The 72,089-nt window shown below is 36.0% G+C and overlaps 1 protein-coding gene across 4 annotated transcripts; it reads right to left on the bottom strand.

Moving 5' to 3' along the window:
• Positions 1-12,952: 12,952 nt before the first annotated feature.
• Positions 12,953-68,781, bottom strand: LOC149548406 (uncharacterized). 4 transcript variants are annotated; one of them, XM_089792480.1, is made up of 6 exons: positions 68,628-68,781; positions 68,091-68,529; positions 30,034-30,186; positions 29,692-29,833; positions 29,353-29,594; positions 12,953-13,420 (listed from the first exon to the last, which is right to left on the bottom strand). In XM_089792480.1, the coding sequence occupies exons 2-6, from the start codon at positions 68,409-68,411 to the stop codon at positions 13,214-13,216; spliced, it is 1,065 nt and encodes a 354-aa protein (XP_089648606.1). In that variant the 5' UTR covers positions 68,412-68,529; positions 68,628-68,781; the 3' UTR covers positions 12,953-13,213. The 4 variants fall into 4 exon arrangements, with proteins under 4 accessions (XP_089648606.1, XP_089648608.1, XP_089648610.1 ...); XM_089792482.1 differs by having other exon boundaries at positions 29,788-29,833; positions 68,628-68,763; XM_089792484.1 differs by lacking the exon at positions 12,953-13,420 and adding an exon at positions 27,157-27,819 and having other exon boundaries at positions 68,628-68,763.
• Positions 68,782-72,089: the final 3,308 nt, after the last annotated feature.

Below are 72,089 nucleotides of genomic sequence, written 5' to 3'. Positions count from 1 at the left end.
AGAAATGTAGAAACCAAATGGATGTTGCTTCTTTTAATATGTTTCATCTCGTGTAGCTAGAGCTTCAATCTTTTGTAAAAAATCAGCTACATCTACATGACCAATCTTGGTGTCTAGCACGTTATCAAGAACAGATGTAACTAAAGAAAGAACTGCATGTGCCAATTCTTTGTCATATTGGTATTTCATCTTGCCCTTGGATTTGAATGGCAAGGACATTTCTTGTGCTTGTACTGCAACACAAAAATCTCAAAACACAAATACATCATCAGAAGGAATCTCCATGCAAATGAATACCGAAGCAGCAGTGAAGATTCGAAAAGGAGTGACTTTCGAAGAGAAAGCATATGCATATGCAATGGAATGAAAAGTGAAATGGAATGAATGGAATGTGGAATGAAATGATATGAAAATGTGTGAAGGTGAAATGCATGGGAATGTGTGCAAAGTAAAAGTTGCTGATTTCAAAAGTGACTTAAGTTTTCAAGGCTTTATTGAATGAAACATGCGTATATGTAAATGCAATAAGTAACGAAAAGTGGAAGGTGAAATGAGATGTAACTGCGAACGAAAGGTACACTTTACATGTATCTGCAGATGTGAATGAAGGGTAACATGTAAAATATGTTATGAGGTGGAAACATGTACTTATTCATGTAAGTGTGAATGCGTATATGAAAATGGAAATGAAGCAATGGAGGTAAGATAATGAATTATATAGTCACTTTTGGAGGAAGGAAGAAGTCAAAGTACATGAAAAGCAAAAATGACATCTTTTTGTCTTTTTAAAATATGACTTTTGATCAAAATCGGACCTTTTGGATGCAATTACATGTAAGGAATTTCGTGTAATCATGTTGTGTGAATGAAAGTGAAAAATGAGATGGATTAAAATGGAAACGAAAAATGGGATTACATGCATGTGCAGATGGTGAATGAAGTGAAAAACATGTAATTGCATTTGTCGGATGAGATGTGAGATGTAATGACATGGAAATGGAATGTGAAAAATGATAATGCTTTTGCATGTAATGAAGGAAAGACAAGTTTTTGGAAAAAAACTTGCAACTTCTCCAAATGGAGAAAAATCGACAAACAAGCACACAAAACCAAAACAAAACAAAAAAACATACATTTGAAAACAACTCAAAGCATGCCAAGATGCAATGCATTCCAAAGATGAAATTCAAATTTGGAACTTGGGGAAGAACCAAAGACATCAAAATGAAGAAGAAGTTCATATTTAAAAGAAAAATGCACATTCTAAGGCAAAGATTTTAACAAATGGCATACATTCAACGATTTCATGCATAAAATCAGCAAGGATAAGCATGAATTAAAATACAAGAAAGAAGAGGTCCACTTACATGAAAAATATGTGCCAAAAATGAAGGAAAATATACTCTTTGTTTGAAATCTTCTTCAAAAATTGTGAGAACTTTTCAAATCTTGTAAATTCAAATGATGAAGGGCAGCAAACAAAGAGATTAGTTTGCAAGATGCCAAAACGTTCCCTAAATCTTCTCCAACTTCCAACGTTTTGAAGATTGCATGTTCTTGAGACGTTTTTTTTTCAAAACAAGCAAAAAATGTGATCTTCCAACCAAAACGATTTGATGTTTAAACACCAAAATAATGATCTTCAAGCAATGTAATCAGCTAATGAGGTAAAAACAACTTGATTCCATACAAAAACATGATCAAACTTTGCAGATTCATGGAGTTTTATGCAAATTTGTGCCCTAGATTGGGAGTTTTAAACATGTATTTGGGTACAATAAATTGATTTTTGATGAGGGAAAAATGATCACCAATCCAAAACAGTTTGAATGCAAGTGATTTCATCCAAATCCATGGAGAAAATCAAGAGTTATGATCAAAATCAGAAGTTTTTGGAGCAAGAACATGTTTTCTTCACATAATAGGACATTTTTATGTTCATTACATATTTTAAAACATGTTGGAAGGCAAAATCGGACCTTTTAGAGTCCATTGCATGTTTTAAAATATGTCTTGAGACATAATCTCACTTTTTGAGACTCATTGCATATTTTAAAATGTGTAAGACTCTAAAATCTCACTTTTTGGAGTCACTTACATATTTTATAAACATATCTCACCTTTTTTATGCACAAGCATAAAAACTTAAATTTTCAGGTCATTGCATCAAAAAGGTCCACTTTTACAAACTTTTGATGTAATGGCATGAAAAATGTCCTCAGAGTGAGTTTTTATGTGCAATAGCATGAAAAGTTTTCACTTTTCATAGTTTTTTTACATGCATATGCACATAAAAAGTCCACTTTAAGGCTATTTTGTTATGTATTTCACTTATTTTTATAAAAATGTCAACAATTTGGGTCAAAAATAATATGTATGCATCATATTAATCAATATAATTCATAAACATTAAGTTAAAGTGACATTTATAAAAGTATTTGATTTAAAAATCAAAAATTTAAAAAGTAACTATATAGTTCTATAGTCACTTTAAGTGAAAATTAAAAAGTAACTCAACTTAAAATTATAACATAAAGTGATGGAGACACGACCCAACAACAGAATGGACACAATAGAAAAGGGAAATTATATTAACTGAGAAAATAAGCTAGTACAAACAGTGCAGAGAAAATAAACTTCAAAACATGCCCTAAGGGTTTACAATAGCATAAATCTGGAGAATATTTCTCCTTATAGCACCTCCTCTCAAACTCCACCCCGAACTGCCTTTTACAATGCCTGAAATCTCCTTAAATAGACCCCGGAGGGTTAAGGACTAGGAGTACATTCTAGAAAGTGCTAGTAGGCATCCACCGACGAAATAGAAGGTTCCGAAAGCTGCGTTAGAAGTCGGTGCAAATCTAGAAGAATCCGGAAACGGTAGCCGAACTTTCGGGAGGCATAACTTTTGAACCGTAACTCCGATCGACGAACCGTTTACATTTTCGGAAAGCTCTCAAAGCGCTCTATAGCCCTATGGAAAAGCTTCGCTCGTCCCCCATTTTTTGACCCTTTTCGAGATCATTTAATGCCCCAAACTTGACTTTGAAGCATTCTTAGGAGGTCTCCAAAACTCGAAAAATTGCAATAACTTTCAAACCGTGGGGCCTATTGACCTGATTCTTTTTCTGGAATGCTCTAAATCATGATTACATTCATCTGGCCAATTCACACCTTCTAGTTTACCGAAATGATGGCCCAAATACATGCTCCTATTTTTTCGAGATTTTCAAACGCACTGATAGTTGAACTCTGAGAGTTGGAACCTTTATTTGAGCCAAATGGGTATCCAAAAATGTAAAGACATGAAATAGAAACTAAGTCTAAGTACATTTTTTTTTTGGGTGACACAGGATTGCCCTTATACCTCTGGATGCTCCTGCATCATAAAGTTCACTACAATCACTTAAAATTATAAATTTAAATGAAAAGTAACTTCAAAACATAACAAAAAGTGAGTAAATGTTATATTTTTGAAAAAGTGATTGTCAAAATGAAAATATAACATCATTTTTTTAATTCGTGTTGTTGCACCTAAAATGTCCACTTTTGAGGCACTAAAATGACCGTATCTCTTGACTGACAACTCCGATTGACCCCTAGGTTAGACCGAATCGAAGAGAAAATCGAAGGGCATGACATGAGCAAATCCAAAAGACTAAAAACAAGCAAACGAAAACTCAAATCAAAGAACGGATTGTGAAGGCTTCAAAAATCAAGCAAAGGCTCGACAGAAAGCAAAACAAAAATGACTTGACGAAGGCCTTCAGTAAAACACTTTGATATTCGAATTGAAATGGATCAATCGATCAACATTAAGCAATTGAATATCAAATTCAAGCTTAGAGAAATGCAAAACTAGCTTGGAAAAGTTTCGTGTTGTTACCAACATTTTGTGGTAACAAAATGCAGGACAACATGTGGATCTCAAAATTTCAGCCTCGATAGCTTTTGCTTCTCTCTTTCTGTGACATGTGTTTGCATGTAAGTGATTCTTGGGAGCTGTGGGGTTGATGTTTCATCAAATTCAACATGGTATCAAAGTTTCAAATCTTCATGCCCCTATTTTGTTTATAAGAAGTTTGGCTTGGCTTTCAGATCTATGCTTTTTCTTTCAAAGGGTTTCATTTTTCAAAGTTTTTTTGTATTTGATCTGGGGGTCACCTTTTTTGATGCACTTTAAGCCCAAACAGACCTCATCATTGAGTTCAGAGCACCCAAAAAACTTTATTTTCATATTAAATTTGTCTAATTTGGACATAGAATCTGAGGCAAAAATTTATTGCTCCTAGAATGAGCACATTTCCCGAGATAGTGATTTTATGACTTTTTGGCTCAAAAATCAAGATTTTTTGATGCGTAAATTGATTTTTTTTGGCACAAAAATTGAGGATTTTTGTATGCAAATCAAGATTTTTTGACACACAAATCAAGATTTTTCAATACGCAAATCGAGATTTTGGCATAAAAATCAAGAATTTTTGCACAGAAAATGAGGCAATTTTTGGCATGAAAATTGAGGTAAATATATTTATTTTACCCTTCCAACTCTATTTTGACCTACATGTGGTTTTTTTACCGTAACTTGCTCATCCAGACTTGATTTTTGCAAACAAGATATTGTCGAAAAGTTGGTTTTGAGCTCTTCATAATGGTGCAGTTTATTTGGACTTTTGATGTTGTTTGGTTTCTAGTTCATGTAGTCAAACTCAGAGGTTTTATTTTGCACTCCGAGAAACATATCTTGTGACATTCTATTTTCCAAACGGACCTCACCGTTGACCTCAGAGCACCCAAAAACCTTTATTTTCAAATTAAATTTGTCTAATTTGGATAGTTAGAATCTGAGGCAAAAAAAATATTGCTCCCAGAATGGGCACATTTCTCGAGACAGTGATGGTGCAATTTATTTGGACTTTTGATGTAGTTTGGTTTCCAATTCATGCAGACAAACTTAGAGATTCTATTTTGCACTTCGGGAGACGTATCTTATGACATTCTATTTTCTAAACAGACCTCACCGTTGAGCTCAAAGCACCCAAAAACCTCTATTTTTATATTAAATTTGTCTAATTTGGACATAGTTAGAATCTGAGGCAAAAAAATATTGCTCCCAAAATGGAATTTTGATATTGTTTGGTTTCCAGTTCATGCAGTCAAACTCAAAGGTTCTACTTTGCACTCCGAGAGACATATCTTGTGACATTCTATTTTCAAAACGAACCTCGTCGTTGAGCTCAGAGCACCCAAAAACCTCTATTTCATATTAAATTTGTCTAATCTGGACACAGTTAGAATTTGAGGCAAAAAAATATTGCTCCTAGAATGGGCACATTTCCTGAGACAATGATTTTATGATTTTTTGGCACAGAAATCAAGATTTTTCAATGCGTAAATCGATGTTTTTGGCACAAAAACCAAAGATTTTTGCATGCAATTTGAGATTTTTTTGGCATGCAAATCAAGATTTTTCAATACGTAAATCAAGATTTTGGCATAAAAATTGAGAACTTTTGCACAAAAAAAGGCTATTTTTGGCATGAAAATTGAGGTAAATATATTTATTTTACCCTTCCAACTCTGTTTTGACCTACATGTGGTTTTTTGATCGTAACTTGCTCATCCAGAATTTGTTTTCGCAAACGAGATACCGTCGAAAAGCTAGTTCTGGGCTCATCATAATGGTGCAGTTTATTTGGACTTTTGATGTTGTTTGGTTTCCAGTTCATGCAGTCAAACTCAGAGGTTCTATTTTGTATTCCGGGAGACATATCTTGTGACATTCTATTTTTTAGATTCTGCTCCAGCGACATCCCATTCAGGTTTTTGTTTTTTTGCATTCTAGTGGATATGTTGGTTGTTTCAGGTCCGGAGATCAATTTTGTTGCTTCAAATGATTTTTCATAGGTTGTACTATATTTTCTATTAGCCTTATGTCTCTTTTGATCTTTGTTGACATCTTTTTGTAGTATTTTTGCAAATGCACTAAGATAAAATGTCACTCTATTGCATTTCAGGATCTTGCACATCTTTGTGTTTTTTTGTAGTCGCACTACATTATAAAGTGCCTTGGGGGTTTCATGTTGGCCATATGCACCATCTTCCTTTGTCAAATGAGTGTTCCTTCTACAACATCAGCCTCATGATGTGTTGATGACGTGTGTCATTATAGGTGTTTGTACTTCTTTTGCACTCTCAATGTTCTTGTTTCTTCTTTCTGCAGGAGATATTTCATTCAGTTTCAGTGTTCATGTCTTACCCCTTAGCATTATAGGGGGTTATGTTGGTTCAATTTCTTTCTTGGTTCAATGGAATGCACTATGTATTTAGTATTTGATCCTATGCACTAGGTGATTGTAGTGGCTAGATACCTATGCATTTTGGTGAGATGGATCATTTACTATATAGACATTCTTCCATTCCTATTTTGAGGCCATGAAGATACCTTTCACATTCAATTGATCAGCTCTTCAAACTTAGTCTTCTCTACCTGGTCATGTTCTATACATTGGAGGTTCTTCAGATCAACAGGTTAGTAGTGTTTGCAACTTCATGCTTCAGCGGTGTTCTTCATGATCATCTTTTGTTCCTATCTTCTGCAACATTCCCTAGGTTGGAGGCTTCTTTAGTCCTTCACTAGTTATTTTCAGCATTATTTCCATCTCTTTTTGGAATAGGGTTTTCCCATGCAGTTTTCTCTATTTATCCTCTTTTTAGATATTTAGTTGTGCTTGGGTACCTCGTCAGGCCTTGTTGTCGAGACCCAAATTTACTTTCAATAGTAGCTTCTAAGTTTTTAGCTACTCCCTAAGTTTATCTTAAGGGGGGCTATTAGAGTAATAAAGTATTTTCTTATTAATTAAATATATGATTTAATTATTAAGTCACTTATTATCTCTATTTTACTTGAGCTAAACTTTAGGTATATAATAATTAATTCTTTTATTAATTATTATCATGCAACTTAGGATTTACCTGTTAGGATTTTGATCTCTTTTTATAAGGATTGATCTCTTTGTAAATTATTTATTCACTTTTGACTATAGCAATCTCTTTTTTGCTCATCAAGAATGTCTCATTTGTGGATCTGGGAATTTCAACCTCCATAGCATTTGCTTCTCTTTCTATGATTGGTGTTTGCATGCAGGCAATTCTTGGGAGCTATGGGGTTGATCTTTCATTAACTTCAACAAAACATAGCAAAGAGACACATATATAGAGAAGCCAACCTATCTTACAAAAAAAGGGGACTATGGAATAAAAATCTTGGAACATGTAATATACTTTAAGGATGTTATCTAAAGATTATGTCCTTTATTGTAACTATTGTAGACACCCAAACATGGACAAACTTGCAAGTTTAAATCTAATTAGTCTATTAATAATTAGGGGTTATTAAATCATTAATTAATCATCACATTCTCTCTAAAAACCTAATCTTCAAATCATTTAATCATTCTCAAAATATTAATTAAATAATTAATATTATTTAATTAATAAAACTTTAATTAATTTGTCTTTGCAAGTTGATGAATTCAACTTTTAAAGCCCTGTAGTTTAAATTATTATTATTAATTATTTAAATTGACTAATTTATTCCTCTTAATTTAATCAATTTCTAAAAATAATTTAAGTCAGTTTTATCTCAATTTTCTTTAATTTCAAATTATTATTATTATTAATTCTTTAAATTGACTAATTTAGTCCTCTTAATTTAATAAATTTCTAAAAATAATTTAAGTTAGTTTTATCTCAATTTTCTTTAATTTCAATTCCTAATAAATTTCATTTAATTCAATTTAGCTTCATTTAATTTCAATTAATTCCATCTTTCCATTTAATTGAATTTTTAATTCAATTAAATCTTCAAAAATATGGGAAAAAAATTATGAGGAATTATAAATTCTGAAAATAAATAAATCCGTACAAATTGCAAAATCACCTTTTTTCTGAAAAAAAAAATCATATATTCTTTAAAATAAGAAAAAACAAAGTATTTCTATTTTCAATTTTTTCAGACTTAATCTCTCCAAATATTAAAAATATGTTTAGATTTTATCTTATGTTTTTCACTTAAATGAGATAAGCTGCAAGTCCATCACCAACTCCGGCCTCTGGAGTTTTGGTGTTTGGATACATACTTGCTAACTTGAGGTCTTATGTTCAATCTTATCTCTTCTTGTCTGTGGAACCAACATTCCTCTCTCTCTCTCTCTCTCTCTCTCTCTCTCTCTCTCTCTCTCTCTCTCTCTCTCTCTCTCTCTCTCTCGCGCGTATAGAACTTATACAGGTTTCAATCAATCGAGTATCAAACCTCTCAAGTTTTATATCATTTCTTATTATTTGGAATCATATCTTTTATCATTTCTCAAAGCTCAAAGTCAGAATCATAGCTGAGTGTGCACTTCAGACTTTAAACGAACACACAGAAGTAATAGAGGCTTGAAAGGTTTATCGATTTCATGCATTGATTTGTTTGTATTTTATTTGTGATAATTGTGCTTTCATTTTTGTTGTTTGTAGGGTTAAATAAGTTTGTTAGTTTAGCATATTGATAAATCAGTGCTACTAACCAGTCTGCTTAAATCTTGCATATTTTTCCCCTATGACAACTATAAGTAGCTAGGGAGATCTATTTGGCCATGTCTATGCCAACATCAAAATGTCAATTTTTAAATAAATTTTAATTTAAGATACAGTTTTAAAATAATTTTTAATTTAATTTTTAAAAATAGTAAAATGTCGTTTTGATGTCGGCATAGACATTGGCGATCTATTTACCCGTAAGGGTCATAGGATATAGTAAGGATGATAGTGTGTAATATAGAGATGATATAAAGAGATACATGTAAATGGAGAATCAAATAATGAAATATAAGGAATGTAATACAAGATCAATATAATAGAAGATATTTTTTTTATTCTAGTCTATTATTTTAAGTATATTATTAATATTATATTTTGTAACTAATCTTAGGTTCATTAACATTTTCCTATTGCTTCAATAGGATTGAGGATTGAATTTGAGTAGAAGACTACAACATAAAGAATCCACACTAAAACAAATTGATCTACATCCCTCATATTTCTTGCTAGCATTATCTAAAGAAGACCCAAAATACCAAAAAAACATCCTTTCCCTACGATGACTTTGAAAGAAAAGGAAGACCATATGGATAAAGAAATACAAATTTAATATTCAAAAAAGGCCAAATACCAATGAAGAAATAAAAATGATTGATTGAAAAATTTAGGAGTGTCTTATAGTCGAAACAAAATGAGCATAAGAAAGTCTATAAATCAAATAATTCAATTGCATGGGAGATCTTGTGGAAAAGACCTACATATGGTCAAATACTACATGGCAAATGAAAATGTTGATAACTCAATGAACAACTAGCTATAATCATGTGAGGAGTTAAATAAGTAGATGGATGATACCTAAAGAAGAATGGGAGAAGACAATATGGTTATTTTGCAACATGGGAGTGGTAAAGACGGAGTGGCACTTTGTCATGACTATTTAACATGCAATAAAATATGTTCCAATTACAATTCAATTCACTTAAGGATTTTAATGGCATCCACAAGATTGAACAATCTATGGGACAGCAAGGTCATTACCTTAATCCAACTCCATATTCCTTTGTAAGTCTGACCTCCTAATACTCTTAAGTGGTTAACCATTAGCAGTTTGATTGATCTTACTCTCCTTAAATAAATTATGCATGTGGTCAACCTTCGAGATGATTCCATATTGGCCCTGAATGTCATCATATGTCATGCACTCCAAAAAAAAGTGTCGTTCAACCTCAATCACTAATGTCTCACATAACCTGCAAGTCCTTCCTTCCCACTACTCTTTGGGCCTTTTCCAACTACCAATCTTGCATCTAAGATAATGAGAATTGATCCTCAATTGTGTTACTAATAGCCTAGCTTGCTTTAGAGTAGTTGCCCCTAGGTGAGCCTTATCACCATGTTCCCGGGTTTGGTTGAACACTTTGAGCCTTTTTTTGACCCATGCTATTAGTCCACATGGCAATCCAAAATTTGTTATTGACAATTTTTTATTTCCACATTGATATTGGGGTTTCTTGTAACTTGATGTTCCATTTGCTCAACCACTTCATGTTTTGTTGCATCCATGTTTTCCTATGGGCCAAACCCACTTTCATCACAATTTTGGGTCATTGTTGGTTATTCATGTTTCCAAGTCTTATTAGTCGAGTAATCATTGAAGCCTCCAACAGGAAAATATCAACTTCCGCTACGAGACTTTCATAGGGCATTGAAGTCTTGACTTTAGGAGTCCTTCTGATTACGTGTATGGATCCTCTCTAACTATCTCTATCCACATTTTCTAGAGTTGCATCCCTAACCTTCCTAGCCATAAATGACAACTTGTGTGACCAACAAACCAAAAAGAATTTTCTTAGTTTTCCAATTCCAAACCTTAGTATTTCTACTTTTATTGTAAAGTAGGTAGAACATTTTCTAACCCCCGAAACCCCCATATAAAAGTATTTTCACCACATACTTTGCGAGTTAGATCCCTTTGCCATCTATTTTGTCTAACCAATGTATAAGGCAAACAAAGTGGGAGATAACAGACATCATTGCTTAACACCAATGTCACTACTGAATCATTCAGACATTCTCTCCTTGGCTATGATTTTGGCTCTAGCTCTCTTATATAGCCTATGCATTGTCACTCTCTACAGATCGAGAATGCCCAATTCTTAAATTTGTCTGATTACTTGCTCCCCCATGATTGTCCCATTTTTTCTCTATCAAATGTTAGAGACTAATGCAATGATCAATGGTAGAATGTCAAGACCTGAAACTCACTCGCTCTTTTGCTCTTTTTCCTTCACCTTCTGCCCAACTACTAATTCTATGTTGCACCATGCTCCCAAAGTTTGCAAAAGGAGGATTGACCATAATAGTATGATAATTAGATGAATTGTTGATATCCCCACTCCTAAAGAGAGGGATACCGCACTCATTCAATTAGTTAAAAAACCATCCCAAATGACATTGTTGAAGTCTTGTTTTATGCAAGGGGCAAGAAGATCAACTTCCCACTTTAAAAATTCCGAATGAAGATTGTCAATGTCACTTGCCTTACCACTTCCCAATTTCTTTGTGCCTAGTTTGATGTCATCCACAGTAAAGAGTTCCATCGAGGTGTTCACAATAGGAGAGTTCTTCTCATGCATCTGCTCATAAATTAACTTCACATATTCTAACCATTAATATCCATAATATTATTCTCGGTTTTATTTTTTCTCTATTTAGTTCCTTCCAGAAGTCTTTGGGATTTTGTTTGCCAAGATATATAAACTCCCTTCTCCTTGCATTAATATACTCCTCTTTATTTTGAAAAAACAAACAATTTAATTTGTTTGAAGAAACAAAGCTCTATAGAACGGCAAAACTATTTATCAAAATTCACAGTCTAAGGGCAGATTAAAGAGGAGCTTACAAATTCTATAAAGCTTTGGTGCCCTATTCTTGGGTGTGTGCTATTCTTGGTTTCCATAGGCTGCGTCGTCCTTATGTATGTTATTAAAATCTTTCAATTCATTCATTCATTCAAAAGGTGGCATTCTAGTCAGAATCCTCTAGTTAATATCAAACAAAAACAGAAAAAGGGCCGAGAATGTCTCCACCAAAGCAATATGAAACCTAAACAACCAGCACTACTTTGTGCAATGCCACGCCACTCACTCATTTATATAATAAAAGTAAGCATAGAGGTGCCACTTATTAGCAGAGTGGTATTTTACATCTGTAAGAGATCCATTCAGCTTTCCACAGCCCAAAGCAGTTCAAAACATAAAACTATTCTCCAAGTAGACATAAAACTACTCTCCAAATATTGTGGAATTTGGAGAACAAATAGTAAACAGTGCTTGATAACCTTGGATATCTTGCCCTGGACTTTATTTTAGGCAGCTTGTTGACATAAATGTACCTGGCTACTTGAGAAGTAAAATAATCTCAACATGAGAACATGGTTGAAATGAGTAGAGATGCTGAATAGTGACCAAACCAGAGTAGACCATATCATTTTATGAATGAAACGGTAAAAGTGCACCAAACACAGGCTTGATAATTGTAAGCATCCCAGCATTACATTAAATGCCCTGGACAATATGATGCTTTCAACAAAAAGTAGAGATATGTTCTAAAAATAAGTTCAAAAAAGACTACAGATGAAAAATGTTCCTAATAGGTTTTGTTCCATAGATGTTCCCTGTGATAAATCAGATCTAACAGAATTCATTTAATAATATCAAGTTTCCACAATCCATTGTTAATGATGATGTTGCTTCTGGATTCGATTGTGTAAGTTTTTTTATCATCAACTCCCATTGTCATTTTTGTATATGATGCATAACATGTCATCTCTGAATAAATGCTCATCCATATCTTAAATGTGGAAGCAGAACAAAGCTAATATTTTTAGATCACACAAGAGAAGACTAGAGAATACCTTGCACATGCACGTTGTTTGAGGCTGCATGAAAATAAAACATGGATCAAAATGGACAAAATACCATGTAACACTGGAAAAGAAAAACTACAATTGATCCAATATATGCCCTACTCGTGCAGTATGGAAAGAATAAAATCTGGTATTCCCTCTGCAGCCTCAAACTATTTTTCTCTTAGAAGTGCAAGAGCTGAAAAAGATGTTTCCAAAGGCAAACAGTTGTGAAGCACTGACAAGAATTCAAAAGCATTAGCATAAATTAATGCCCAGTCCACTCAGCAAACTATATCAGCCAGCAGGACGGAAATAAAACATAGCTAACACATAAAAATGAAATGTTAAATATGGTAATGGCCTGCACAACTTCCTTCCTCCTGTCTTGGTCTGAATAGATGTATAAAAATTGATAAACTCGGATTAATGTAAGTTAGCAAAAATAGATGAACAGGATTCAATTTTCAACCTTCTAGTTCATTTTCATTCAACATTTTCACCAAATTTAATGGCTGCCTGTTCAAAAAAAAAAAAGTGGTGTAAGAGACTCCTAAAGTTTGCAACTTGAGAGACACTTTTAATGTGTTATATTTCTTATGAACCACTTCAGAATAACAAAAAATGGTCTTGTAAGAGGTGAACTGTGCCTGCAAATGGACAAAGCGAGATATTGCTGCTCCCACTGACACAGGTAAAGAACCTGTGGGTTATTAATTATCATAGATACAATTGAATTAGCTCATCACTGACAGCTGATGGTGTTAGTATGCCCAAGTCCGTGAACAAGAGAGTAAGATACTGAGGAGGAGTGTAATCCCTTTTAGAAGATTCAACTTCAGCCAATTGAGGCACTGGTATGCTTAAGTTAATCATGCACGGTGTTGGGGACATGTCCCTTTGATCAAGGGGAGAAAGTCTAGTAAACTGCATGTCAAAAACAGAAAGTCAATGAAAATGATGAGAACCACAAAAAATTGAGCATGGCATTATGAATAGTGACATTTCATAAAAAACATATCCAGAATGTCACAAACCGATGAAACTGGGTGAAATTAAAATTGCATGAAATGTCATAAAATCAATATCGAGCACAATGCTTAGCATAAAAGCTTATGAAGTAACCACTTATGCATCTAGATCATCATTCATCACAATCAATACAAGCAACTGGATCAAACAATTCCAGTCAAATCAATATCCAAATTCTAGTACTTGACAATCTTAAATTTCAATGCATTGAGGTCCATGTAACTCATATTTAGCTTTCATCACATTTAACTTTCATTGGATTATACCAATAGAAGTTACTTTTGAAATTACTATGAATGACCAACTTTCTGTTCACCAATTGTACAGCAGCACAGCTATCCCCTACAGTATCAAAATGTTCTGCTGCTCCAAGCTTTACAGAAGATTTCTGCCAGAAATGGTTTCCAACCTTTGCTCTCAAGCTTTGGTCTTCATAAGCTGCTTGTTTGCTGGATCCTGTTGACGCGAGTTTTATGACCACTTCGACATGCAGAATTGAACACTTCACATTCCAAATGAAACACCAAATCTCCAACTCTCTCTTGAATTAGGATGCTCATAAGGTTAAGGATGTATATGGATTATGTGATCAAATGAGACAACCGCAAGGTTCCTTCTTATCATGGACTTTCACTTAGTTGTAATGATGTGATATGTTGAATATCACAAGGGGACTTACATTGTCCATTCAATGGATATCAACATCTTTTCAACCACTTCTAGCCAAAAAATTGCAAAGGGAAAAGGTTTAGAAAGATCAAATGTACTCCTAGAATGCAACAAATTATGAATGTCTTTGTGACTACTAGATTTGATCTTGTCATTAGTTCCACCAAGCTAGCCCAATCTCCTAAGGTGAATGTAAGATGTTTGAACTATTACCATTACATTAATAATCAATGAATGAATATCAATTTGCAAGCAATAAATGAAGTAAAACAGCAGGGGCACCTAGGATGATCCATTAGGAGCCCTGATTGTTTTGTCTTGTGATCTTTTCAGTTTGTAATAAGGCCTCATAGGCCATTTGATGTTTTTTATAAGGCTCATTTGTAAAGTCTTAAAGGACCCTTCTGGTTATTAAGGCCTTAAAGGCTCATGGTGGGTCAATGGTGGTCAAACATCCCCAAATTGTGGTAAATGGGGTTAATTAGTGTTTTAGGGTCATATTAGTCATGGTTTAATGTTTTAGAGGTCCTAATGTCACCATTATGTGACAAATGCCAAAAAATGTAAAAAGTTGCCAATGTTGCTCAAAAGTTGTTTTGCAACTTTGACAGCTTTTTGAATAAGTTGAAACCAACGGCTAGGAAGTTGCAAAAATCCGTTTTCAATGGTTCACCACCGTTCATGAGGGTGTTTATACTTATAGTCCCTAATAACGATAGCAGATCTAAAGATGTTTTCAACAAATAGGATGATTTTTCTCTATTGAAATGTTGATTTTTCCTGTTAAACTCTCTGTTCTCTGTGACTGTACGGGTGTGTATGGATTGGGCACTATGATCCAAGTTCATGTCTTGTTAGTATGGTGAATTAGCTTCCCTCTGCAAGTGGATTGAAGTCATTTGGTGCATTCGTTGGGGAGATCCATCAAATCTAGTTCAAACTGGTCCAGGAAACCTAGAAACCCCAAGGTTGTGGATTCAAATGGTGATATCCTAACATTCCACAGTTGAAATGGCCCAAATCTTTGGGGAATGTTAGGATCCTATGTGTTTGGATCTCTACAAATGTAATAATATTGCTGTTATAATTGATATTTTTCAAATGCAGATCCCAAACTCTTATAAATGAGTATGATTAATCATTATTAGTTAATATGTATTAACAATATAAATCACAATATAACATATGTATTTTATATATATATATATATCAACATTGTATCTTAAGATTAAATCAATCCAACTGTAGCTATAATCTTAACACTCCCTCTTAGCTAGGGAGGATTTGTTATGGAACACAATATGCTCTCAAGCATATGGAGATATATCATCTCGAAGTGATATTGCAAGAATGACATATTTACGGATATCAACATAAATCCATCAACACACACATATATTACATATGAAATTTGCTTCAATTCAACACTCCTCTTTAACAAGGAGAGAATTAAAGCAATTATAATACAAGATTTGAACACCACCTTAAATATGGTCTAAGATAGATTTAAGTTATGGTGTCTGGCAAGATCCAGCCCGAAAAACCATAACAAATTGATTTTCACAGTGTCTGGCAAAATCTAGCCCGAAGAACCATGATGAGTTGATTATCAAGGTGTCCAACAAAATTTGGCCCAAAGAACCATGATAAGTTGGTTATGAAGGTGTCCGGCAAAATCTAGCCCAAAGAACTAAGATAACGCTTGCTCCATCACATTTTGGTGTTAGGAGATAGGTCAACTATTGATAAGATCGTCACCTTACAATAGTTACCTTCTTTTTGTTATCGTAACTTCCGGCACTCTGAGACAACAACTTAATGTAGTCTGTTATGATAACAGGTCCAACTACTAATAAGATTGTCACCATTCAATAGCTCCCCTCTAAATATATACATCAATGAAAGATCGTCACTTTTCATGACAATCACAACATCATGTAGTAACTCACATAATATCCACCATGAACCAAGTCAGAGGGTGGACTCACCATAGCTACTACTGGAGGATGGAACAAGGGTTTTCACCTCAAACTTCTCTCTCGTAGAGGAGAGTACATTACAAAGAATTTCACTTAGAACTTCTCCCCATAGAGAAGATATCATCCACAAAGGATTGCACCTCAAAATTCTCCCTCTGAACATCGATCTTGGGAAGTCAGGGCCTCTAGTTACTTCCTTAGAAGCTCTCTTCACCCAAGGATGCCTGTCGAACTCACTCTAAATCTAATATCAATCTTTTGATTTTCTAGTGATAAGTCAATACTTCCTCATGATGCACTTAAGAGTAGGCCCATCAAAATTATGCAGTCACACATGTTTTCTAGACTCCCTCTAAGTATCAATCTTCTAAGTTCCTGTGTTGCCTTCGAAGAAGCGTCATACTTCCTCTTAATGTAGAAGAATCTCATAATCTTAATCATTAAAGATGTTTGCTTCAAAAGCCTCACTTTATCCATCTTGGTCATCAGGGTCTTTGTAGCTACTATCATTTTGCACAAAATCTGGTAGCATGTGTAAAATACCAACTTTCTTTTCCTGCAAGAACATCCTCATACATAAAGGAAAAGATCAAGGCAAATAATTCTTCTAGTATGTATACAATTACAAATAGGAGAGAGACCACAATAAGTAGATGAATGTAAAAGAGAAGAATACTTATCTGCACATGAGGGTTAAGGAGTTGTCTTCTTAGATTATTTGAGAATGACACATCTCCCCGCTAAAGATGGTGGGAATGAAAGATTTGTTATTAAAGTGGGAATGAAACATTGGTTATTCTTCCTCCTGCCGCCCCCCCCCCAAATGTAAAAATCCCACTCATTCCATTTTGAGGTGTTAATTCCAATCTCATTCCATTTTGAAGTGTTGATTCTAACAATGACCAAAACATTGAGTTTAAGTAGTTACATTACTACATGAGATTACACTCTCCCTCTGCTACTCAAGTTCTAACTTATTCTTTCTTCGTCCAATGCTGCCTATAGTTGATTAGGCGACTCTAATGATAGGCAAATCAATATGTTGCTAGTAAGAATGCAACGAGATCTATTTTGACCTCCATTCAAAGACCAAGAACATATTCTTTGACGATTTCAATCAATTTTTGTTCCCCAAAATCCCTACATCATTTTCTTCATAGTATTTGTTTCTCAACTTGTTTTGTTTAAGACACTCATTTTTTATTTTTTGTTCTTTTGTTTCTGAGGGTTGTAAGGATGAGGAATATCTTTCTCATCATTTCTATAATTAGATGTATCCTCTCAGTGGCAATTGGTTTTCATTTAATTTAGTGAATTGTTGAACTTTGACCAAGGATTTGACTTGGAAAAAGTTTTCTTGCATATTAGAGAATTAAATAACAACCTGGATATTGAATAAGAGTTTTTGCGTAGAACTCTTGTTGTAATCCTTCTTTTCTAATAGCAACACTTGGAATAACACCAATGATTCCAATTTTTTGTAGCTGTTAGTATGGTGGTTTTCTTGATGATACAAAGATCAATACAAGTTTATTGAGGTTATCCAACATATACATACAAAAATGTAATTTGCAGGCTCCTGTGATATGAAGATGACTCATTATTCTTTATTCCAAAAGATTTTTTGTTGAGCTAAAGCCCTATGTATAAATTTCCTCTGGTATAAATACATGTATATGTCGCTTTACGATGCTATGAAAAATGAACGAAGTCTTACACGCTGTCGATTTGGTGCTTCATATGCCTCCACAAGACCACTATCATGGACAATTCCCTCCAAAAGATATTGTTAACTATAACACTCAATAGTTGTCACTAGGTCTCATTATTATTTCTTCATCGTTCCTCAAACATATCAGTTTACCTGTCACTGCTACCTTGATGATGATCGCATTTTCATAGTATTCACCCTCTTAGAATCATAATTTGTCTATTTTGGATAATATCAATTGCTCATCATTATCATGGATGCTATCTTTGACTAGTGTGTCCCTCGGCTCTACATCTGGCTAATGTGTGTTTGAACAGATCCTTCGTGATGTAATATGCTTGTATCTCGCAAGGTTTACCGAATTGACATTCGATGGCATGTTGACCACATTGACTTCATAGGAGTTTGGTACTACATAGTATTTGATGTTGCGTTGAACTTCAAGAATGAAATTTCTATCTATGTTTGACTGTCTATATATTTCCTTTCCATTCGTTCTACAAAGAGGGTCTATGCTCGATGTCCTTCTTTGTTGATGATAATCTAATCATCTTTTTATTATTTGATTATTGTTCTTTGTTGAATGTTTGTTCCTTTCTTATGTTGTTGCCTCACTGTAGACCTAATGTGTTATGAAGATCCCATAACTATGCTATACCACACAATAGGCTTAGGCCAGATTTCTTCCTTAATGCTCAAATGTAACTTCACAAACATGATTCTTGTCCACAATAGGTAAGCATTTAACTACATTAAGATTTGCCTAATCAATCTCAACAAGCTTGACAATGCAAAGCAATCAAAGAAAGACTTCCACATCAACTCTTTGATGGTACAGTTATGTCATGATTTGTAACCAAGCCGTGAGAAAGGAACTTTGAGAGGCTCCTAAACTTTCCATCGCTTATGGCTTTCATAAATAGGATGATTTTGTAGAAAATAATTCCACATGATTATACCTATCCACATTCTTTGTTCGCAACTTCATATGATGGTATCCATCCACACTCTTTTGTTTCAGTCTTTAAGACGAATGCATATAGCCTCTGTGAATCATAGGTTTGGATTATCTTGATCTCCTTTGTCATAGAACAACCCTATGCTTCAACCATTAGATGCAACTTTAATTCTTCCAAATAAACAAATAATATACCTTTTATTCTCTTACTCCACACCTCATTTCCTATGACTTCACACACACATATAGTCTCATTTTACTATAGCTAACAAACTATTATCTTAACCAATACTTATGACGTGCCATTTTGTTTGGAAAGGAGACATTGATTCAATTTAATGCACACCGTGTCAAATAAAATAGTTTTGTTCCTTTCTAAATAAACATGTTACTTATTTGTTAGCCCGACACATAATAGAAAAACAATATACATCCCTGACACACTTTTCTCTTCTTTTCGATTCTTTACATTATAAGAAAATTCCATATTCAGTAATTGCATTAGAGTTTCACACTTGTGTCATTATTTGATATATTGCATAACATGCGAAAACATTCGGTACGAGAAGATGTCTTCATACTCAACGTATTTCAAATTATCCATGTGTCAAAACTGTCAATACGTTTCAAGAGATATTAACCTGTTGGGGTGTAAGCCCGATAAAAGAAAAGTATCAACCTGTCTGGGTGTGTGTCTGTTAAAGCAAGTTTAAAACTTGTTTCATTTTGTGTACATATCTAATGTGATGTATTCACGACAGCATGATTACTTCAGTCCAAACATGCACAAATAATGACGGAATAAGGAATTGCCTACAACAATGCTCTTTCCATTCCCGTCTAATTCAGGAGTAGTCTATGTTCCCTTAGTTTCTTCTAAATCTTTCTCCTGCCCTTTTCTATCTCCTTTCCTACATTTGCAGTTTAGCTTTGATACCATGCTGATGGTTTGGATCTCTGCAAATGTAATAATATTGTTGTTATAATTGATATTTTTCAAATGTAGATCCCAAACTCTTATAAATATAAGAGTAGGAGACATGTCTCATGAAGAGACGTGTCTCTATGATTAATCATTATTAATTAATATATGTTAACAATATAAATCGCAATATAACATATGTATTATATATAATATATATATGTATAATATATTATATATATTATATATAATATATAATATAATAAATATATATAATATTATATATATGTAGTATATATATATATCAACATTGTATCTTAAGATTAAATCAATCTGACTGTAGCTATAATCTTAACATATTATACCAAGTCAACCACTTGCAACATGGATAATACATAGGATCCTAACATCCCCCAAAGATTCAAGCCATTCTAATAGTGGAATGTTAGGATATCACCATTTGAATCCACAACCTTGGGGTTTCTAGATTTCCTAAACCAATTTGAATTAGATTTGATGGATCTCCCCAATGAATGCGCCAAATGACTTCAATTCACTTGCAAAGGGAAGCTAATTCACCATGCTAAGAAGACATGAACTTCAATTAGAGTACCCAATCAATACACGCTTGTACAGTCACAAACAAACAGCGAGGTTAACAAGAAAAATCGATGTTTCAATTGAGCACAAACCTTCCTCTTTGTTCAAAAATTCTTCATTACATCTGATATCGTTCATAGGAACTATAAAAACCCTCATAAACATTGGCCAACCATCTAAAACCAATTTTTGCAACTTCCTAGTCGTTGGTTGCAACTTATCCAAAAAGTTGTCAAAGTTGCAAAGCAACTTTTGAGCAACATTGGTAACTTTTACATTTTTTGCATTTGTAACATGATGGTGAGATTAGGACCTCTAACTCATTAAAACATGACTAATAGGACCCTATAACACTAATAAACCCCATTTGCCACAATTTGGGGATGTTTGACCACCATTGACCCACCATGGGCCTTTAAGGACTTAATGACCAAAATGGTCCTTTACGACTTTACAAACGAGCCTTATTACAAACATCAAATAGCCTATGAAGCCTTCTTACAAACATGAAAAGATCACAAAACAAAACAATTAGTGATTTCGTGGATCATCCTACATGCCCTTGCACCAACCACGCAAGGCGAACTTACAATAAGCGAGCTACTAGTGGTATGGACTTGTAGACACCTAAATCTTCATACCATGCAGGACTAACGAGTCTCACAAAGATTGATTCGACATTTCTTCCATTCAACTACTACTTCTACTTAAAATAAAATCCTAATCTAAGTGAGGAAATTTCGAAACCATGCAATACTCCAAAATATACAAGTAATCCACCATGAAGACCAACAATGAATTATGAAACATTCTAGCAATATTATAGCAACAATCTCTCCAAGGCTCTCCTCTACTCTAAAAGTAATGAGTTACAAATGGCTTGGCTTTTTGTAGTTCAATTACAATTAAGGGTCGCGATTGATTTGAAATCAAGGGCCAAGATTAATCCACTATAGCCCTGATCAAATTGCTACAAGCATTAAATGCTTGTCCAATCATATAAAAGAACTACCTTAAGGGTCATTGAGAAAATTACATGGCTTTGAGAACCAATGAGAAACTGGGTTAGGTAGACCGTAAAAGTATCAAGTGGGTTCCACAAGTATTGTTAATTCTATAACTTCGATATCATACTGATCCGATTTTACAGATCGTACTGATCATGTTATGCATGTATATCCTCATTTTGAATTCGCCTCCTTAATATGTCTTAGATTGTTAACCTTATCAGCGAACTTTCTAGGAGCATTTATTAATGTTTCTATGCATGGTTGTTAGTATATTTAATAACAAATTATGTTAACTGGGAGACACCGATCTTGGTGTATAATAACTAAGTTATATATAAGGGCCGACCTAGGAAGAGACATGTCCTTTCTAAGGACATGCCTCTTGGGTGCATTATAAATATAAGGTTAGAATGAGGTTAGAGAACACACAATACAAAATAAAGTTTGCTTCTCTACATTTCTCCCTTATACGAATTATTGCAGAGTAAGAACATTTCCAGAATTGAGATTATATCATTGAAGACACTACATATGAGTCTGATATAGAAGATCATCTTCAGAAAGCAACTAAGAAGGGAGATTATTTCAGTCTGACTTAAAGCAGAATTTGCAAAAACTTTACATGGTATCAGAGCTCTGATAGTCAAACCTAGGCTCTACAAATTGATAATCAGACTTTATATATCTAGTAACATCCTTCTATCTTCAATTTTAAGCACAATCAGACCCAAGGACATGTTTGACGGGAAGAACACTTCGTTGCTTGGAAATTTAGAATTATTATGATTCTTGAAGACAATGATGTGAAACAGTTTGTTGATTCAGCATCCAAGCAACCTGATGTTGAACCTAATAAAACTATTTGGAGTAAAGGAGACAGAAAAGCCCTGCAGATCAAATTAGATGGAGTGAAAAATGAAATAGTATCTATGCTAATGAAACATCAAACAGCATTTCATATGATGAATACATTATTAAATGCATGAGGTTAACAATGCGATTGGAACCCTTGCACTAAAAAGGCAACTAAATCATATATAGATAAAGAAGGGAGAATCTATGAACTCTTACTTCCTAAGGGTGGCTAGTCTAAGAGACGAACTTGCAAGTATAGGGACCATAATTGAATACAAGGAACTAACACTTATGGCTATAGATAGGTTACCAAATTCATGGGAAACATTCTCACAAGGAGTAAGTGCTAGAGACAATCTTCCAGACTTGAATACACTTAAAGGAGATTGCCTACAAGAAGAATCTAGGAAACTTAAGAAAGGAGGAAGATTGAAAATTGAAGTGAAGAACTTCATGTCCTCAATACAAATTCCTATAAAGGTAAGACAAAGCACTTCACGAAGAGACATGTCCTAAGAAGAAGAGTAATCAAATAAATGACAAACCTAAAAAAGATCTATCCAAAGAAAAATGATTCAAATGTGAAAAAATTGGACACTATGGATCTAATTGCCTTGAGAATACAAAGTAGCAAGTAAACTGTACAAACATTACTAGGAAAGAAGATAACTATGATCCTAAGAATCGTGTATTATATTCTGCACTATCAAATGAAGTATCAAGCAAAGCATGGGTAATTGATAGTGGATCATCTCAATGCCTTACAGGATACAAAGAAGCACTGGACTCTATATCTAAAAAAGTTGATGGCAAAGTTACCGTTGGTGATAATTCTGCTCATTCAGTCAAAGGAATTGGGAAATGCACCTTGAAACTGAAGTCGGGTAGTTCTCTACATCTCAAAGGAGTACTCTATGTACCAGGAATAAAAAGGAATCTAATCTCTGTTACAGCACTTGAAGATGATGGACATAATGTTGCATTCATGGACGGTAAAGTAATGACCTGGTCTAAGAAATCTTCATTTAAGAAATCAAAGTTGATTGGTCAAAGAAAGGGATACTTGTATGAATTAAATACAGAACCTTGTCAACCTATTCAAGCCTTAATTCATGAAGCTACTGATATAAACGAAATATGGCACAGAAGGTTGAGACATCTAAATTTCAAAACTTTATCAACTATGAAGAAGATGGTAGCTAGTTTACATAAGTTGAATAAAGATCACTCAAGCATATGCAAAGGATGTGTGCTGGGTAAGAACACCAAAAGTCCATTTCATGATAGCACTAGAAAAACTAACAATGTTTTGAAATTAGTCCACTCAGATTTATGTGGACCTATGTCTATTCCTTCTCTTGGAGGATTCTAGTACCATATACCTTTTATAGATGACTTCTCTAGGAAAACTTGGATTTACTTCTTAAAATGTAAAAAATCAAAAGAAATCCTTAAGAGATTTAAAGAATTCAAAACCTTAACTGAAAAATTATTAGGACACAAAATTAAAACTCTAAAGGCTGATAATGGAGGGGAATATACTATGGATTTGTTTAAAGTGTTTTATAAAGAAGCAGGAATTAAGAGGGAGTATATCGTTCCTTATAACCCACAACAAAACGGAGTAGCAGAAAGTAAGAATAGAACAATTATAGAAGCACCAAGAGCTATGATATTTGATCAAAATTTAGAATATTATCTTTGGGCAGAAGCCTCTTGTACTGCTGTCTATATTCAAAACAAAAATCCTCACTCCTACCTTAGAGATAAAACTCCTAAAGAAGTCTTTACTAAGATTAAACCTAATATAAGTCATCTTATGATTTTTGGGTGCCCAGTATATATATATGTTCCAAAAGAAAAGAGAACTAAGTTAGAACACTCCGGGAGGAAAGGTATTTTTGTCGGGTATAGTGAAACATCTAAAGCATATAGGATTTTCATACCTGGTCAGAAAAACATTGAACTTAGTGAGGATGTAATATTTGAAGAAGATTTAGCATTCAAAAGAGCCCTAAGTTTTGGAGATCCCTCTCCCTTACCTAGTTCTGAAGATAATCATGAATCTAGGTTTCAGAGGGAGAACATTGAAGAAATAGAAGATGAAATTCAAAATCTTAATCTTGAGGAAAATCAAAATCCAAAGAAAAGACCACTTTGGGCCATTAAGACAGTAGAGGAAGCACAAGACTTCGCTGGACCATCTCGAACCTTCAGAGAAAGCAAAAGACCCAAAAGATTTTCTAGTTATGCAACAAACATGAGTGATTTATCTAAGTCAGAACCAACCAATGTTTCTGATGCTATTAAACATACAGCTTGGAAGGATGCTATGACAGAAGAATACCAATCCATTATTAAGAATGATGTTTGGGAAATTGTTCCAAGACCTGAAGGAAAATCCATTGTTTCTTCTAAGTGAATATTTAAAATCAAGCATGCTGCTGACGATGGCATTGAAAAATATAAAGCTAGATTCGTAGCCAGGGGATTCTCTCAAAAAGAGGGAATTGATTATGAAGAAACATTTGCTCCTGTTGCCAGATACACCTCTGTAAGAGCAATCCTAGCTATTGCAGCATCGAAGGGATGGAAAGTACATCAGATGGATGTAAAAACAACATTTCTGAATGGAAAAATTATAGAAGAGGTATATTTGGAGCAACCTGAAGGATTTGAAACTCATAATCCTAAAGTTTTTGTTTGCAGGCTCAAGAAAGCTCTCTATGGGCTTAAACAAGCTCCAAGGGCCTTGTATGAAAGAATTGATAAGTATCTCACCAGTTTAGGATTCTCAAATAATGAAGCTGATCCAAATCTCTATTATAAAAAGGATAAAGATGATATGATAATATTGATACTATATGTTGATGATTTACTAATAACAGGTGATGATCATCTTATAGATCAATGCAAGAAAGATCGGATCAAAGAATTTGAAATGAAAGATTTAGGACTCTTTCATTACTTCCTAGAACCGGAAGTATGGCAGAATTTTGACAACATCATACTTAATCAAAGAAAGTATACATTAGACATCTTGAAAAGATTTGGAATGTGGAACTATAGGCCTATGTCTTCTCTTATGGAGACTAATCTACATAAACTTAAGGAAGCAGCAGTAGAATCACCTTCCATAGATTCTATTATTTACAAACAAATGATTGGGTCCCTTATGTACTTGGTAAATACAAAACCTGATATTTGCTATGTTGTTAATGCCTTAAGTCAGTTTATGTGTGAGCCAAACAAGATTCACCTAGTTGCAGTCAAACACATCATTAGATACTTACAAGGCACTCTTAATCTTGGGCTCAAGTATGAAAAAGTTGACTTTGACTTACATCAGTACACAAACTCAGATTAGGCTGGAAGTGTTACTGATAGGAAAGCACTTTAGGATGTTGTTTCAGTTTAGGTTCAGCAATGATATCTTGGATATGCAGAAAGTAGGCATCGATAGCACAGAGTTCCACAAAAGCTGAACACATTGCCGCAGCAATGGCCTCTCGGGAAGTAGTTTGACTTAGAAAGTTACTTGTGAGATTTTTTGATCAACCCATGAATCCTACTATTATTCATTGTGATAATCAGAGTTCCATCAAGCTTTATGTGAATCCAATTTTCCATGACATGTCCAGGCATATTGAAATTCCTTACCATTATATAAGAGATATGGTAGAGAGGAATATTGTAATTAGAATACATTTGCACTGCAGATCAAACAACAAATATTCTTACCAAACCTCTCTCTCGAGTGAAGATAGATCACTTCAAGAAAAGACTTGGTATGGTTGAATTGTAATACATTTGTATTCGTTATTAATTAATAATTTTGAAATAAAATTATTATTGTCGAGCTATTGACTATTATGGGCTTCACCATTTGTATTCATTATTTAAGAGGTGACAATCTCTGAGATAATGAACACTTGTATAAAAGACATTATGAGAGATGATGATCTCTTAGATAATGTGTTGAACAGTAGAGAACTATTGTCAGATCTAGATGAGTTCAAGAACATGTTGTGATGTAGACATTTCTATGTCTATGAGTCACAACTTGGATAAAGGAAGAATTTAATTATTCTCCAAATTTTATCCTATATATTGCATTCCACGCAATACTATTATCACAAGTATAAGTAATAAGTCATATCACAGGTATAGCAACATAACATAGTATCATGTGTTCAATGATACCACATGCTTAGAAGATTCAGATAGATATAGAGTATCAATCTACGCTTATTCATCTTAATTGATGATGCTAGATATGTTATCTCTCAGTATGAATATCAAGTTAAGAGGGAGTGTTCATTTTGTAACTTCGATAACATACTGATCCAATTTTACAGATCGTACTGATCATGTAATGCATGTATATCCTCATTTTGGATTTGCCTCTTTAATATGTCTTAGATTGTTAACCTTATAGGCGACCTCTCTAGGAGCATTTATTAATGTTTCTTTGCATGATTGTTGTTAGTATATTTACTAACAAATTATGTTAACTAGGAGATGCCGATATTGGAGTATAATAACTAAGTTATATATAAGGGCCAACCAGGAAGAGACATGTCCTTTCTAAGGACATGCCTCTTGGGTGCATTAAAAATATAAGGTTAGAATGAGGTTAGAGAACACACAATACAATATAAAGTTTGCTTCTCTACATTTCTGTCTTATAGGAATTATTGCAGAGTAAGAACATTTCCAGAATTGAGATTATACCATTGAAGACACTTCATATAAGTCTGATATAGAAGATCATCTTCAGCAAGTAACTAAGAAGGGAGATTATTTCAGTCTGATTTATAGCAGAATTTGCAGAAACTTTACAAGTATGTGTGACATGATTTGATTGGATATGACTAGATATGTACGACTCGAATATTCAAATTGGTTGAGGATGAATGGGTGCTACCTCAGCATGCTTATCTCATAAACTTGATAAATTTCTTGGTGATGAGAGAAATATCTCTCAATACTTAAAATTATCAAGCCTTCAGTTGTAATGGTTTATATTCCCAAATTGCTTTATCTTCACAAATTTTCTCCATCTTTTAGAAATCTTCTCGTGGTAATTGTTAGAACTTGCTTGTGCTTGAGATTTTGGTGTGCTAGCCTTGATCTTGTAGAGGTGTTATAAGTGTTTCATGTAGTTGGGTCAATCCAATCGAACTTGGACTTTCCAAGGAAATTCAAGTTGTGATGATCTCCTTCACTTGTGGTCTTGATCATGATGTTGCACAACTTGCTCTTTGAACTCCACTTTCATGTCTTGAACTTGGTCTTCAACTTGGTACCACCTTGACTTAATGAATGACTTGGATTTGTATCCTCATCAGATTGCCTTGTGTATCCTCATCAGATTGCCTTGTTTAATCAATGCTTTCTCCTTCATGCCTTGGGATTTTGTATTCCAACTTTCTTTCTTACTTAATCGCTCCACTTGTAGCTACCCCTTCGATGCTCGATGTCTCCATGTTTTCCTTGATGTAGTAGCCACAGAGTGCCCTCTATGCCATGAAACATCTGGCTCCATGTTATCTTCTTGCCATCTTCATGTTGAGAGTCACTATCTTACCTTGCATAAACAAGAAAATACTTTGTGTTAAACCCATAAGATAGAAAATGTAAACAATACTAAGATATTTTGATAAAGCATTCTATATACTCTTAGCATTACATGTAGATTACTCCAAGCACTAAAATTGAAAAAATTTCATTCCTAATCCAACTTCTGATTTCCGATTTCAAGTTTTTCATTTTTCTTTATACACATGCTCAAAGGTTTAAACTCCAGTATCAAGTTTTAACTCAATTCTGAAAGCTATAAACTCCTACACTGCTATACTTTCAGATTTATTCATCTTGGCCTTGATTTTCTCATGTCATACTCTCAAAGTTTGAATTTCATGTTCGTCCAAGACCACCATTTCAAGTTTATTATCTCCAAATCAAATTTCCTATGAATTCCAATCCCATACCTCAAGTCTCAATCAAATCAGACTTAAGCCAGATTGTGAAGCTTCAAAATCTCGATTCTCATACCCTGGTCAAGTTGTTGCAACTCATGTACTAGAGCAGAAATCAGCCACAAATAAGGTGCACTCCATGAAGGTATGGTGGAAATGCAAGGCAAATTAGGCACTCTGTATTGAGAGATGTGGAAATTGGATGGAAATAAGGCATAATCACCTGCATTTTCAGCTTAGCTTTTGTTTGCACTTTGGTCTTGAATCTCAAACATTCTCAACAGAGATAATTTGTGAGAACATTTCAGAAATTCAGCACAGGGAAAAATGTAATCACATACTTTCCACAACCTTTAAAACCCTAGCCTATTGTACTTTCATAGAATATAATTTCAGAAGAACAATTAAGACCATTAAGTCTGTACATAAAGACTTGTCAAACTTTTCATTCACTAAACAGAGCCAGAGAAACAACCTGATATCATCCAACTCTTGCAACAGAACAGCCAACCCAGAATGCAAACAATAGAATCATACCTGAGGTCAGGTCTTAACAAATGACAAAAATAGCCATTTCTGCAATATTCTAGATGGGTAGCAATGATTTTTCACATGTGCATAAATTTTTCCATTTCCTCTTTTATATCCTGCAAACTCCCCCACCTTGAATTTGCTTGTAATTTCATATCAGCGTTAGTTTTCCTTCTCCTTCCCTTCACCCTGCCTGAAAAAATTGCTTGTAATTTCAAATCAGCTTTAGTTTTCCTTCCACTTCCCCTCACAACTACCTCAAATCTTTCTTTCCAATGTCTTCTGGATACATTCACAGGAATAGAGTACATAAGAAACAAAAGAAAATTTCCTTTACATGCATTCCCAATGCATCTATGGCATTCCGCATTCCTTTAGAGCATAGTTCAGTTCACCTAAAAAAATTATGTATGGATCAAGGAATGCTATGCAATTCAGAACAGAATATCCATTCAGACAAATTTTACAACATACATATTCTGTTCAAGTGAGAAAAATGCGTTGGTTACGAAGAGATTGAATTTGTTTAGCTGTATTCATATATCTACCTAAATATATAGTATACACAATGGATTGTCCAGGAACACATAAAAGATTAGACCTGAACATACCTTGTAACTTTCAGCAGCTACATAGACAGGTTTCTTCATGCTGTGAGCCACCAATGCAGTTTGATATGTTCCAATCATATTGATAATACCTCCGCTCTCAACAACCCCATCCGCACCAAAAAGTATCATATCAATCTTCTCCATAGTATAAGCAACCGCAGAATCTAAGATTAGTTTAACAGGAACATCAGCAGCTACCAGTTCCTTTGACATTTCTATGCCTGTATTAGCAGGCCGGCCTTCTACTTGTAGATTAGACCACAAGGGAAGTCAGAGCAAGTGGAAGCCAAACATATATTAAAAAATTTAATACATAAATAAAAATAAACTAAAACTAACCAGTGCAAATAACACTAAAGTGCTTCCCATTTAATGCTGCCATCTTTAATAGTGCCAAAACAACTCTTGAAAAACCATGAATAAGGATAGTACTACCATCCTGTACAAAATCTTGCCCGAGCATCGCAATAGTCTTACGAGCCTTCACATTGAAGAATATGCAATTAGGCTATTATTTGTTTGAAAATACTAACCCTGCCAAATGACCTTTCACTTAAAAAAGAAATGGCTTCCAAGCAAGAACTCTTCTTTTTCAATGGTAAATTATTCTTATGAAAACCTTGCAAGTGCAAATTATGAAGCTTAATTCATGTCTGCATTATAAAATCAGAAGGTATATACCTTAAAGGAGATTTCACCAAATCTTTCACCCCGTTCTATCAGACGAGATTTGCCAGCAGGAAAGTCTTCATACTCCAAAGCATTTGTCCTAGTTACGTATCGCATGAAAAGGTCACACCCAGCAGACAGCGATATAGATGTCTCATCCCATGCCTGGCAATTTGTAACATCATCAAATGATCTATATAACAGCAGCCATACAACTGCTCCATGCAATTTTATTCTGAAGCTCTACCTGCTGATTCTGTTAGAAAAGACAGTTCATACCATACTATAACATATTTTAGCTGATATTGCACACACAACTCAAAACTATAAAGGTTATCCATGATTGGATTTGGAATGTATGAATTTTACATTACTAAATACACATGAACCAAAAGCTCTTAAAAGGAGGCCAAACCCACAACAAAATTCAAATATTCCAGTTGCTTCATAATAGAAGACAAACATATACATGCAGTCTTTAAGCAGTAATTGAATATAAAAGAATTACATCACAATTTACAAACAAACTTTAGGAATCAGATGAATACATCCCAGTCAAAATGATTTGAAATTGCATTAGGTAGGGCTTCTGAGACAATCCAGGAAATGGCTGGAGACAGTAAGTTTATTCTATAGCTGAAGAAGTACTACTATCTGTACAGAGATTCTGGTGGTTCTCTGCCTACTTTCGTCTGACAACTTCCACAAAGGTGATAAACCTGATTTCTTGAAGAGATAGCCACTCTCAAATACAGAACTTTTCAAAGGACACCTGAGGAATAAAGGTTAATTATATCCAAAAACTTTTTTTTATAAAACTCAAACTCACATATAAGCTGAATAGCACATCAAAAGGCCAATTTAAATCACATGGAGGTGTTCACAAAACATTCATACAGATTAAGAAACCCAGAGAAGTTTAACAGATTATCATCCTGTAGGGAGAAGAGACATCGTAAACTAAATACATAAAGCCGAAGACACATAAGCAACAGTTAATTCAAGAAGTTGTATGTGATGCCTATCGTCAAAGGTTTGGCGAATAAAGGTGGCAAGTCCATTCATCACTGTGTTGACCAATCACAAAAACCTGTTTCAGCATCCCAAGTCTATCTCATTGCAGCTCCATCCCATTGAAATCCTTTGAATGCAATTCAAGGATTCATGGTCTCTTGGAAACAGTATAGTGCTGAAATTGTTCTGGACACCAACGTAATCTCTTCTTGCCCTTTCATTTTTCAGGTTTGTTTCTCTCTTTAGCCCTACTCTAAGACACTTTGTTTTCAATGCAACTAATTATTGTCTTTTGATTCTTTATGTTTTGAAAAATGTTATAATATCCCAATTCTAATATTTCTACAATTTTATAAATTATTTGATGAACTGCATAACCCTCACACTTGACCATCAAGGTCCCAATGCGAGCAAGGTGAGAGCATACAATGATTGGTGGCACACCACACAGTTCTAACAAGAAATAAAATGCAGGAAATGAAATAGATAAACAATTACCATAGTGGCATTACCATCCAAACTTACATATTCAAGTTAATTTGGTGGTAAACCCCACAGATTACTACAATTTTGAATGATAAACAATTAATAGTAATACTCTCATATTTTGACTAACAATTTGAAAGTAGACAATTCAAACAACAATTGGATTGGGAAAAAAAGCACAAAAAAATTAATATCTAGATTGAGTTAATATAACTGAGAGATGAACAAGTGATATAGCTAAACCAATCATCTGATAAGCTGCTGATGAATCCAACCGAAACTGCTCTAGAAATTTGTTAAAAGTTCTAGGAATCATTCACTTAACTGATTGTAGCCTTCGACGAATTTATATTGTAACCCAAAGAGGTACTATTGTAACAAATTTGCCCAAAACCCAAACTACTTCAAACATATTTCTCAGTGCTGAATATTGAATACAAACCAAAGTTTGAAGTCATACAAACCACTCAGCAATATTAGTATGTGGTAATCTTCTGTTTATCAGCTAATAAGAGAGCTGAAAATGATGGAAAGTTAGGAGATTTTCTCCTACACCTGGCAAAGTCTGGTTCGGTTTGGCACAAATTCAGTTCCTTGTCAAATTTGTAGGCAATCCTGCCGCAGAGACCCGGGTGGAATTCAGCAGACTTGTAAGAAAATTTACTTTCCAGCAGACGAACTTGGGCCGACAATGGTCCAAAAAACACATATTTGTGACTTTTAAAAAAAAAAAAATGGCCAAATTTGGTCTATTTTACTCTCCAACCCTAAAAGTGACCACTAGCAAGGCCAAATAGATTGTTTTATATGTCATTTGTGCATTTGTGAATGAAAAAGAAAACCTCTTGCCTTCATTGCTAAACTTGTGTGTGTGTGTGTTCGTGTGTGTGTGCGTGTGCATGTGTGTGTGTGTGCGTGCGTGACTTTTTTTTTTAAAACAGTTGCCAAATTTGGTCTATTCGACCCTCCAACCCTAAAAGTGACCACTACCAAGGCCAAATAGGCTGTTTTACATGTCATTTGTGCATTTGTGAATGAAAATGAAAACCTCTTGCCTCCATTGCTAAACTTGTCTGTGTGTGTGTGCGTGTGGGCATGCAAGCATGTGTGTAGTACTTCATAACAAACATATCTCACGTATATTACGTGAACAGCATTGAAAACTTCGCAATAAAGACAGTTTCACGGCCTTTCAAAAACATATCATATATAAATCACTTTCCTTTCCACAGAGGATAGTGACCAAGGAAAATTGGTAGCATTTCAGTAAATTCCCAAATGGTATGACTCCTTTCCCAAAAAGGGGACAGGAGAAATGCCAAACAACTCCTACCCTTTCATTGGTCAAGATCCTTTTAGTAGCCATGGCACTATTTAGAAGTTGGAACATATTGGTAAACACTTTTGAAGAATACTAGTTTCTTGTTCGTTAAGGCAAATTATTACTACCTTCTAATTCTCTTTAATTCCTTAGAAACTGGTGAGCAATAGGTTGATGCACTACTGGCAAATTTTTTGTTCCAGTTTTTGGTTTTCAGAACATTAATGAAGCTTTGGAAGGAGTCAATAATGTTAGCCAATTCAATGTGGATTATGATTCATGGGAGTTGGGCTGCTTTATACAGGTACAGTCCCTTTTCTAGCTTTGATTATCAAGATCCTTAACAGTTTTGGGGAAATATTCCTCAAGTAACTTGTCACACAACAAAATAGATCTCTTGGCTTTCAGGGGGACAGAATAGTAGATTCAAGATTTTAGGTTAACCAAGTGAAGGAATAGAGTGCAAGGATTGAATCCTTGGAGATGATAGAACGAAATTAGGATTATAGGATTTCCTATAAATTAGCTCAAATGCTAATGTAATTCCCAAACAAAAGCCAGTAATAGAACCAATGCTAGCATCTGGAAGTGAGAAAGCAAATTTAAGGGTAGTCTTACTTATTTTTTCTGGATGATCATCTTGAAGGTGTTTCATGACCTGTGTGGATGTCAGCACCCTTCAAAGTTTGCCCAATATCACCCTTGCAAACTTCATCTAGTATCATGATTCATGACAAGATGGTTATCATTCACAAATGCTTACTTCAATTACTTCAGCATTCATTCTATTTTCCTTCATATCTCTTTTTTAATTGTCCTCTTTTCCTTCCCATTACAGAACAAAATAAGGATTATAGGATTTTCTATAAATTAGCTCAAAGGCTAATGTCACTGTCATAGGTTAAGCAAGTAATAAAACCAAGGCTAACATCTGGAAGTGAGAAAGAAAAGTTAAGGGTGGTCTTACTTCTTTTTTTCTGGTTAATCATCTTGAATGTATATCATGTCCTGTGTGGATATCAGCACCCCTGAAAGTTTGCTCAACGTCACTATCACAATCCTCATATAGTATCATGACAAAACAGTTGGCATTCACAAATGCTTTGACTTCAGTTCCTTCAGCATTCACTTTATTTTTCTCTGTATCTCTTTTTTAAGTTCTCTTTTTCTTCCTATCATAAATTTTCAGAGACAAACTACTTACTCATAAGGCGTTTGCATTGACAATATGGTATATGTATAGATTTTGCTAGCAGTCAAACAATCATAAGATTCATAATGCTAGTAGTTTAGCACCCATAGAAAGATATTGACCTTGAAGGACCACTTGAAGTTGCCATGATAAATGCAAACCAGTTGAGATGTACCAAAAGTGTGAGCGAAATTCAAATCAATTTTAATAACATTCTGTGAAGAAAAATTTCTCCATTACAGAGGTCAACTAATGAAACCTAAGTGTTTCATCTCTTTGATGAGGTGTGAATAGCATTCAGTTATACAAGAGGGGGGATGATTTCGTATAATAAAAAACATTTACTTTTCCAAAACTCAATTAATCACAATAATAATACTACAAAAACTTAATCATCTGCAGCATGAAACACATATGCAAGATCTAGCAATCAGGGACACAAAATGAAAACACAATTTACATGGAAACAATTGGTTTGACCTTTCAGATCAATGACAATAATTTTCCATCAATCTCACCCTTTGTCATTGATAACAACCTCTCATAGAAATATTCTTGGAATGCAATAGGAACAAATTCTTCCCCTTGCTTTACTCTCCCTTTGACATCACTGACAAAGGCTTTTAGGGTCAAGAAACAAGACAATGAATAGATCCCCCCAAGTAAAAGCTTCTATTGAATAGCTTAGTGACTCTATGACAGTGACATCATACCGAATTTCTCCCTCAGGTACTCAAAAATTTCGTTAGGAAGAGCCTTCGTGAAAATGTTTGCAATCTATTCCTTTCTAGTGATATATTCAAACTTTACTTGTTGATAGTCCCCCTATTCCTTTTAGAAGTGGTATTTGATGGAAATATGCTTTGTTCTGGAGTGCATATTCTTCAAGATGTTGTTTGAAGAGGTATTATCACAAAATATGGAGATCGGATACTCATAATCAAACCTAAAATCCTACGAAGTTTGTTTGATCCATAGAACTTGTGTGCAACATGGTGTTGCTACAATATATTCCGCCTCTACTGATGTAAGGAAACTGAAGCATTTTGTTTACTCAAGGCACCAGATTGCTACAAAGGAAAAACAAACCTCCACTACTGCTTTTTCTGATATCAACACTGTCAGCCCGATGACTATGACAGTGACATCACACCCAATTTCTCCCTCAGGTACTCAAAACTTCTTTAGGAAGAGGCTTTCTGAAAATGCTTGCAATCTATTCCTTTGTAGTGAAATATCCAAACTTTACTTGTTGATAATCCCTCTATTCCTTTAAGATGTGATATTTGACAGAAATATGATTTGTTCTGGAGTGCATATTCTTCAAGATGTTGTTTGAAGAGGTATTGTCACAAAATATGGAGATCGGATACTCATAATCAAACCTAAAATCCTACGAAGTTTGTTTGATCCATAGAACTTGTGTGCAACATGGTGTTGCTACAATATATTCCGCCTCTACTGATGTAAGGAAACTGAAGCATTTTGTTTACTCAAGGCACCAGATTGCTACAAAGGAAAAACAAACCTCCACTACTGCTTTTTCTGATATCAACACTGTCAGCCCGATGACTATGACAGTGACATCACACCCAATTTCTCCCTCAGGTACTCAAAACTTCTTTAGGAAGAGGCTTTCTGAAAATGCTTGCAATCTATTCCTTTGTAGTGAAATATCCAAACTTTACTTGTTGATAATCCCTCTATTCCTTTAAGATGTGATATTTGACAGAAATATGATTTGTTCTGGAGTGCATACTCTTCAAGATGTTGTTTGAACTGGTATTGTCACAAAAAATGGAGAGGGAATGCTCATAATCAAACTTAAAATCCTACACAGTTTGTTTCATCAATAGAATTTGTGTGCAAAATGGTGTTGCTGCAATATATTCCACCTCTACTAAAGATAAGGAAACCGAAGCCTTTTGTTTACTCAACCAAGATACCAGATTGTTACCAAGGAAAAACAATCCTCCGCTAGTGTTTTTCTGATATCAACCCTGTCAGTCCAATCCACATCCATGTACACTATAAGCATGAAATCTTTACCTCTTGAATACCACAACCCAGCATCCTAGTGCCCTTTAGATATCTAAATATTTTTTTTGAACACTTGCACATGAGTCTCCTTTGGTGTTGCCTGAAGCTGTGCCACCAAACCACCTATTTGCATAATATTGTGGCTTGTAGTTGTCACATATAATAGACTCCCAATCATTAACCTATAAAGAGTATGATTTGCCTAAGATGATTCATCAACTTTACTTAGTTTACATGCAGTTATAATGGCTGTGCACACGGGATTGCAATCCTCCATTTTGAACTTCTCCAATATTCCCTCAATATAATTGGTTTGTGAAATTAATGTTCCTTTATCTGATTAAGAAATTTGTAACCCAAGGAAGAAAGACAACTCACCTAGCATAGACATTTTAGCTTCTTTTTGCATCTCCATGGAAAACTCAACACATATCAATAATTCCTCCAAAAATGGTATCATGTACATACACCACAACCAAAAGACGATATCCTTCATTCTTGATAGAAAGATTGTTGTTCGCAATTCATCTTTTTAAGCCTTGTTGTTGAAGACATTCCTTTATCTGATTGAGAAATTTGCAACCCAAGGAAGAAAGATGACTCACCAAGCATAAACATTTCAACTTCTTTTTGCATCTCCATAGCAAATTCTTGACACATATTTCAATAATTCTTCCAAAAATGGTATCATGTACATAGACCACAACCAAAAGACGATCTCCTTCATTCTTGATAGAAAGATTGCTGTTCACAATTCCTCTTTTTTAAAGCCTTTATGTTGAAGATAATTGTCTAGCATTGAATAAAAAGCCCTCGAGGCTAACTTTTAGCCCATAAAGTGCCTTCTTTAGCCTTCCTCACTCTCTGAAATGATGAAGTCTTCAGTTTGTTCAATGTGTACCTCTTCCTCTAGATTGTCATTAAGAAAGGTGGACTTCACATCCATTTGGCAGATTTTGAAATTCTTATTGCTAGCAAGAGCTAAAAACATCCTTATCAACTCCACACGAGCAGCATGGACAAAAGTTTCTTCAAAAGCAATTCCTTTAACTTGAGTGAATCCATTTCATACTAGTCTTGCCTTGTTCCTCACAGCTTGGCCATCTTCAATTAGCTTGTTTCTAAATACCCACTTAGTACCAATCAAACTCTTATCCTTAGGTCTTGGGACAAGTTTCCAAGTTTCATTCTTCTCAATTTTATTCAGTTACTCTTCCATAACTTTATCCAATGCTTATCCTCAGTTGCTTTTGTAAAGCTTTTTGGTTCTATTGTATAGTGCAAGAACAAAACCGCAATTGTTGATGTACTAGTAAAACTCCTCCTCGCCTAAATCTTCGTGTCTCTGTCCCCAAATAATCAAGTGTTCTAGATGATTCTTTTGAACAAAAGCCTTGAATGGTGCTTTCGATGGTGTCTTTGGGTCCCTTTCCTCAACTCTCTTCCTTAGTTTCTACCATTGTTTGCTCTTCTTTGCAAACTCCCTCATTTTGAGATACTTCTTCATAATGTCTTCCCTCATCTACTTTCATATTTGCAATTTCAATGACCTCATCCAGCCTCTTATTATAACATTTCTACACATTATTTTTTGTGTAGTAATCTAGGAATATTCCTTCATCAGCTCTAAAACCAAACTTTCCTAAATTTTCTTCATATCAGCTTATGTAACATGTGCTTCCAAAAATTTGGAGTGCTTTACTATTGTAGGCCTTCCTTTCCATAACTCATAAGGCATTTTGCTATCGTTTACTATGACTTCTCCAAGGTTCAAAATATACTCTCGCATGTATTAGAGTTCTCTCTATTTTTGTTTCTCCCTCTTCTATAGATTTATTTCTATTTATAATGGTCACTCTTCTTTTATATTTCCACATTCTCTCACTATTTAAATATGGAAACTTCCTCTCTTTCACTCCTATGTTTCCATATCTCTCTTTGTTCATATATGAAAAAATTTTGTCTCCCTTCAGAATGTTTCTATTTCTCTCTTTCTTCATTATAAAAACATTCTTGTGTATACTTGTATATATATAGATCATTTATGATCTTTGTTTAATAACAAGTTCATTATTTTTACCCATAATGTAAAGTTTCTACAAATTCTGAACAACCAAATCTGATATGAAGCCTTTGTACTTTGCTGAAGATGGTCTTTATCAACACCAACTGATATATGCAATATCCTTTGACTGATGTATAATTCTGCAACTATATATTTATATCTGCTATAATTCGTAAGAGGCAATGTATGCTAAAGGAGCAGACTTGGTATTTCTTGTGTGTCCTTTATCCACATTCACACCCTATTTAAATATAGCAACCAAAGGGCATGTCCTTAGAAAGGACATATCCCTTCCAAAGTCAACCTTAATTGCTCTCTTAAAATCGGCAACTTTAGAAGGAGACATATTTTTAATATATAGACTAACCAAGATGATTAGTTAGACTTTAACTATGTTGTCCAAAGGAGACGTCGATACCTATTAAGGAGAAGACAATTATTTATAGGACTAACTTACTAAGGGATTTTATGCAAGAACAAATCTGTACGATCTATAATCAGACCAATATGATATATCAGAGTTAAAGAATTAACACTCCCTCTTAACTTGATAATCCTACTGAGAGATAACATATCTAGCAATATCAATTAAGATGAAGCATAGATTGATGCTCTATATCTATCTAAATCTTCTAAGCATGCAGTATCATTGAACACATGATACAATGTCATATTACTATACCTATGATATGACTTATCACTTATACTAGTGATAATGATATTGCATTGCATGGTATGCAACACACAAGATAAAATCTGGAGAATGATTAAATTCTTTCTTTATCCAAGTTGTGACTCGTAGGCATAGAAATGCCTATATGACAATGTGATCTTGAACTCATCCATATCTGACAGTAGTTCTCTATTGTTCAGCACATTGCCTAAGAGATTGTCATCTCTCATAATGTCTTTTAAACAAGTGTTAATTATCTCAAAGATCATCACCTCTTAAATAATGAATGCAAATGGTGGAGCCCATAACAGTCAATAGCCTGACAATAATAATTTTAACTCAAAATTATTTCATTAATAATTAAAGAATACAAATGTATTATAATTCAATCATAAGTCTTTTCCTGAAGGATCTATCTTCACTCAAGAGAGAGGTTTGGTAAGAATATTTGTTGTCTGATCTATAGTGCAAATGTATTCTAATTTTACAGTATTCTTGTCTACCATATCTCTTACATAATGTAAGGAATTTCAATATGCTTGGACTTGTCATGGAAAATTGGATTCACAGAAAGCTTGATGGAACTCTGATTATCACAATGAATAATAGTAGGATCCATGGGTTGACCAAATAAACCCACCTGCAACTTTCTAAGCCAAACTGCCTCCCAAGAGGCCATTGTTGTGGCAATGTATTCAGCTTTTGTGGAACTCTGTGCTATTGATGCTTGCTTTCTGCATATCCAAGATATCATCGCTAAGCCTAAACTGAAACAGCATCCTAAGGTGCTTTTCCTATCAGTAACACTTCCAGCCCAATCTGAGTCTGTGTACCCATATAAGTCCAAGTCAACTTTCTCATACTCAAGCCCAAGGTTAAGAGTGCCTTGTAAGTATCTCATAATGTGTTTGACTGCAACTAGGTAAATCTCCTTTAGCTCACACATAAACTGACTTGAGGCATTAACAACATAGCAAATATCAGGTCTTGTATTTACCAAGTACATAAAAGATCCAATCATCTGTCTGTAAAGAGTAGAATCTATTGAGGGTGATTTTGTTGCTGCTTCCTTAAGTTTGTGTAGATTAGTCTCCATAGGGCATGTCGTGGAGTCTATTTTTGTTGTACTGAATGTAGTAGCAGATCACTTCTAATAATAATATTCCCCTTTTCCTGTTGCATTCATTTTGTCTTGGGTTGTGTCCTCACCAAGTGGTATTAGAGTAAGTCAACCTAAGTGCGAAGATAGAGCACCGATTATGAGGCAGTTTGCACTAGGACCGTGTGGTTGTGGGTTTTGATACAAGAAGATGCCTCCACAAAGGGAGCGTGGTGGAAGGGCCGGAGTTGTTACTCCTGAGGTTAAAGCCCTCTAGACACAAGTCCAAGCATTACAAGGGGAGATCCGTAGAGGGATGAATGTTGCCGTAGGCGACGAAAGTGAGGAAGAAAATGAAGAAGGAAATATTGGGCAGGAAGGGGAAGGAGATGGAGAAGTCCTAAACCAAGCGGAGGAGAGGCTTTTTAGGGTCATTGCCAAGCTTGGAAAAAGACCTAAAATTGACGTTAGCGTGTTTTCGGGAAATCTAAACCCGGATGAGTTGATCGACTGGATCAATGAGCTGGAGGAATATTTTGAGTATGAGGATATCGGGGACCCTGATAGAGTTAAGTTTGCGAAGGCCATGCCAAAATTTGGTGGCAAGAGATTCAATTGGAAAGAAATAGAAAAGGAAAGGAGAATATCACAAGATGGGATCGCATGGTGGACAAAATAAAGAAGCAGTGCATTCCTGTTGATTACGAGCTTGATTTGTTCAAAAAGATGCAAGGGTTAAAGCAAGCGGGAAAATCTGTCCAAGAATACACAGAGGAATTTTACCGAGTCCTTATTAGGGCGGGGCATGCAGAAGCAAACAAGGAGAAGGTTGCCCGTTACCTTAGTGGGTTAAGACCTAGCATTCAGGAGGAGTTAAGTCTCGTTTGAATGACTAGCATTAGAGAGGCATACCAGTTTGCCTTGCGAGTTGAGGAGAAGCTAAACAAAAAGTTTGATGGAAGGCAAAGAGGGCGCAATCAAGGAGGAAGGGGTGGTGGCAGGTCATTTGGAGGCCGAATTGAGAACCAGAAGAAAAATGAAGAGGTGGGTACTAGCCGAAACCAGAGGAACGAGGGTTTCAGCCGCTCCCGTGATCAAAACTTTGGAGATCAGAGAGGAAGAGGTAGAGGACGTGGACAAGGTTCAAGAAGAGGAGGCTTCCGTGGTACCTATTTTAATTGTAATGAAGAAGGTCATCATGCCTTTGAATGCCCTCAACGCCAAGGAAGGACAGATAGGAGAGTTGATGGTCAAGCAAGGGTTGCTCATGTGGATGAGATGATGCACAGTGATCACATTCAAAGAATGCAAAAAAAGGAGAGGTTCTTGTTAATGAAAAGGTCTTACTGAGTGGTAAGACTAAACCTGGACAAAGGAGGAGTTTGTTTCATACCAAGTGCAAGTGCAAGGGTAAATGTTGTGAAGTGATTGTTGATGGTGGAAGCACTAACAATTTGGTGTCAGAGGAGATGGTCTCAAAGCTAAAGCTCAAGAGGGAGAAACACCCCCAACCCTATTGGATTGCTTGGGTGCAAGATGATCATAAGGTCCTAGTTAGTGAGCAATGTTTGGTAAAGTTCAAGATTGGGAGTGACCATGAGGAGGCTCTCTATGACATCATTCCAATGGATGTCTCCCATTTATTGTTGGGAAGGCCATGGCAGTTTGATATGCATGCTATACATGATGGTCATCCAAATACATACTCTCTGCCAAAGGATGGAGTTCGCCACAAATTGAAGCCCTTGATAAAGGAGGGTGAAAAGGTATGCAATAATGCTATGGTATGTCTTGTTGATGGAAGAAAATTTCTGGATGGCATGAAACATCAGCATATGTGTTATGCTTTAATTCCTAAAAAAGATAAGGAAGGTAGTAGTGAAATTTCACTTGAAGTTTCAGGTCTATTAAGTGAGTATGGAGATGTCATCTCTGATAATGTTCCAAAAGGGTTGCCGCCAGTAAGGCAAATCAGTCATCAAATAGATTTAGTCCCTGGAGCTAGTTTGCCTAACAAAGCTGCTCATAGGATGACTCATACTAAGACTAAGGAGCTAAACAGACAAGTTCAGGAGCTGTTGAGGAAAGGTTTGATTCGAGAGAACCTGAGTCCATGTGCAGTACCTACATTGTTGGCACCAAAGAAGGATGGAGAGTGGAGAATGTGTACAGACTCTCAGGCTATAAATAGAATAACCATCAAGTATTGGTCTCCTTTGCCAAGAATGGATGATCTTATGGACTGTTTGAGTGGAGCTCAGTCCTTCACAAAGATAGATCTCAAAAGTGGTTATCACCAGATACGGATACAAGAAGGAGATGAGTGGAAGACTGCAATCAAGACCAAGGAGGGTATATATGAGTGGTTAGTCATGCCCTTTGGACTGACCAATGTGCCAAGCACCTTCATGCGGCTTATGAATGAGGTACTAAAGAAATTTTTAAAAAAATTTGTTATTGTCTATCTGGATGATATTTTGATTTTCAGTAAGTCTTTGGATGAACATTTATTGCACATTCGTAGTGTCTTTGAAAGGTTGAGGGAAGAGAAATTGTTGATTAATTTGAAGAAGTGTAGCTTTGTCAAAAGGGAGTTAGTCTATTTGGGGTTTGTTATATCAGCTGAGGGTCTCAAAATGAACCCAAAGAAGGTGAAGGTCATCTTTGAATGGCCTACTCCAAGGTCTGCCACTAAGGTAAGTTCATTCCATGGTCTGGCTAGTTTTTACAAGTTCATTAGGAATTTCAGTAGTATATGTGCACCCCTAATTGAACAATGAGAGGGGATAGAAAAGAGTTCAAGTGGACTACAGGAGCTGCAAGGAGTTTTGAATGCTGAAGAAGAAGGTGACAGAGCAACCTGTCTTGGCACTTCCTGATTTCAACAAAGTGTTCCAGGTGGATTACGATGCTAGTGGCAATGCTATTGGGGCTATGTTGAACCAAGAAAGTAAGCCTATTGCCTATTTTAGTGAAAAATTGAATGATGCAAAGAAGTATTCTATTTATGATCAGGAGTTCTATGCAATAGTTCAGGCATTAAAGAAATGGAGGCATTATTTGTTGCCAAAAGAATTTGTTTTGTATGCTAATTACCAAGCATTGTAGTACCTAAATAGCCAAGGTAGATTGAATTAGAGACATTTAAAATGGTTAGAGTTCATGCAAAGCTATACATTTGTATTAAAACATAGAAGCGGAAGGTCTAATAGGGTTGCAGATGCATTAAGTAGGAGACAGTTGTTGCTGACAGTAATGCAAGTTGAAGTGGTTGGGTTTGATGAACTCAAGAATCTGTACCCTGAGGATCCTAACTTTGCAGAGGCTTGGAAGGCTTGTAAAGAACCTGTTACTCTAGAGAGGACCAGGTGGCTAGATTACATGATTCAGGATGGTATGTTGTTCAAGGGAAGTCAATTGTGTATTCCAAAGAGTTCCATGAGGGTGAACTTGATCAAGGAGAAGCACAGTGGAGGGATGGCAAGACACTCTGGTTGAGATAAGACCATTGCCATTATTAAAGAGCATTACTTTTGGCCTCAATTGTCACAGGATGTGAAGAAGTTTGTGCAGAGTTGTCAAGTATATCAAACAGCCAAAGGATTTAGTCAAAATACTGGACTCTATCAGCCATTGCCTATTCCATCGAAGCCTTGGGAGGACATAAGTATGGATTTTGTTCTTGGACTGCCAAGGACACAAAGGGGTAATGACACAGTATTTGTGATGGTTGATAGGTTCTCCAAGATGGCACATTTCATTCCATACCACAAGACTCATGATGCAGTGCATATTGCAGATTTGTTTTTCAGAGACGTGGTGAGGCTACATGGTCTCCCAAAAAGTATTGTTTTTGACAGAGATACTAAATTTGTTGGGCATTTCTGGAGGACTTTGTGGAAGAAGTTGAAGACAGAATTGAAGTTTAGTTTTGCACATCATTTGCCAACTGATAGACAAACAGAAGTAGTGAATAGGAGTCTGGGTAATTTACTAAGGTGTTTAGTAGGAGATAAGCCCAAGGGATGGGATTTGATTCTACCACAAGCAGAAGTTGCTTACAATAATTTTGTAAATAGGAGTACTGGTAGATCACTATTCCAAATATGTATGGGAGCAGTCCAAGGACTGCACCAGAGCTGAGGAAGATGGAGCAAGGAGAGAGGACAAGTGCTGAGGCAGAAGACTTTGTTGAACATGTCAAGAACCTACATGAGGAGTTGCGAGCACATATTACCCAAATGAACCTACAGTATAAGACCAGGGCAAATCAAAAGAGGAGACATAAGGAGTTCCAAGTTGGAGATTAAGTTATGGTATATTTGAGGAAGGAATGATTTCCAGTGGGTACCTACAAGCTGAAGATGAAGAAATTTGGCCCCTACAAAATTTTGAAGAAACATGACTCAAGGAATGCATATGAGGTGGAGTTGCCAGATGGGATTCACAATTCTCCTATTTTCAATATTGCCGACTTAACAGAATATCATGATGATGGTGAAGATGAGGAGTTGATGTTGGAGCCATGTCCAATTCCTACTTTTGCGAAAGAAGAGATTGAAGAAATTTTGGATAATCGTGTGGGCCAAAGTACCAGAAACAGGGAGTATGAAGAATACCTAGTAAAGTGGAAAGGAGGACTCAACTTGGATATCCGCAATGGAGGTTGCCCATTTGGGTTTTCCTCTACCAGCTATAAAGTGATAGGGTCACTTTTCAATCTACCCTGGGTGTCTGATGCAAGAGCATCCAATGGTGTAAGGGCAATCTTGTATCACCCAAAAATATGCTTAGTGTTAGTTTCTGTTTAAAGTGCTTTCATTTCTGGATACCCATTTGGGTCAAGTAAAGATTCCAACTCTCATAGTTCCACTATTAGTTTTCTAGGTTAGAGCTTTTGAGCACCTTGGGATACGTGCCAATGTAAAAAATAGGTTATTTTGTAATTGAGCCATAATTATGATGAGTTAGAGGGTGTAAGTAGGAGGGATGATTATAATTGTAATTTAAAGCACTCCAGAAAAAGAATCAAGTCAAAAGGCTTTACGGTTTGAAAGTTATTGCGGCATTGTAAAGGCAGTTTTTGGTGGAGTTTAGGAGAAGGTATTGTGAGAAGGGTTTTCTCCAGAATCTGATAACATTGTAAGCCCATAGGGCATGTCATGGAGTCTATTTTTGTTGTACTGAATGTAGTAGCAGATCACTTCTGATAATAATATTCCCCTTTTTCTGTTGTATTCATTTTGTCTTAGGTTGTGTCCTCATCAATGTGAGATTTGGGGAAGAAGCATGTGAGATCATAAATGGAGGCAAGTAGAGAGAATCCATAAAATTTTAATTATTAGCAGCCTTTAAATTAAAAACATTGTCCCCTATGAGATCTTAACTGCAGAAACGGGCATATTTCCTTTAGAGGCTTCGAAAATGGTTCAGTTGTCAAGCTCTCTAAAAAAAACTCAAGGTATGGAAAAACATTGTTGGCCTAAATTGATCGTGAAGGAAAGACTAGATAGAAGAAAAAAAACGTGGATGAAGCGAAGCGTCAAGTGGATAAAAAAATGGAATGTGAAATGCATGAATGTTTGAACAACAATGAAGAAACAAAAAAGTTCGTGAGGGAAAAATTCAGGAGTATTGTATGGTCAAAACAATATGGGAACAAAAAATATTGCTATATCAATGAATTTAACCCCACAAGAGATCATGAGGAGAAAGCACCCATAGGAGCAAATATTAAATGGAGAGTGAAAATGCTTATAGCACAACTTAGGACAAGTTCTCACCATTTGAGGTGTGAAACAAATAGGTGCACAATACCTAAGGAAGAATGGGAAGAGAGAATATGTCTATTTTGCAACATGGGAGTGGTAGAGATAAAGTAACGTGTTATCATGGAGTGCTACCATACAGTGACATCTACTCCAGCGATGAGGATATTTTAGAAGAGGATAATCTAGGTAACTTATTTGAAGCAGCGCAACTAAACGGGACAGTAAACTTAGTGATCGAAATTCACTATTGAAGAGCAGACTTAAAGAAGGTTCAAATGGTCTAAATTTCTAGAACCCCATATTACAATAATAGATAGCTTCTATTATTAGTTAATGATTATCTATTTGTAATCTATTGCAAATATTAGAATGTTCCTACTATTTAGTTAGGTTGCAGATAATTGTTTGTTTTCTATCAGCTAGAATAGAAAGTTTCTTTTCTTTACGATCATTTCCTAAAGAAACATCGTTTCATTCTTTTGTATATATTGACCTCTCGGTCTTTATTAATATCAAGCAAACATTTACCAATTATTTCCGTAATATGGTATCAAAGCTCGGTTCAATCTTTTCGAAAGTAATAATAATTTCTCGCTGAAATAATCTGACCCTTATTTTTTAAATTATTCTTTTCATAATTTATCTACTTCACCTGGTTTGGCTAGGGTTTTTTGTTTGCAACCCGCATATCTGCAACTCTTGTTTGAATTGGCTCACGACTGAATATAACGGCGTCCATCTACAAACTCACAATTTTCTAGCTCATCCATCCATAAATCGCAACTTTTCTAGCTCGTTTTCTATTGTGAAATTGAGTCGCTTTTTGGTAGCCGTTCTTCCCAAATGCGAGCCTATAACACCACTTTTTGGTGTCAAAAACTTCATCTTCTATGATGTCTCGGTAAGAAACCCCTTTCGTGGAAAAATTGGCAACCTGCTACCTGAAATCACCATTTTTTCTACAACTTTTTGCCTCCATAGTCACCGACTAGGGTTTTGATCAAAAACCCTAATTTTTTTCTCGAATTTTTTTATTACAAAATCTTGGTGCATTTTTCAAGAGCTCAACTAGGTTGTCATCAAATTTTTTTGGGTGCCTTGATTTTTGTGCCTCGATTTTCGAACTAGCGGTTCCAAAAACCAACATATTCTTTCTGAATTTTTTGAGCTCTCTTCCGAGTACCTGTTCAATTTTTCTAGGTTTTCCATTTTTTTGCCTCAAAGTACATGCATTCATAGATTTTCATGTTCTCACTGAAAAAGATGTTATTGCATCACTAACAAATATTCTGCTCAAAGGCAATTCAAAATTCAATGGTCGGAATAATACGACATGCAACCAACGGATACTAGCAATCTTCAAACATTGGAATACCAATCAAATTGTTCTCGATGTTACACAGCACCCGACTGCAACTGGTATTGCTCAAGATACATGGGATCTAAATAATCAAGAGGCAATGATGCTTCTCAAATTATCTATAGTTGATGATTAGCTCCATCAGATTCCATCCAGCAAAACAGTTACTGAGATATGGGAGCATCTAAAGAGACTTAATGAGACATCAGACAAATGCAGAGCCTTCTTTCTCAAGAACACTCTATTTTCTATTGTCATGGAAGAGCGGAAATCACTCTAGAAACACCTAAATAGGATTCAAGAAATCCGTGATCATAAAACTCAAAAGTTTGCCCAAGTCCTGTGAGCATTTTAAATGAGCATTATCTCTCTCAACCTGCTCGGGAAGAGCTTGTCCTCGGATTGCCAGAGATTCAGACTCAACAGCTTAGAGTTTGTGATGCATGTCACGCTAGGAGGAAACATCACACACCTTTCACTAGTGGCGATTCATGGTGAGCTTCTCAGGTACTTCAATTTTTTCATGTCGATATCTATGGCCCTATGGCCACTCCTTCTGTTCTTGGCTCTAGGTATTTTCTATTGTTTGTTGATGATTTCAATAGAAAAATTTGGGTATATTTTCTTAAAATGAAATCAGATGCATTTCCTGTATTTCAGAAGTTTAAACATTGAGTTGAAAAAGAGTATGGGAAATCTATTATTACTCTTAGATCAGACAAAGGGTGGGAATTCTGTTCTAATGAATTTTCTAGCTTCCTAGATATTCATGGCATCACACACCAGTTACCCACACCCCACACACCACAACAGAACAGTGTAGTTGAACGTTGGAACAGAACAATCACTGAGATGGCTTGATCCATGCTCGAGCACAGACATGTTCTGAAGAAGTTTTGGGCAAAAGCAATTAACAATGCAGTTTATCTTTTCAATCAGTCACCCACAGTAGCGGTCAATAGTAAGACTCCGGAAGAGGCCTGATCAGGTCGCAAGCCTAGAATCAGTCACCTCAAGGTTTTTGGCTCTCTTGCTTTTGTTTGGATCCTTGATGCATCACATACCAAGTTGGATGCCAAGAGTTAGAAACTCATGTTTGTTAGATACAATAGTCTTCACAAAGCCCACCGCTTGATCGACACTAAGACATCTCGTCTCTTATACAGTTGTGATGTAGTCTTTGATTAGTAGTGAGGACCATTCATGCCTATTTCTCTTGTTCCAAATCCAACAAACCAGCCTATGAAGGCTTATGATTTGGGAGTTAGGCTTCCATTAGGTCCACCTGATGGGAGGGCTACAGTAGCTCCTGCAGCTCTAGTTATACCAATGATCCTTATATGGACACCTCCAGCTTCTCCTATAGGATCACCCAGATTTGTAGATGCTTCACTTGAGTTTGATCCAGATTCTTCTGATGAGGAACCTAATCATAGAGCATCTGTTGATACTAGTGTTGATCATTCTCCTCTCTAGCCTAAGTGTTGGGCTAAGGCACTTGTTCTTCTTCGAGATGATGAACTCATTGATGGGAGAATTGCTCGAAAAAAGAGAAAACCTAGAGAGTCAGTTAATTTTTCTCTTATGACCAACATTCAGAGTGTGTATGAACCTCACACATATTCCGAGGCTAAAGAAAATCCAGAGTGGGAACAAGCCATGACATCTGAACACCAGACCCTGTTGAAGAATAACACCTAGGTCCTTTCTGATCTTCCACCAAAGAAGAAATCCATTGGCTGCAAATGGGTTTACAAAATCAAATACAAATTTGATGGTACTTTGGATAAGTACAAAGCTCATTTAGTTACAAAGGGTTTTTCTCAGCACCAGGGCATTGATTATGAGACCTTTGTTCCTACTGCAAAGATGAGCACAATCAGACTAGTCTTGGCCATGGAAACACAGTTTGGCTAGAAGGTCCACCAGATACGCATTAAGAGTGCTTTCCTGAATGGTGGCCTATAAGAAGATGTCTACATGACGTAGCCTCCTTGTTTCAAGGTTGTTGGTAAAGAACAACAGGTTCTCAAATTAGTGAAAGCTCTCTATGGCTTGAAGCAGGCCTCTAGGGCATGGTACATGAAAATTGACAAGTACCTGAGTGATCAAGGCTTCCAAAGGAGTTCTCCAGACTCAAATTTGTATATCAAGACTACTGATAGTGACATCATCCTTTTGGTTAGTATGTGGGTGATTTGATCATCAGTGTCAGTTCAGCATCTTTGATTCAAGGAATCAAATAGAGTTTATGCAAGCATTTTGATGTGACTAACCTTGGGCTCATGCATTATTGCCTAGGTATTGAGGTTTTGCAACAGTCTTCTGGTATATTCATCTCTCAATCCAACTATGTCAAGACTCTATTAGACAAAATCTGTATGCAGGATTTCGAGCCTGCATCTACACCCATAGAGAAAGGTCTCAAGTTATCAGCCAAGTCTAATTCTCCTCCCGTTAATGATACTACATACAGGCAACTAGTAGGCAACCTCATCTACCTCTCTGCTACTAGGCCTGATATCAACTTCGCAATCAGCTACATCTCCTGCTTTATGATAACTCCCAAGCCTGATTATTAGATGACAACAAAGCATGTGCTTCGTTATGTGAAGGGCACTATAAATTATGGAATTCTTTACTCTCGGAGTTCTAATCCTAGACTCAGTAAGTTCACAGATTCAGATTGGGTTGGCTCTGTTGATGATAAAAAGTCAACTTCTGGATATCTATTCAATTTGGGATCCGGTGTCAAGTTGTTTCTCTCTCCTCTACAAAGGTTGAATACAGAGGGACAGTTAAGGTAGGTTGTGAAGTTGTTTGGCTTCGTCGGATGCGGGGATATGCAAATGTCAATAGCAAGACCAACCACTTTGTTTGTTGATAACGAAAGCGCTATCAAATTGGCATGCAATCCAGTCCTCCATGAATGAACCAAGCATGTGGATGTTCACTGCCACTACATACGACAACTAGTTGAAGACGGGACAATAGACTTGCAGTATGTTCCTACAACGAATCAGAGTGCAAACATTCTCACCAAGCCCCTTTGTCCTGATAAGTTTGTCAAATTCAGAGGACAACTTGGTGTTGTGGATAAATTAACCATTAAGGGAGGGTATTACAATAATAGATAGCTTCTATTATTAGTTAATGGTTATCTATTTGTAATCTATTGAAAATATTAGAATGTTTCTAATATTTAGTTAGGCTGTAGATAACTGTTTATTTTCTATCAGCTAGAATAGAATGCTTCTTTTCTTTACGATTGTTTCCTAAGGAAACATCATTTCGTTCTTTTGTATATATTGACCTCTCGGTATCTGTTAATATCAAGAAAATATTTACCAATTACTTCCGTAATACCCTATTCTAGGGTGTGTGCTACTTTAGGGGGTCCCATAGGCTGCTTCAGCCTTGCAAACATTCTTAAAATATTCCATTCATTCATTCACTCCTTTGCAAGTTTCTCGACTGAAAGATGTAACTTTTTTCCATTTTGTTTTTGTTTATATTTTTTCATTTCACTTTAATTGCCCATAAAATTTACGTATTTTATTTTTTTTCCATTTTTTTATCTAGATACTTTAGTTTTGAATGTATATAAAATTTCTTGCCATAGTAAAACTACATATGCCATCTACCTCTTCCTCCGTCGACACAAATGAACACAAAAATAGGTCCAAATTTCGATTTTCCTCTGCAAAAACATGTTGATATTAAAAAATTGCTTCCAAGAGGTAGAGAATTATGTTAGAAATCTAAGGGATGTGATATAGAACAAAATAGTTCATATTATCAAGTGGTCGGCCATTTGTGTGGATTCCCAAGAAGAGGAGTCAAAAAATGCCCTAGAAAAAAATGGTCCTATACCCAATGAGACAATGTTAATATTAAAATAATAGATAAGCGTCTATTATTAGTTAATGATTATCTATTTGTAATCTATTGTAAATATTAGAATGTTCCTAATATTTAGTTAGTTGTAGTTATCTGTTAGCTTTCTTTAGCTTTCTTTTAGCTAAAATAGAATATTTCTATTGTTTACAACCATTTCCTAAGGCAACATCACTTTATTCTTTTGTATATATAGACCTCTCGGTCTCTATTAATAACAAGCAAGTATTTTACCAATTACTTTGTAATACGATATCAGAGCCAATTCTTTGAATGTTTTCAAAAAATATTATAATTTCTTCCATTCATAGTTTCACCATTCCGCATCTCCCCTCGGCTGATCATGCTCTTCTTAGCATTTCTATTTCTCCCCACCCGTCGCACTCCTCCCAGCTTTCTCACCGACCAACTGATACCATCTCCCTTCCTACTCACTTTAAGTACTCAGAGAGCGATGGTGAGCTCTTTATTTACCACCTTAAGAGACTTCTGAAACCTGCTAGTTTTAGTGAGTCGCTTGTTGCCTCTGACATGTTTGATTCACTTGCCTCTGCTATCTGGGATTCTACTCTCCTTTCTATTCCTCACCGTTCCCCTCCCTCTCTCAGAGCTAAGAGTCAGAATACTTGTCCTATGAATAAATGGTTTGATATTGATTGCAAAGCTTTCCATCGCTCTGTTCGCATCGCCTTTGAGACTCAGTCCCCTGTCTTCACCCATCTACCCCTTTCATACCATCGTTTTCTTCACCAAAGAAATGTTCTTTTGCCTCTTCTCAGTGCAAAACCCTTTGCTCCACGCTTATTCAAAATCCCCAGATCTTTTGGCGTACCCTTTTCCCTCGGTGCTCCCCCCGTCCTCTACTCTCGACTACCATTCTTTGACCTCCCATATCATTATGCTTTATGACATTCCTAGGCAGCCACCTCTTCACTCCACTTCACCTCATTACTACCATTTGTTCACCTACTCCAATATTATTGAGGCCATCAAATCTCTAAGATGCAGCAGAACAGCAGATGAAGAGGGTTTTCAGGCAAAACTTTTCAAGCTTGGTGCTTCGGTTCTTGGATCTTACCTTCCTACACTCTTTAATAGAGTGGTTTGCACTGGGTTTTCGGAGTCTTGGTCTAGACATGTGGTTTACCCTATTCACAAGTCTGGGCTCACTTATGATCCGGGTAACTACAGGACTATTATGATCGGACATACTTTTGCCAAACTTTATGCCACTGCTCTGAACACCATGTTCTCTAGTAAGCTTGATAGAAGAGGCTGTAGAGCTAAAGGGCTAGCTGGTTTTCGGGCAAATTATCAGACTATAGATCATGTATTCACGCTACGGGCTATCATTGAGGAGGCTAGGCATTGCTCACAGAAGGTCTATTGTTGTTTTGTTGACTTCCATTAGGCTTTCGATTCTGTTCCTAGATTGGCCTTATTTCAGAGACTGTAGGAGATTGGGATCTCGTATATGTTGCAGATTGCTATTATGAGACTTTATGAGAGGGTAACCGGTAGGCTCGGGACTTTGGAGGGCTTTTCTGTTCCGATTCAGACACCATTGGGGTGAAGCAGGGTTGTCCTCTTTCTCCTACACTGTTTGGTTTGTATATTGACGAGTTGGAGGATTTCCTTGTGAACTCCTCTCAACCGGGAGATGGGTGCTATTTGCATCATGTCTTGATCTCCATTCTCCTTTTTGTTGATGATGTGGTTCTCTTGGCCTCTTCTCCCGAGAGCTTAAAGAGACTTCTTGATGGTCTGGCTTCTTTTTGTGAGTGGCGGCAGCTTGTGGTTAATTTGTCTAAGACTCAAGTTATGGTATTCAACAGTTTAAAGACCTCTAATCTTCATTTCTTCTTTCAGGGCCAGCAGGTTGAGATTACTCCCTCTTATATGTATCTTGGTGTGAAGTTCTCGAGGCCGTGCTTCAACTTGAGACCAGCTATTCAATTCAGAGTCAGTAAGGGTATGGGTTCCCTGCCTTTGCTAGAAGGACAATGCTTCAAGCATCATTTCCAGGATATTCCGTCCAAGTTATCCCTTTTGGACTCCCTGGTTCGTCCAACAGTTCTCTATGGCTCAATTGTTTGGGGGCCTTCTCTTATTGCTTCTAATTGGGCTTCTATTGAGCGGGTTCAAAAATTGATTTTGCAGCGTATCATAAGATGTCACAAACTCACCCCTCACAGCATTGTCTTCGCCGAATTTGGAGCTCATCCTCTCAAACTCGCCGCTATTTTTGACTTGATCTGGTTTCTTCATCGGATTCATGGTTTTACAGAGTTGAGTGCTGACCGGCACAGATACTCTCATCTGGCATACTGTTCCTTTGTTGAGATTATGCGATCGGACACCTCTACTAGATCTCGTTGTTGGTATGCCCAAGCCACCTCTTTGTTGGGCTCAATTGGTATTGATATTGATCATCTTCCTCCTTACCAATTTTCACTTGATGCTCCTGCTCATCTTCTCCCCTCACGTCAGGAGTTGAACGAGCATGTCAGACAAGATATTTATAAACAATTCATTACCACCACTTAGATGAATCCCTCGGGAGGTCTGCAACCTAGGATGACCTTCTATGTTGAGCATTTTCTTGAGATTCAGGATGGTATTATTGTTCACCCTGCTTATCTATATCGGCATTGGAATCATGCCTTAGGGTTTTCTTTAGGCTCATCCAGAGTTGGTTCTCACTGCCTCAAGGCCCAAACCAATCACCATATGGATCGGACTGGTCAGATATGTCAGCTGTGTACTTTGGCAAAGGTTGAGACTAAGATCCACTTCATTTTTCGATGTCCTCTTTACTATGAGATCAAAGGGAGGTTTTACTGCCTTTTCAGAGATTGTTCTTCTCTTTCGATGTTCTTCAGATATATTGATCAGCGGTGTCTTGCACTTTATCTTCAAGAGGCCATCCACCTTCATGAGACTACCCTGTAGTCTTTTATACCTCAAGGGCGTACTTCAGATCAGCTCATTACTGCCTTTTTCTCTCCCTTGTCTCCTTCACGGGGTTTGAAAAGGCCTTCCAGTACTTCTCATTCCAGATTAGTTAGACACTATACTAGTCTCTCTAGGTAGCGACAGTCCTACAGCAGTTCTACACAACATTCTAAGACTATGGACTGTTCATGGGTTTACCCCTCTATTTTGTGACAAGGAAGGACCCTTAGTGCCTTACCTTGTCTTCTTTCTTGTTTTGTCTCTTGTTTATGCTTCTTCGCAGTACCATTTGGTGCTTCTGTTTGGCTGGCTCTTCTGTTTGTATGCTCAACCCCATAAACCTTGTTGGTTTCTCGCGGACATTAATAAATTATCTTATCTTATCTTATGTGATATATGGTTCTTACAACCATTTTTCTTCAACTGTCATCTGTTTTTCTACACATTTCCGCCATTTTTTGTCGCTTTTTTCCAGCAAGGCCATTTTTGTTTAAAACCCTATTTTTGGAGCTCGAAAAAAATTTTGATTACAAATTCTTGGTGAGTTTTTTGAGAGCTCAACTGAGTTGTCCGATTTTTCTGGGTGCCTCAATTTTCATGCCTCGATTTTCAAGCCAACAGATTTGGAAACTAACAACATATTCATTCTAGTTTTTTCGAGCTCTCTTCTCCGCCATCCTTCAAATTTTTTAGGTCTTCTGTCTTTTTGCCTCGAAGAACGTGCCTTCACAAATTTTTACACTTTTCATTGAAAATTGTGCTATGGCATCATTGACTAATATTTTGCTCAAGAGCATTCAAAATTCAACGGTCGGAATTATGGCACTTAGAAGCAGCAGATAATAGCAATTTTTGAATATCGGAATACCAATCAAATCGTTTTGGGTGTTACACAGTGTTCGACTACCCCTAGTATTGATCAACATACATGGGATTTGAATATTCGGGAGGAGGTGAAGCTTCTCAAATTATTCGAAGCTGATAATCAGCTCTCTCAGATTCCATCCGGCAAGACAACTGCCGAGATATGGGCACATCTCAAAAATCTTCATGAGACTTCTGACAAAAGTAGAGCTTTCTCCTTGAAAAGCACTTTGTTTTCTATTATCATGGATGAGTGAACATCGCTCTAGGCTCACCTGAATAGGATTTAGGAAATCCTTGATCAGTTACTTGCCATTGGTCGCAAGATGGAGGAAGAGGACATTGTGGTTATCACTCTCCGGAGTTTACCAAAGTCCTACAAGCACTTTATCGAGACTCTCAACATTATGTCTTTTGGTGTTGACCTAAAATTCGTGGATCTTTGCACACTTTTGCTTCAGCAAGATCGGTGGAAACAACAATTCGGTAGCAGTTACAGCTCCACCTCCACATAGTAAGCCTTTGCTGCTAAATCCTTTCAGAAGGATAAAGGCAAGTCTCAGCAGTCTTCTCAACAAAAGTCCTCCGCTCCAGCGTCAAAAGGCTCCCAAAAAAAGAACATTCAATGAGCCATTGCCACAAGTTTGGTCACATGAAGGTTAAATGTTGGAAACACTTAGCCGCCCAAGCTAAGCAATCAGGTTCGCAGCCCAAAGAGAACCATGCAAAGCACATTGAGCAGACGAAATATGCATTTTACGCCTTCATGGCTAAAAGACCTGCAAATCATGTAAAGTAGTCTGCTTGGTACATTAATTCTAGTGCCTCTCATCATTCACCCTCCGCAGAGACTAGTTTACTAACTACCAACCTTATTCAGAATCTATTATTTTTGGTGGCAGAGAAGAGTACACTGTTGTCGGCAAAGGCAATATTCAAATTCAGTCTGCTAGGAGGAATCTCATTTTCCTCGATGTGTACAACGTTCCAAGGACCAAATTAAATCTACTCTCAGTCAATTGTTGCGACATTCTCCGCAATCGGATGCCACCTTCAGCTCACATCAGTGTACCATCACTGATAGGGCAACTCTGTCTATTGTTGCAGTAAGTCTTGAGGATCATGGTCTTTTCCGACTTATTGATTCTGGTGATTCTTGGGACTTAGCTATGGCTGCTTGACGGTCTTCTATTAGCATACTTTGACATCAACGGTATGGGCACTTAAATGTGCATTATCTCTCTCAGCTTGCTCGGCAAGAGCTTGTCCTCACTTTGTCAAAGATTCCAACTCAGCAGCTTGGAGTTTGTGATGCATGTCAGACTGGGAAGCAACATCGCACACCTTTGACCAGTGGTGATTCATGGCAAACTTCTTAGGTACTTCAACTTGTTCATGTTGATATCTGCGACCCTATGGCCACTCCTTCTATTCTTGGGTCCAAGTATTTCCTGTTGTTTGTTGATGCATTCAATAGAAAAATGTGGGTGTATTTTCTTAAAAAGAAATCAGATGCATTTCTTATATTTCAGAAGTTCAAACCTTTAGTTGAAAAAGAGTCTAGGAAATCTTTTATTACTCTTATGTTAGACAATGGGGGAGGATTTTGTTCTACTAAATTCTCTAGCTTCTTGGATACTCATGGCATCAAACGTCACTTAACCACACCCCACACACCACAATAGAACAATGTAGTTGAACGTCAAAACAAAAAAATCACCAAGATGGCTCAATCCATGCTCGAACACAAACATGTTCCAAAGAAGTTTTGGGCAAAAGTAGTAAACACTACAATTTATCTTTTGAACCGGTCACCCACAGTGATGGTCAAAGGTAAGACTCCGGAAAAAGCCTGGTCAGGTCGCAAGCCCAGAATCAGTCACTTGAACGTTTTTTGTTCCCTTGCTTTTGTTTGGTTCCCTGATGTGTCATGTACCAAGTTGGATGCCAATAATCAGAAACTCATGCTTGCTGGATATAGTAGTCTTCACAAAGCCTACTACGTAATCGACACTAAGACATCTCGTCTCCTATACAATTGTGATGTAGTCTTTGTTGAGCATCAAGGCTCATTCATGCTTATTTCTCCTTTTCCTGATCCAACAGACCAGCCTGTGAAGGCTCTTAATTTGGGAGTTAGGCTTCTATTAGGTCCACCTAATGGGAGGGCTCCAGTAGCTCCTACAGCTCTAATTATACCTATGATCCCTGTATAGACACCTCCAGCTTGTCCTACAGTATCACCTCGATTTGTAGATGCTTCACCTGAATTTGATCCAAATTCTTCGGATGAGGAACCTGATCATAGAGCATCTCCTGATACTAATGTTGGTTGTTCTCCTCTGCAGCCTAAGTGGTGAGCTAAGACACTTGTTGATCTTCGTGATGTTGAGCTCATTAATGGGAGACCTACTCCAAAAAAGAGAAAACCTACAGAGTCCGTTAACTTTGCTCTCATTGTCGACATTCATAATGTGTTTGAACCTCAAACATATTCTAAGGCTAAAGGAATTCCAGAGTGGGAACAAGACATGACATCTGAACACCAGAGCCTACTGAAGAATAACACCTGGGTCCTTTCTTGATAGGATTACTCTAGGGTAGTGTAGATAGTTGATAGCCACTCCTTGATATTCCCTACTTACACAAGGTCAACACTAAACACCTAGAGACAACTTTTCCTTAGACCAACCCGCCTATTCAAGCTTGCACACTAACTTGAAACTTTCTTTTAGGCCTCCCTAATGACTTATCTGATCTTGCAAGGGTTGGAGACTCTTCGTAGGGTGTCTTAGACTTCTTTCCATCCATCTTTCACAACTCATCCATTAGCTTTCTATACGATTCCTTCAAACCAATGGAAAACTCCTTCTAGGCCTAATAGCCCCCAATTAGCCCTCCTAATGGACTAAATCTAGATTTTTGCAAATCTTTCCCTAACAAGGTCACAAACAAACTTCAGTTTGAGATACCCTTTTCAAAGGCCTTCAAGATTCTGAAGGTCATAGGTTCCCAAGTCATATCAGACGCCCTAACCAAATTTTGAGGGTTTGCTAGGGTTTATCAACAAATTGGACCAGTCAGCAACAAATCTGCTTTTGTTCCTTCACTAGGGATCTTCAATACTTCACTTTGCACCTGTAGTGTCTTCATTCAATGGTTACTCCATCCATTACACCCATTCCACTAACTTGGCTTCACCCTTGCAAGAAATCTGCTTTCCTTGGCTCAAATTCTAGCCGAGTACAACTTTGTCTCGCCTAGGGCTTCCAACAAAATGGCTTGGCCCTTTACTCCTTGCTCCATCCTTCTTACTATACAAGGTACTAGGTGTCTACTAGCATTTCTCAAGGTTTTGGAGAGTTTCAACCATGGGGAATGTTGGTAGACACTATTTTGCAAAGCCTGCCTCAGTGCTAACCAGCAAACAGGCAATTTACAAAATCATTTATTGTGAACACAAAGAAATTGCTAAGAACTTCTAACCAAAACAAGAAACAAGTATTCAATAAGCAGAAACTAGATTCCAATGCTAAAGACCTGGTTCAATCACATTTCAAGCAAAATCATATTCTTTCATTCAAATTGTCATTGATTTGCCTAATTGTTGTATGCATCCGTACTACTCAAACTTCCAACCCGTACAATGGTGACTTGGAGGGTTTTTAAAAACTCATTCCCCAACTAACCAAACCAACTCATGCTCATTGGTAACCTCCTTGTGCCTTCTAACCACCTTTTCAACTGTTGACAAGAAAAATTACAAAAAGTACAAAATTGTCAATGTGCAATTTTTGCAAAACTAACAATTTTTGCATTTTGACACCTTAGACTTTGAAGACTACATAGTAAGACCCCAAATTAGCCATGGAAGTTATTTAGACCATCTTTAGGCCATTTCCATGCCTAACTACCCTTCTGTGCTTATCTAGTCCTCTAAGACAACTTTTGCACTTTTGCCCCTAATTGACAACATTTTGCCAATAGAACATTACATCAAGTTGCCTATCATGCCTTGCATCATTCCGTCACATGCATAAGTATCCCTAAAACGTGCAAAATTGTCAATGTGCAATTTTTGCAAAATTCACAATTTAGACTTTGAAAGACTACATAGCAAGACCCCAAATCACCCATGGAAGTTATTAGACCATCTTTAGGCCATTTCCATGCCCAACTACCCTTCTATGCTTATCTAGCCCTCTAAGACAACTTTTGCACTTTTGCTCCTAATTGAAAACATTTTGCCAATACAACATTACATCAAGTTGCCTATCATGCCTTGCATCATTCCTTCACATGCATAAGTACCCCTTAACTAAGGACCTCTTTATTATGCCTAAGTCTTTCCAAGACTCTTATTTCTTCCTAATACTTCCTAATGACCTATCATAGGTGCTTCTGTACCATTTCTAATCTTCCATCAAGGGAGAAACCCATTGGCTGCAAATGGGTTTACAAAATCAAATACAAATATGATGGTACTTTCGATAAGTACAAAGCTCGTTTAGTTGTGAAGGGCTTTTCTCAGCGCCAGGGCATTGATTATGAGGAAACCTTTGTTTCTACTGCAAAGATGAGCACAATCAAATTAGTCTTAGCCATGGCAGCACAATTTGGTTGGAAGGTCCATCAAATGGACGTTAAGAGTACTTTCCTGAATGGTGATCTCCAAAAAGAGGTCTACATGACGTAGCCTCATGGTTTCAAGGTTGTTGGTAAAGATCATCAGGTTCTCAGATTGGTGAAAGCTTTCTATGGCTTGAAGCAGGCCCCTAGGGCATGGTACATAAAGATTGATGAGTACCTTTGTGATCAAGGCTTTCAGAGGAGTTCTTCAAACTCAAATTTGTAAATAAAGACTACTAACAGTGTCATCATTCTTCTGGTTATTATGTGGATGATTTGATCATTAGTTGCAGTTCGGCATCTTTGATTCAGGGAATCAAGCAAAATTTATGCTAGTCTTTTGATATGTCGGATCTTGGGCTTATGCATTATTGCCTAGGTGTTGAGGTTTGGCAACAGTCTTTTGGTATATTCATCTCTCAATCCAAATATGTCAAGTTTCTGTTAGACAAATTCCGTATGCAAGATTGCAAGCGTGCATCGACACCCATGGAGGTCTCATGTTATCAGCAAAATCTGATTCTCCTCCCATTGATGATGCTTCATACAAGCAACTCGTAGGCAACCTCATCTACCTCTCTGCTACTAGGCCTGATATCAACTTTGTAGTCAGCTATATCTCACACTTTATGACAACTCCTAAGGCTGATCGTTGGATGGCCGCAAAGCATGTGCTTCATTATGTGAAGGGCACTTCAAATTATGGACTTCTTTAATCTCGAAGTTCTAATCCTAGACTCAGTGGGATCACAAATTCAGATTAGGCAGACTCTATTCAAGATAAAAAGTCAACTTCTAGATATGTGTTTAGTTTGGGATCCGGACTCGTCACGTGGACCAATAAGAAGCAGCAGGTAGTTTCTCTCTCCTCTATAGAGGCCGAATATAGAGGTACAGTCAAGGCAGGTTGTAAAACTGTTTGGCTTCGTCGGAGGCCTGGGGATATGCAAATGTCACTAGCAAGACCAACCACTTTGTTCGTTGATAACGAAGGCGTTATCAAGTTAGCATGAAATCCAGTCTTCCATGAACAAACCAAGCATGTGGATGTTCACTGTCACTACATACGACAACTGGTTGAAGTTGGGACAATAGACTTGCAATATGTTCCTACCACAAATCAAACTACAGACATTCTCACCGAGCCTCTTGGTCCTGATAAGTTTGTCAAATTCAGAGGATAGCTTGGTGTCGTGGATAGATTAACCATTAAGAGAGGGTATTACGATAATAGATAAGTGTCTATTATTAGTTAATAGTTATATGTTTGTAATCTATTGTAAATATTAGAATGTTTCTAATATTTAGTTATCTGTTAGCTTTCTTTAGCTTTCTTTTAGCTAAAATAGAATATTTCTATTCTTTACGATCGTTTCCTAAGGAAACGTCGCTTTATTCTTTTGTATATATAGACCTCTCGGTCTTTGTTAATAACAAGCAAGTATTTTACCAATTACTTTGTAATAGTTAAAACATATTATGGAGCATGAAGAATCGGAAGAGAGAGAAGCATATAGACAAAATTTGCCCTCAAAAAAAAAAGAGAATATAAGCCCCATCTTCAAATATTGTGGTAGAAGACCACCCATTTTTTAGTACCATGGTTCAGCTTAAAAGTGAAGCACACATTGCATGCAAATGAAGGGAATTTTTGAAACTTAGTTTCAAAATGAGGGTCAAGATACTACTGACCAAAATATGACAAAATGCATATATGTAAAGGGATTGTCTTTCAATGTTGTTTGCTCCCCATATTGAAAGATGTTGAAAAGCGTCAATGAAGATCCAAGAGGGTATAAGGACCCAAATTATGAGAAGATATGTGGCACCTTGTTGGAAAGAGATGTCGAGCAAGTTGAAGATGCATTGAAGTCCATAAGGGATTCATGGATTAAGATAGGCGTATCCATTGTTTTAGATGGGTGGAAAGGTTCAAGAAATCTTCCCTTGATCAATGTCATAGTGATGTCTCTAAAGGAGCAATGTTTATTAAAAACATGGATTAAGGGCCAAGTAAAAGATGGACAATTTATTGTCGATATTCTGGTCTCTTCCATTGAGACAATGGGACCTAGAAATGTTGTTCAGGTCATAACAAACAACACAAAAATTGTAAAGCTGCTAGTTTGTTGGTTGAAGAACGATATTAGCATATATTTTGGACACCTCATGTGGTCCACTCACTCAAACTTATGCTGCAAAAGATTGGACATGATATTGGATGGATCAAAGAGGTGTATGCAAAGACTGAGGACATCCAAATGTTCATCACCAAACACCACGTCTCAAGGAATTTTTAGAATATTTTCAAGTTTAGAGCTATTGAAGGTAACTATTTTACATTTTCTGATTTTCATGGTTTGATTGTGTAATGTATGTTCTTTAAAGTTTGTCTTTATTTAATTATACTTTTTGCTTTAATTTTTATAATAGGTTACAAAGAACCATTTTGCATCTTACACAATCATCTTGAGACGACTTGTGAAAGTGGCATTTTGTAATATGGGGATCAGCCAATACTAATCTATATGGAAGTGAAGAAGCAGTGAGAGAGAAACAAGAATTAAGCAAAAGATATTAGATGAATCGTGGTGGGATCATGTGGAGTATATCTTTAGTTTCACCAAGCCCATTATGAGCATGATTTGCTACAGTGACATAGATAGGCCTGGCATTGGAGAGGTGTATGATGGAGTCAAATTAATGCTTGAGAAGATAAAGAAAATTGTAAATCTGAAAGAGCTAGACACTGAGAAGGCTTTCTTCAAACAATTGCAAGCAATTCTTGTAGAAATAAGGAATAGGATGGCCACTCCTCCCCATCTTCTTGCGTATTCATTGACACAAAACTACTATAGCAAACAGTTTCTTGATATGTTAGCAAGGTTTCCACCATATAAAGATTTAGAAGTGTCTGAAGGGTACAAGGCAGCATTCCTTAGACTATTTCCTGGTGACAATATGTGAGATCTGATTATAGATGAATTCATAGATTTTTTGAATTCAAAATTTCTAAGTGTTGACACTCTTTGTCATCAATTTAAGGAGGAGCTCACACAATAAACATGATACTCACATGCAAAAGGCAACTAACAACAAAGGCAAAATCCTTTTAACTCAAGAGAACAAAGTCATTTTCAATGCAATGCTTGGACAGCAACTTCAGGAAAGCAATAATCTTTTAGATAGTGACAACGTTAATTGGGTAGGGGAACCAATTCATAGAAGTTCGGCTGACTGTTATTATTCAAAAGGCTTTAGAGACGTAAAAGGTCAAACAACAAAAAGAGGACTACTAATACCTTTTTGACGAATCCTTGGTATGATGAGGAGTGTAAAGCAGCAAACAGAGATATGAAAGGGAAAGAAACCAACAAAGAGACCAAGAAATGGTATACCAAACTTATTCGCACCAAAAAAGTAGACTATGTTACTAGAAGAAGGCAACAGTTAATATCCCTGGGAAAGCATGACCCCAAGAAGTTTTGGAAAGAATTACAACAAGAGAGAAAACAAATAAATAACAGCATTACAAATGCGCAATGGTTCAAGTATGCAAAGCTGCTATACAAGCGCCTGCAAGAGGAGAACAATCCTCCTAAGGTGAATACTTCGAAGGAAATCTTCACAATAGATGATATCAAAATAGGGATAAAGAAATTGGCAAGTGGTAGAGCGAGTGACATTGATGGGTTGCAAGCTGAATTTATAAAATGGGGAGTGGAAATCCTTGCACCTCATATAAAAGATATTTTCAATGGCGTTCCTTGCAAGGGTTTTCCATCAGACTGGACTACTAGTGTGGTTATCCCACTTTTTAAGAGTGGTGGTATCAATAATCCATCAAACTACCACACTATTATGGTCAACCTACTTCTCGGAAAACTTTTTGGGAGCATTATAGAATGTAGATTCAGCAAATGGGCAGACAGTGAAGGTAAAAGAACAAGAGGACATGCAGGTTTCAAATCCAAACACTTCACCATTGACCATTGCATCACCCTTCGGCACATTATAGAGAAAGTGTGGGACAATCAGGGGGAAGAAGCTTACTGCTTTTTTGTTGACTTCAAGAAAGCCTTTGACATGGTGCCTAGAGACAAGTTATGGAACAAAATGAAAGAATTAGGCATCCCAAATGAATATAGAGCAGCAGTGTATAGATTATACGACAAGGTCAGAGCCAAAAACAGAACTAGTGATGGTATGTCTGAATGTTTTGGGAGTGACATTGGTGTCAAGCAAGGATGTCCTTTATCCCCTACCTTGTTCGGGCTATACATCGATAAACTAGAAAATTGGTTAGATAACTCGATGGGAGAGGGTGTTCAGTTGGCAGGGTATGTGGTGAAGCTTCTTCTGTACGCCGATGACCTTATTTTGATAGCAACAACGGCTCAAGGATTAAGAGATCATTTAAGGGCCTTAGAGAAATTTTGCCATGAAGTTGGGATGCAGGTGAATATTTCCAAAACCAAAGCCATGATTTTATCTCTAAAGAGAAAGGAAGAGAGTACTACATTCCTTTACAAAGGAAGCCCGCTGGAAATCGTGAAAGAATACAAGTACCTTGGGATTGACTTTCATTATAAACTCAGCTGGGAGACTTGTAGAGCAAAAAGGATTCAATGGGGTTGGAAAGCTTCATTTCTGCTTCATAATAGATGCAAGGCAACAGAACTATGGGATTGGAAAACTAAGAAGACTCTCTTCAGCTTGCTGGTCACGCCGATGGTCTGTTATGGTTGTGAAGTGTGGGGGGGCAGCATGTCAAAATGTGGTTGGAGGCAAATGGAGAGAATTCAAAAACATTTAATCACAAGCAATCTCAAAGTCAAATCTTCCGTTCCCTATGAAATTCTTTTGTTAGAAGTCGGCACTTTTCTATTAGAGGCTTCAGCAATAATTCGGTTACTTAGCTACTTAAAACGACGGAAAACATGCATGACCATTGCTGGCCGAAAATTGTGAAAGAAGAAGCTCTTAACAGTGGGAAGAAAACTTGGATGAAGCAAAACATTAAATGGATGGATAAATGGAACATCAAGGTGTAGGAGTGTCCGAACAATAAGGTGGACATAAAAAAGTTTGTTAGAGAGAAGTTTCAAAGGGCCATGTGGAATAATAACATTGGCAGAAAAAAGGCTTATTACATTAAATAATTCAACCCAACCAGGGATCATGGCGAGAAAGCGTACCTTGGGGCTGCTATTAAAGGTAAGGCAAGGTTGTTATTGGCTCAGTTGAGGACTTGATTCCATCACCTCCGATGCGAGACGGGCAGATGGAAGAGGCCCAAAGAAGCTTGGGAGGAGAGAATATGTATGTCTTGTAGGACAGGAGCTATTAAAACAGAATGGCATTTTCTCTCCGAGTGCATAGCTTACAACAACATCCAAACTTACTATGATTTCATCCAAAAGGCAGACAACATGCATAGTTTATTTGATGTTGACAAGATCAAACAAACGGCAGATTTCTTGGTTAAGATCCATATCAGAAGATTGGAAATGGAAACAAATACGGAAGTTGCTTAGCGCATTCTGCTGGTCCCATAGACTGCAGTGGTCTCGTGGACATCATTAAAATCGTTCATTCATTCATTTCAATTGCTGCAGTCCCTTGCAATCAAAATCATATCAAAATTAAGTTATTTATAGTTTTAATTTATTGACTCTTCATAGGTTGCTAATAATTTTATAACTTTAAATGATTTAATTGTTTACTTTGTCTTGTCTTCATAGGTTGCTAGCATCAACATCAAAAAGAAATTGAAGCACAAATTCTTTCACACACTCAATTAAGGGCAATAGATTGCAATCAAAAATAGCACAGAACTTAGCATATGTGCATTCTAACTTGCATCGCCTTTCATACAAGCAAAATGAATACAAAGAATGGGATTCAAGGATGTGGGATATAGATCTAGTGCATATGGACTTGGATTCTTCCATTTCTCAGCTTGCAGTTGCTTCAACTAAGGACTTGGAAAGCGAGAATGCTATTGGGGCAGATCCCCCATTGTCCTTGGCACTATTTGTGAATCAACTAATGTCGTTGATGACAATGAAGAAGAAGAAGATCTCGATAATCCATTTGATGATTGAAACTAAGTGCAAAGTTTCAATTGCTGAAAGTTGAAGCAATGATACTTAAAATTGATATTATTTATTTCAATATTTCAGTTTGATCTTGAAGTATATGATACTATGATTACAAGTTTATGGTACTTTTGTTTTTTATATGATAGTCTTTGACATTCTAACCTTATTCATGCTTCTAGGCTGCATATATATGTGCCTATGTATTACATGTTTTTTTACTAACGAATACAAACCCCATTTCAATTTTTTTTCCATACTAGTGAACTGGTTCTTCAAACCAGTATCTAAACCCGGACTTGGACTGGCAACTTAGTTTAAATACATCCACTAATTTATATTGAGATAGTGAAGGATACCTCTAGGAATCTGTTGAGCACATCTAGAATTACATTTGTAAACAGAATAAAATAAAGTTAACAACATTATTAAGATTACATCATCCTAGGTCCATTGCATGCTTATCCTAGATCATTGTTTAAAGCTACTAAACCAATCATCTTAGGGGATGAGTGAGGAGAACATGACCCACACAATTTAACAAATTCCCCAAAAGTGTTTGTGAGCACCACTCATTCTCTACTAAGATTCAAATATCAAAAGATCAAGGCAAGCAGATTCCAAGAATCAATTTCTAATAGTTCATTCCAGCCAGTACAAGTTTAGGTCCTCCCACTAGCTTAGATCAAGTCTACAAGCATGTATTTGAAACAAAGTAAAACCACAATCAATTTGTAAAATCTGGAATAGTTGTCTGAGAAAGCCCTAAAAATCCAATTGCCAAATCAATTCCTTCCATCTTTATTATTTCAATGCAAGCTCTCTTATCTAGGTTAACAGTTGGCTAATTAGTATTAATTAATTTGATTTTAATCAATTTGATTGGCCTTGATATTTTATGTGTCGTTTATTTTACCCTACAATATCCTAATAAGGATTTAGGGAAAACAAAGAAGCCCACATCTAAAACAGTTGGCATGCAGAAGAGACTGTCACTTGAAGCTAGGGCTTTGTTTTAACCTAATCCTCCTTAGATAAAGTAAATTAGTGTTTTTAATTCTCACTTGTTTTTTATGATTTCCATTTTTTTATGTATTATGTGTATATTATCTCCATACGTTATATTTGACACGAATTAACAAAATCAGTTTGTTTCCTCTATTTTTACAATCATCATTTTTAAGTTTCTCTATTTCTAGCGAAGTTTTTACTATTATAAATCCACACGATTATTTTCAATGTTATGCAAATGGAATGCTGTTATGGCTTATAAGTTACTCACGACATCAGATAATCAGTGGAGAGGAAAACAAGTGGAATATGCGTTGGTGTAAATATTTAATTTTACCAATGATAACGTTCACCGTAAGTGTAATATTGTACCTAGTTATTTACTTAGGATATTAAGAAGTATTTAATTATTCTCATCTATATAGCTAATAATGACATGTGTTCAGTTCAAATTTTAATACACAAATGTCACCACCTCATCAATCTCTGATTGATAGCCATCAGGTATCATATCTATACTTAATCAAGGCTACATTTGTCTCAGCTGGATCAAGCAAACTGAGCTCCTAATTGGGAGTGATTAGGAGCTAGACTCTTACCTCTTGGCAATCATCTCCTTAATTCATGGATCTAAGAGGTCTATAGCAGTTGTATTGTAAGCTACTCTTTATAATTATGCTCCATAATAGTGAATATAGAAATTCTTTATTCGTTTCGTAGTTTTCTTATCCCATAGACATTGGGTCTTGAAAGAATTTTTGATAATGAGAAATTCAAACGATATGGTCTCAAGTCATTATAACAAGCATTTACTTTAGCTCTATTACTTGATCGTACCTTTACACACCCTTACTTTAGGGATACTTTATGCTCAAATGGATACAAACTTTGAACACTGTACAGAACAAGTGAGTGTAGAATCACCGTTGTGGTCTGATACGAGGGGAATCTTAGCCTGGATTGGTTGTGTGATAAAAAAATGATTTTCATCTCCATTTAAGTAGGGTTTTGAAGACAACAATAAATAGCTATGGTCAAACGGGATGAGGACAGGCAGTAAAAGAATTGACAGGATGATAACTTATTGAGCTAACTGAATGTGGCAGTGTTACAACAATTGACAATAACGCATAAGGCCTCAAGTAAATGGTCGAGATAATGGCCTAAATTTGAAGGGCGTATGGCATGACATACGAGATCTCCCACAGACCCTCAAGACTTTTACAAGATTATTCTGTTAAGTGTATATGTCAGCTTTGAATGAACAACGGCCACAAAGGATTTGCTGACTGGTAAGTTCAAACATCGAGTTTATAATTTAGACGCTGTGGTCGACATACTCCCGAATTTAGCAAATCAACAAAGAAAATTCATTAAATAGTTCGTCTCATTTTCAGTCTAGGCGTCTTTCAATTAGGACTTCTATGAAAATGTAATTCAGGATTCTGCACATAATTGTCACGGAAATAACGAGGCCTAAACCAGTGGTCACGCCTGAATGATGGAATAACTCTGCAACGATTAGAATGGAAATTTTTGTAGAAAAAAACAATCCAACGGTTCAGCATTTAATGAAAGGCCTAAGTCAAACCTTGAGAGAGTGAGACGCGCTTGTAAGCTCATGTTCGAGTTCCATCATGGTATGAGCCTGGCTGTGCTTAATTACAGCCGTCAAAGCCCTGATAGCTGCCACGGCTTCGGCGAGCTCCGGATTCTTCCGCCATTTATTAAATTCCTCAATGACGCCCAACGTTTCACTTCCTTCATTTCTAGGCATGCCCAGAATGATATCATGCTTGCCATGCGGAACGGCGGCCTCTGCCTGTGCAAGCCATTCTGGCGTCACGCTCTGTAATAAATGTTGATCCTGAAATCTTCTGTCTTCCGCCATCGAAGATACAGAGTTGGGCATTCCAACTTACGGCTCCGCGCACCAATTTTCTTTGGCATTCACAGAATTGGCTCAATTTTCTCAATGTGTACTTCGCAGATTTATTGCAGGGAGCTCGGAGTGCATTGAAAAGGAAGCTCTGACAAAAAATTAAGTACATCTCAGTCAAACAAATATGATGAAATGTTAAAAATGCATTCAGTGATAATAAAAACAAACTGAAACGTTTAGAATTACTCATGGTGGAGTCCCCGGAAATTCTACAAACTACATTTTGGTTTCATTAGTATGAAGTTGAAGGCTATCTTCAGTTATTTAGTCTATACTATTTTTATGGAGGTTTGGCAGTTTGCATTTCTTTGGTGGTCATTAGTTCAAACTTCACATTGTCAATATTTGAAAAAAACAAAAACAAGGGACTTAGGGTATCGCAATTGTGTCTTCATTTCTTTCAGATGTCGCGGTCTTGCGCTCAACAAGACTTGATTCGTAGTGGACTCTTTGTGAGCCACTTATTTAGTCTATTATTTTTATGGAGGTTTGAAATTCGTATAGCTTCTTTGGTCAAGAACTAAGGACTCAAGGTATCACAATCCTGGCTTCATCCCTTTCAGATGTCAGGGTCTTGCACTCATAGTGGACTCACAATCCGGGCTTCATCCCTTTTAGATGTCAAGGTCTTGCATCATAGTGGACTCTTTGTGAGCCACCAGTAAACCAAGGGCCCTTTGACTATTTAGCCTATTTAATAAAATATTTGTGATATTTTCCATAGTTAGGTTGGATTGTGTAATAAAATTAAAAAAATCAACATTTGAATATGTACAAGGTTGTTTTCAAATAACAAAGGGCACTTTTTAAAAGATAATTTGTTTAAGATTACCTAATTTGCCTAATACTTCTCTCAAATTTTTTTTAAAATTTGTTAAATATTTATGTGTATTTGTACATTGCTTTTGGTATACTTTACAATTTTGTAGTCACTTTTTCTATTTACATGTCATATCTATTAGGAATTATCTTAATTTTTCTTGGTAGAACTATTCATACTTTGCATCCTAATGTCAAGTTGAATTATCAAATTTTGATAATAGTAAAAAAAAAAAAATACATATATTTTTGGTCATAGTTAATTCAATAATTTAATATTATATGTAATTTGAATAATATTTTATATAGAGTTGTAATATATAAAATAATATTAATAAATTAAAATATTTTTCCCACAAATCTACAAATAAATATTATTAAAATTGTACAATATTATCATTTCATTAAAGTATATAATATATTGTAATTTAATAAAAAAATATAGTATAATATGTAATGAGAAAATTATTAATAAGATATATAATAAATAATAATTTTTTTGACATAACAGAATTACATTAAGACTTTTGATGTTTAAAGTTCTATTGTTGGTGTGCAAATTGGAAATTTCATACATTTAAGTAGTCATAGTGAGATATTGATGCTCAGCTTTGAATGGCACAATGAATTTTTTACGATCATATTTTCAAAAAATACAACAAATAATTTAAGTTAAATTATGTCTTCTTTGGGATTATTAAAATAATAAATTTTCATCCTATACAAAAGAAATTGGTCTAGATGGAAGATCATTAGAGCACAATATGATTCTAGCCCAATCCTCCCAAATGTGGACTTCCTTGAATAAGGATGAGAATTCTTCCTCTGTGATTTGCACATATGTATACTATAGGGTTCGCAAGGGCCATCTAAACCTTCCCAAGGAGGTCTAATTCTAGGGAGTGTTGGATTATTTTACATTGTTTGCTTCTTGTATTTATTAACAGCTCATTTGTAAAGTTTTGTACACAGAAACACAAAAACCCAACTAGCTCATTTCTCTCTAATGTGTCAATTCTTTAAACATTGTTTTAAACATTTTTAGCACCATCTTTCATTTATTTTGGCCGATTTCTTTTAGTATGAGACATCACATTTCTCTATGGAAGTTTGCAGTTCAATAGCCTATTGACTAATTAATTTATCTATATATCTAGGAAATAGAAAGAAATATATAATTGAGAATTCTAATATCGTGGACTAAATTTATTAGTAATTGAGTTTGTGGGATAAAAAAATGTATGTGAAAGGTGTTGTATTCTAAAATGTTTATCTTAGGTCATTTAAGAAGACCTTTAATTAAAAAGATTGCCTTAGAAAAGAATTTTGATTATAAAGCTTCTTATGTCAACTTGTCTCTCTTCTTCAAATAAAGTAATCAAGGAACGAGCGAGAGAGAGAGAGAGAGGGGGGGGGGGGGGGGAGGGGCACCCAAAAAAAAGATGAAAGGAGTTGAGTCACTAAAGTTGTCTGTATGAAAATTGAGGGTAGAAATTAAAATCTAAAATACTTTTTAAAGGTTCATTTTTTACATGAATAATTAATTCCAATGTAAGAAGAGTGGAGAAGGGGAGAATTGGCAAATATTCATTGCTAAAAATATTTGTATTGCCACTCAAAGTCTCAAAAATGCATAGTAGCAAGAGGAAGGTGGCAACAGGAGAGGGAAAATAAAAATTGAAACAAGGAACAATATGAAACAAAGGTGACCTAAGGGGGTTAGGTTGAGGTTGAGTCATCAACTCCAAATTAAACAAGGAGTGGATCAAAGATAGATTCAAATTAGAATGATAGAAGCATACATGATTCTATTAGAAGAGCCTAAGTTAGAATTTGTCATTAAAAAGGAGACATGATTTATCTTATGCTTCAACACATCAACACTATGGCAAAAGACTCCTACTTTCGAAGGACATAAAAGATTGTAATTTTGAATGAAACAAAAAGATATGGAAAAGGATATGGAAGAATAGTGTTATTGATGAACAAAACTTGAGACAAAATTATTTAGTTAAAAAAAAAAAAAGATGTCATTAAGAAATACATTTGAATTAAACAAACAACAAATGGAAGATGTATCAGAATTGCAACTTGTTACTTTGCCCTTCTTAAAGAAAGATTTGTACTCTCAACATGGATAATCGCTTCTCTTAAGAGATTCTAAACAAAGGATGATAAATGAGTAAACCGAAGTTTTATTTAGTGAGGAAGATAAAATTTATATATGACTTTTCTAAGAGGAAAATTATAAGTGTTCAAGATGAGAATAAAGAGGACACTAATAAGTTTGATGAAGAAGTATCAACATTTTGTTTCATAGATACCAGTTTGTTTATTTGTGATGGAATAGGTAGGTAAAAGATATTAGAAAATAATTCATACAAAACTTATAATAGAGAAAATAAATGTTGATTATTATCATTAGCTTTAAAATGTCATAGAGATATGCTACAAGTAGGGATTGTTGATTCTCATATAGAATTGAGATCAAACCATAGTCCAATATAAGTGAACTTGTTACAGTAGTAAATAAATCAACATATGTTATAACCATAACCCAATCAACAACTTTTGACAAAGGAAAGCATTATTATAAGCCAAGCAAATTGTTGTATTGGATCACAGAAGCAATAATACATAGAATCTAGAATGGAGGAAGAACAAAAATACAAAGCTTCAAAAAATGCAATACAACAAACATAATTTAGGAGGCACTTGATAGAATGTAAAGGTAAAATAGGAAGTAGAAAACAAGTTGTTTCACAGCAAATACTTGCAATGAAGATTATAAGGTAGCAAGGAGAGATATAGAAAATCTAAAGAAAGAGG

The sequence above is a fragment of the Cupressus sempervirens genome, chromosome 7 (genome assembly GCF_028749045.1).
Source record: "Cupressus sempervirens isolate cs-2001-9-10 chromosome 7, ASM2874904v1, whole genome shotgun sequence".
In the NCBI taxonomy this organism is placed as follows: domain Eukaryota; kingdom Viridiplantae; phylum Streptophyta; class Pinopsida; order Cupressales; family Cupressaceae; genus Cupressus; species Cupressus sempervirens.
This window is presented reverse-complemented; position numbering and strand designations above follow the sequence as displayed.

Excerpts from the sequence above, each read along its gene's own strand:
- LOC149548406 (XM_089792480.1), bottom strand. The coding sequence starts at position 68,411 with ATGCCCAACTCTGTATCTTCGATGGCGGAAGACAGAAGATTTCAGGAT. Across the intron at positions 30,187-68,090 it reads GCGCGTCTCACTCTCTCAAG|GCATGGGATGAGACATCTAT; the intron begins GTTTGACTTAGG and ends ACAAATTGCCAG. Across the intron at positions 13,421-29,352 it reads TAGCTGCTGAAAGTTACAAG|TTTACTAGACTTTCTCCCCT; the intron begins GTATGTTCAGGT and ends TTTGACATGCAG.